Source organism: Diabrotica undecimpunctata, chromosome 4 (assembly GCF_040954645.1).
Source record: "Diabrotica undecimpunctata isolate CICGRU chromosome 4, icDiaUnde3, whole genome shotgun sequence".
NCBI classification, from domain to species: Eukaryota; Metazoa; Arthropoda; class Insecta; order Coleoptera; family Chrysomelidae; genus Diabrotica; species Diabrotica undecimpunctata.
The window spans coordinates 131,511,533-131,583,621 of record NC_092806.1 but is presented as its reverse complement, the minus strand read 5'-3'; the positions used below and the strand labels follow the sequence as shown (position 1 = coordinate 131,583,621).

General features: G+C 33.3%; 7 protein-coding genes across 8 annotated transcripts in view; 3 read left to right on the top strand and 4 right to left on the bottom strand.

The window, feature by feature from the left end:
• Window positions 1–1,891, top strand: part of Sans (SAM_USH1G_HARP domain-containing protein Sans) — a 51,476-nt gene extending 49,585 nt beyond the window's left edge. The window contains exon 7 of the mRNA XM_072530298.1: window positions 1,507–1,891. Within this exon, the coding sequence (XP_072386399.1) occupies window positions 1,507–1,757 (251 nt within the window). The 3' untranslated portion in view covers window positions 1,758–1,891. The remainder of the gene's footprint in view (window positions 1–1,506) is intronic.
• A 5,208-nt stretch (window positions 1,892–7,099) lies between these two features.
• Window positions 7,100–7,849, top strand: LOC140438951 (uncharacterized). Its single transcript, XM_072528587.1, has one exon. It carries the CDS (start codon window positions 7,100–7,102, stop codon window positions 7,847–7,849), a length of 750 nt encoding a protein of 249 aa, XP_072384688.1.
• A 7,136-nt stretch (window positions 7,850–14,985) lies between these two features.
• eIF3d1 (eukaryotic translation initiation factor 3 subunit d1) lies at window positions 14,986–27,908 on the bottom strand. Its single transcript, XM_072530297.1, has 9 exons — window positions 27,595–27,908; window positions 27,153–27,415; window positions 25,078–25,189; window positions 23,100–23,209; window positions 21,660–21,798; window positions 17,518–17,678; window positions 16,238–16,369; window positions 15,780–16,147; window positions 14,986–15,469 (listed from the first exon to the last, which is right to left on the bottom strand). The coding sequence occupies exons 1-9, from the start codon at window positions 27,794–27,796 to the stop codon at window positions 15,271–15,273; spliced, it is 1,686 nt and encodes a 561-aa protein (XP_072386398.1). The 5' UTR covers window positions 27,797–27,908; the 3' UTR covers window positions 14,986–15,270.
• Window positions 27,909–37,470: 9,562 nt separating this feature from the next.
• Window positions 37,471–49,302, bottom strand: LOC140440049 (uncharacterized). 2 transcript variants are annotated; one of them, XM_072530295.1, is made up of 2 exons: window positions 44,349–44,710; window positions 37,471–38,639 (listed from the first exon to the last, which is right to left on the bottom strand). In XM_072530295.1, the coding sequence occupies exons 1-2, from the start codon at window positions 44,578–44,580 to the stop codon at window positions 37,690–37,692; spliced, it is 1,182 nt and encodes a 393-aa protein (XP_072386396.1). In that variant the 5' UTR covers window positions 44,581–44,710; the 3' UTR covers window positions 37,471–37,689. The 2 variants fall into 2 exon arrangements, with proteins under 2 accessions (XP_072386396.1, XP_072386397.1); XM_072530296.1 differs by lacking the exon at window positions 37,471–38,639 and adding an exon at window positions 43,251–43,352 and having other exon boundaries at window positions 44,349–49,302.
• A 259-nt stretch (window positions 49,303–49,561) lies between these two features.
• On the bottom strand, window positions 49,562–55,231 carry LOC140440048 (uncharacterized). The gene is made up of 2 exons (XM_072530294.1): window positions 54,868–55,231; window positions 49,562–53,170 (listed from the first exon to the last, which is right to left on the bottom strand). Exons 1-2 carry the CDS (start codon window positions 55,097–55,099, stop codon window positions 51,495–51,497), a joined length of 1,908 nt encoding a protein of 635 aa, XP_072386395.1. The 5' UTR covers window positions 55,100–55,231; the 3' UTR covers window positions 49,562–51,494.
• A 343-nt stretch (window positions 55,232–55,574) lies between these two features.
• LOC140438402 (uncharacterized) lies at window positions 55,575–58,365 on the top strand. The gene is made up of 3 exons (XM_072528081.1): window positions 55,575–55,897; window positions 55,956–56,333; window positions 56,404–58,365. The coding sequence occupies exons 2-3, from the start codon at window positions 56,300–56,302 to the stop codon at window positions 56,703–56,705; spliced, it is 336 nt and encodes a 111-aa protein (XP_072384182.1). The 5' UTR covers window positions 55,575–55,897; window positions 55,956–56,299; the 3' UTR covers window positions 56,706–58,365.
• Window positions 58,366–64,557: 6,192 nt separating this feature from the next.
• On the bottom strand, window positions 64,558–66,294 carry LOC140438950 (uncharacterized). The gene has a single exon (XM_072528585.1). The coding sequence runs from the start codon at window positions 66,292–66,294 to the stop codon at window positions 64,558–64,560; it is 1,737 nt and encodes a 578-aa protein (XP_072384686.1).
• Window positions 66,295–72,089: the final 5,795 nt, after the last annotated feature.

Sequence of the window (72,089 nt, the reverse complement as noted above, 5' to 3'; positions counted from 1 at the left end):
ATGTAGATAAGTGACTTAGTTGATTTATACAGTTGTATAGTAATTGTTGTATTACTGTTTATTTAATATTTAGCTATATCTCTAACTTATACCTCACAGTTTATATGTATTTTAAAACATGTAAGCAAAAAAAATATACGCAAAAAAGGAAACAACATGCGCTCCAAAAATCACCATCACCATTTTGTCTTCGTGGATAAATTATACGCCCAAAATACGTAGACAAGATTTGTAAATTTATAAAAAATTAAAAATTTATATCCATCCACTTTTCTCTTTATTTGTCTCCACGATTAATTATATTATTTATTACATTTTTTACTACAAAAATTCGACGTTTCGATTTCCACTTCGGAAATCGTTCTCAAAAAAATATTTAAGAATTTTGTTAAAAAGAATGTATAACCACCAAAGTTGTTTGGTGGTTATACATACACAAAATTGAAACATTGTAAATTGACACACTTAATCCTTTCCAGTCCAATTTCTTTTTTTTTTTTTTCAATAAATTTTGTTGAAAAAATTGTTTGTTATAGGAAACGATACAAGAAAAAATAATTGTTGATAACTTTTGTAAAAATTTTCCATCCTAGAGTCTTCAAACTCAAAAAAAAATTGATCCCATTTGGAATCATCTGGCGTCGGTGGTACCTGAATTATCCATTTATAACACTTAGTGTCTGGTAAAAAATTGACTATAATGGGAAATACTTTTATTATTTAATTGTACTTATACTATTAACAATTTAATTTTGTACATGGAAACTATAAATACAATTTTTATTATTGTTTAAACATAAAAAACATTGCACTTAGAACATTTTATTCTAGAGTAAGACTTTATACATAATTTGCACCTTATGCGATTTGGTCATGTAGTGGCCAGTGTCCTACGTCATCAAATCGAACATCTTACACTGGTGCAGGATGCATTACTTGTCTCTTATTTGGTGTATTCTCTTGAGAAGTACGTCCTCGTTTTCTCGTGTCGGACTTTCCAGCTTTTAGTAACGCATGTCCAACTTGAGATTTGAATTGGAGAAAGTAATATTTTTTTTGCTGTTTATTTTTCCATCAGAGGATCCACGACTTTTTGCCATCAGATCTTTGACTACTGAAAAAAGACAACCTGTCAGCCGCCCATTTCTTACAGTCTTTGCAGCAAGGAAGCCCCGTTCTTTCAGACTAATAAGTAGATTATAAGATAAGATATAGTGATGTAATATCATTTATAATACTGCCCATTGTAATACCTGAACTGAAATATCGAGAACATGTGTTCTGTGTTTTAGTGGTGTAAATTTGTATTAGTTTTATCATTGATTTTTAGGGATAAGATTGCCATGGCAGAGTTGGGTCTTCTGATACACCCGAGACTGGACTGCCAGTACAGTCTTAAATTATAATACAATCGATCTGCCCTACTGTAATGGATTCTGCCCCTCGTAAACGATAACCAGAGTATTGTTTTCGCATATATTAAAATTTTACCATATTATATTTCAGATACTGGATCCAGTGAAGATGAAAATCCTCACGGTCCTTTGGAAAGATTTTTAACAGCCTTTGGACTAAGCGAATATCTGGACACACTCGTAGAGCAAAAAATTGACTTGGACACTTTGATGATTTTAGAAGAAAGCGACCTCAAGAGTCTTAATTTGCCCATTGGTTCTCACAGAAGATTGGTGCATGCAATTAACGAGAGAAAAGCTGCCTTGGAAAACCCCGGAGAAGTGAAGGATACTATGCTGTAGATAGATGTAAAAATGTGTATAAAATATTATATTTAATATATTTATATCTACTTTTAATTGTAAATGCAAGAAGTGCTTTCTTTATTCTGAGTTATTATGAGTAAAGCAATAAAGTTGATTATTGAGCTGTTGTATTTATTCTTTAATGTATTCTTTTGTATAGCTGGTAAGCCCATCTTTTGTAAGAAATATGTTAGTACGTGTTGCTAAGAATATATTATATATAGTATTTTTCATATAAGAATGCGTACACGTCATTCAAGATTTACGACGTCGGAACCCCACAGCATTGCCAAAACATCAGAATAGTTAGTAAGTGAGGAATTTTTAAAATGTCAACTATTTGTCAAACTACTATATTAACAGTAAATATACTTAGTTTTAAGATTACTGCAACACACTAAAATACATAAGAAAATATTTTAATACAAAATAATATATTATAAATTTTAAACTTACCTCTTTTTGAGCATTAATAGTAAAAACGTCCCGCCATTATTTCTTGTTCAAAATAATCTATCTTATATGAAAGCTGATCAGCTTTCTACAGACTATTTAGTTGTTTTGGCATAGCACAATCACAATACACAATAATTAGCTTTTAAAGCTATTAATCTAAATTAATTTGTATTTATAAATACAATTTATTAATATATAATATATTATGATCAAATTGTGTAAGAAATCAAAACATAAACAAAATTCTTACTCAAAAAAAGCGGCAACACTTTAAACAATTTTGCGACACGCTGAAATGTCAAAAAATTTGAAGTATTTCCGTATTAGTTGCGTACAATTGTCTAATATATTAAATTAAAATTATTATTTTGTGGAATATTAGACTTAAAGAGTTATTTCATAAAATTTATATTATTAATAATAACAAATGTTTTTGGTTATTTAATCAATATAATTCTAAAATTCCCAATATCATGAAGATTACATTTTTCTGGTTATTATACCATGTTGACGCCTATGAAAGATCGAGCAGTTCCGTATGGGTTTCGTATTATTAGCTGTGTTATGAAAATTTGAACTCTAAGGTTGACGTTCTGGAAATTTTAAATATAAATGACGTCACGTTATATAAATTGTGACGTGCACGCATTTTTATATGAAAAATACTATAAGTTAAAACAATGATAATCAAATCATCATTATAAGTGGCTCGACAATCCATTGTGGATCTTGGCCTCCTCACAAAAAAGTTGCCACTCGTGTCGATTCCTGGCAACTTCCCTCCATCTTCTGATCCTTAGATTTTGTAGGTCTTCTTCCACATCATCATCTCCACGATCTCCTTCGTGGTCGTCCCATACTTCTTGTGCCCCTCGAGTTTTGAAAATGTTAATCTCTTCGTGTATTCGTGATCTGACTTCCTAGCAATGTGTCCAGCCCATCTAAGTCTCTGTATTTTAACTAATTTCACAATATCTTGATCAGTGTATAACTGATATAGTTCAAAATTATATCTTCGACGCCATAGCACTCTTTCATTATTTTGAGATAAGGTTCACGTTTCAGTCCGATATATCAAAGCCGGTCTTATTAAGGTCTTGTATATATTGAGCTTTACTGTACGTTTTATATTTTTATTTTTTAAATGTTTCTGGAGACCGTGAACGGGTCTGTTTGCTGTTATGCTATGAATATTTTTATTTCGTCGCTTGTCGTGTTTGTTACGTGTACTAGCGATCCAAGACATATGAATTATTTGACTTGCTGAAAGGTATAGTTGTTAATTTGAATTGTCTGTTGGATATTTCGGTTTTTAGAAATCAACATAAGTGTTTTTGTCCTAAGTCATAAGTCCTAATTCAGTTGCCCCGTTCGCAAGCCTTGTAAAACACTGCACAATGTCTCTCATACTTCTCCACTCTAACTATATCGTCAGCGAATGCGAGAATTTCAGTCGAACTATTAAAAATAGTTCCATGCATTCTAATATTTAATTGTGTGATTGCCTTTTCCAAGGCAATATTAAAGAGGAAACACAGCAGCGCGTCCCCCTGTCTTAGACCATTATTAATTAAATTAATTTAATAATAATTCTCCTTCAATTCTAACGCCTGAGCTTACGTTTTGCATTGTTAGTTGGGTCAACTTAACTAACTTCGGTGGGATCCCAAAGTCTATAATTGCATTATATAATGCAGTTCTTTTTACACTGTCATAGGCTGCTTTGAAGTCGACGAAGAGATGTGGTGTGTATCTATGTTATATTCTAGTGACTTTTCTAGAATCTGCCTATGTGCTTGAATTTGATGTGTAGTTGACTTTCCAGCAGTAAATCCACATTGATATTGACTAACAATATATATATATATATATATATATATATATATATATATATATATATATATATATACCCGGTTTTAGGCGGCACACGCCCTTCCGGTAGGGATCTATGGAGGAGTATTACCTAGCCACAAGCCCTTATCTCTTGCCGTACTGCTCCACCATAGGCCGACCGGATACCAGCATATTCTAGACTAAGCCGCAGATTCATTTAGAATTTTAAACTGCTGCGTTAGCCTTTTTGTTTTCTGTACACCGAGCTGGGGATTGAACTGACATCTCTCGCATTGAAGCGAAGGAGAAGCCAGCCGCCCAGCCCGCTTGGCCATCCGATCGACTGACTAACAATATCCTTTGTAAAATGTTTGTCTTTCAAACAATACATTGCCGAAGATTTTATACGCAGATGCTAACAGAGTAATACCTTTATAGTTCTTACACTCCAGCCTGACAAGCAAATGAAGGTGTCATATTTAGATTTGACGATCCTGCATTGTTCTAATGGTATAGCGGATACCTGTGATGATTTTTTTTTCAGGAAATAGGTGAATATTTACTTCTAAGTACTTCATTCGTGAATTACTTTTGCTGGATCTTACTTGCCTTAAAGATACAAGTAGTTGACTATTGTGATTTAATTTTTAAACATTTATTTTTTTGAGTATATCAATGTGGTGTTATAGGCGCATCTTACATATATCCTGGGTTGACAGAGTTACTAATGTGGAGGTCCTGCATAGAATGGGGAAAGAATGTGAAATTCTCATGACCGTCAAAACTAAAAAGTTGGAATATCTAGGACATGTAATGAGAAATCAAGAACGTTACGGCCTTCTCCAGCTGATTCTCCAAGGGAAAGTAAATTGTAAGAGAGGACCGGGAAGAAGACGCATTTCCTGGCTTCAAAATTTACGAAAGTGGTATAACACGACTACCACTAAACTGTTCCGCGCTGCAATAAATAAAGTAAAGATAGCCGTGATGATCGCCAACATCCGGAACGGATAGGCACTTTAAGAAGAAGAAGAGTATATCAAAATGATATCATGATTAGTTGCTACCTAAGGTCCTTTTAGAGACTACGTCTCCGGACTAGTAACCCTCGTTGGGAGTTTACATCGCCATAAAGTGAATCTACTTAAAATTTCAACATCCTACATAATTATCAGCAATAATGTAATCTAATACCAATTAAATAACATTTAAAGGGTATTTCACCCATGTATTTATTGGCTTTAAACATATATACCTAGTAGCAGCACTGAAGACGGAATATTTATACCAAAAACGTTCCGTAATTTAGCCCGAAAGGGTTCTTTTAATAAATATACCTTTAATAAAGGATTTTTTTAATAAAAATTATTGAGATATGTCGTATACAGCTGACTACAGGAGATTAGCTTTTTCCTTGTAGATAATAGTTATTGTCTTGGTAGACATACAACGATAATTGAAATATTAATTTCTTTTCGTGGTATATGCTGTTTCATTCAATACTTACCGAGCAAACCAAAAAAGTAGGGAATAAAAGCGTTTGTGTTATGCGATTCTAAAACTTTGTATGTCACCAACATGGAGATTTATTTTGGTAAACAACCGGAAGGGTCATATCAAAATCAACTAAAGCTGGAGATATGGTTCACCGCCTATTAGAACCATGGAATGATAAAAACCGAAACCTAACATGAAAATTGGTAAACTAGTGATATCCGTTGACAAAGGAACTGCTCAACAAGAAGGTAACATTGATGGGAACTCTAAATAAAAATAAAATAGGGAGATTCCACTAGTTTTTACCAGATAAAAAGAGACAAGCTGGATCATTAATATTTGGATTCCGTTAATATAAATTTTTAAATAAGTTAGTCTGTTGGAATATAAAGATTTTAAGAGAGCAAATGAGCTAGGGATTGCAATCAACATTTTTTTGTAAACAATGTTTAAATTGATATTATCAAAGGCAGCGGAAATGTCAATGCAGCTGCTGTAGACATATTTGTCGTAACCTTAAGCTGAATTGACGTAATCAGAGTTTCAGTTGCATCTTGATTGGACCTAGACTAGCGAAAACCATATTGGGAACTTGGAAGTATACCATCGTGTTCTAACCAATGTTTAAATATATTTTTAATTATTCTTCCGAATGTTTTTAAAAGACATGAAGACAAGGAGTTAGGTCGGTAAGAACTTCGATCACGTTCTGGCCTGCCACGTTTTTTAATCGGAATTAGCAGGTATTCTTTCAAAATATTTGGTACTGTTGTCTTATTTGTATAAATATTGTTGAAAATATTTACTAGTACCACTAGGAAAAAATAGGTTAAAAAACTATGACCAGAAGATAAAAGATTTACAGTTAGTAATTAATAGATTATATCTGAGTCAAACCCTTCTGTTTACTTTATATTTAAGGTAAACGCTCCTATTTTCGACACTGCCCCAATTATCGGCATTAATTCTACATAATCGACAAAAATCAGAATTCTTGCGCGTGATTGTTGGACGAAAGTATTTCACTAATTTATAAGGACCTTTATCTACGCCTATGAACAATATGCCAATTGTCAGACGAAAACTGCAATCACAACATTTAAAAATATATTGTTCAGTTGGCGCCAAACTCTTGTGGGAAGTGTTTCTTGTTGTATGTGTTAAGAAACAGGTAAGCTACAGAATGCTATAATTTCTGTTTAAAATATCGAATAATGCAGTATTAACGCAATAATTGCAGTATTTTAAGGGTGCCGATAATAGGTACGTAAATATTAGCAGATGATCCAATCGTCGGCTGGAGTGCCGATAATTGGATATACGCATTAGACTGTATATAAGCTGATTTTAGCGTAATCTTTTAACTTACTAGGACAACTGTTTGGTCATTACATGCAATAAAAAACGATGTTTCCTTGTACCAATTTTCGGCATCCCGTGTCTCTAGTAGAAATAGCCATAATTTGACCGAGTATAACAGTGCCGATAATACATACCTATACGTGCCGATAATTGGAAATTCTTTGTTTTAGACTATAATTCAGAAATTAGCAATGGAAAGGAGAAAGCGAATTCAATATTCTGCGGAAGATATAAACAAAGCTGTTGTAGCTGTTCAGTCAGGAATGCCATTTAAAACAGCTAGCAAGTTGTATAAGGTACCCAGATCGACTCTACAGGACAAAGTAAAGGGTAGAACTTCTTTAGAGAAGAAATCTGGACCAGGGACCAATCTAACAGAAGAAGAAAACCTACTGGTAGCATGGCTATTTCGGATTGCAGCCTGTGGATTTCCTGCAACTAAAACGCAGTTGTTGGATAGTGTTCAGCTATTGCTTAAAGAACTTAATAGACCTAATAATTTCGTGGATGGTAGGCCTGGACGTAAATGGTACGAACTATTTTTAAAAAGGCATCCCAAACTATCTACAAGAATTTCCCAAAACCTAACTTGTGCTAGAAATACTATAACAGAAAATCGAATTCGTCAATGGTTTATTGAAGTAGGGACCTTTTTAGAAAGTACAAACAATCGCAACATAACTTTTGATCCTAGTCGTGTATTCAATTGTGATGAATCGGCTTTTTTCCTGGCTCCCAAGGGAGACAAAATGTTGGTTAGAAAGGGGGATAGAACAGTTTATTCGTTTGTTACAAACGACGAGAAGGAATGTCCGACAACTTTGGTTACCTGTAGTGCCTCCGGTCAAATTTTACCACCCATGATCGTTTTTAAATATACAAGAATTCCCAAATCAGTTATCGAGAAAATACCAGCTCACTGGGCAGATAGGAAAGTCTGAAAATGGGTGGATGACTGGCGAAATCTTTTTTAAATACATCGCTAATATATTCCACCCTTGGTTAGTTGCTCAAAAAGTGCAGTTTCCGGTTATACTGTTTTTGGACGGACACAGATCACACTTAACAATGGCCCTAAGTGAATCTTGTAGTAATAATAATATTATTCTAATAGCTCTGTGTCCAAACGCAACACATATTTTACAGCCTCTAGATGTTGCAGTCTTTCGACCACTAAAATGGGAATGGAAAAAGAGCGTGCATCGGTGGAGAATGGAAAACCAAGGTAAAAAGATGGCCAGAATCATTCAGATTCTAATACTGAGACAAGGTACCTGCCGTAGCAACTTCATCTCAGTGGCAACAATATTACAAGAAAAAAGAAGAAAAGAAAAAACAAGAAGAGCAGCTAAAATGCAGCGGAAAGAAAAGCGCATCCAAAAGAAAGAATTGGAAAACGAAAAGAAAAAAAAAGTTGATGTTTCACCAACTTTGAATAAAAAAAATTCTAATCGCAGGACAAAGACTAAATTGAAGAATGTCACGAAGGATCTATTTTCCACACAGGAAATGCAAAAAAAATAAAAGCATGTTAATTAGCGAACCTTGAACATCTAAATTTTTACAGGAATCTTGGTATCGTTCATTGTATGGCACTGACGATCAGCTGGACATGCGCCTTTGTTGTTCTTGCTTGAAATACTATCATGAGGCTTGTCTTGGTCTAACTGAAGATGATAGAGAAGGACTGAAATGCCCCTCGTGTCAATGACTACTAAAATAATGTTCAGTTTGCATAAATACATTAAAGATTTTATATTTATCTTTTGAAAAATACGTTATTTTATTTAAATTTTCAATTTAGTGTATTAACATACCTACAATAATTTATTTACTTCAATAGTATACATTCAATTGCAGACATTCTCTAAAAAGATAAACATTGTACAAATATATGCACCAACTGCCGACAAAGATGAGACCGAGATAGAGAGGTTCTACATGCAATTGAACGAAATCATAAGATCCACAAAAAAAGATGATATATTGTTGGTGATGGGAGATTTCAACGCCAAGGTTGGAAAAGGAAAAGTAGACGGATGTGTGGGGGAATTTGGCATGGGAGAAAGAAATGAAAGAGGGGACAGACTTGTCGAATTCTGCCAAAGCGAGGAAATGGTAATAATGAATACAAATTTTAAATTACCTAAAAGAAGACTTTATACTTGGAAATCACCTGCGGATTCAGAAGACAACAGTGTTCGAAACCAGATAAATTACATTTTAATAAAATCTAGATAAAAAAACGCTATAAAGTCTCTGAGAACATACCCCGGAGCTGACATAAATTCAGACCATAATCCATTAGTAGGCGTAATGCAGATAAAATTGAAGAAGATCCAAAAACAAACAAATATACCACGGTTTGATGTATCAAAGATAAAAGAAGAACCTATACGCCAGAGCTTAAAACAAGAAATAAATGATAATTTAAAGAAAATCAAACTAGACGTGATAAAAACAACAGATGTTAATGACAAATGGAACATGGTACAGGAAACTTTAATAAAGGCAGGAGAAAAGCTACTGTAGACAAAAATAGGAAAAAAACAGAGATGGGTGACTTCAGAAATCTTAGATCTAATGGAGGAAAGAAGGAAACATAAAGGCAGGAGTAAAGCAAAATACAAGGAACTACAGAGATTGATAGGAAAGAAAATAAAAGAGGCCAAATCCACCTGGCTTGCTAATCAATGCAGTGAAATAGAGGCATATGCTAAACAGTATGATAGCTTTAACATGCATAAGAAAATAAAGGAAATGACCAATACACTGAGAAAAAAGAAAGATGCCCTTCAGAAAGACGCAAATGGAAAAATCATTATAGAAATTAAAGAGAAATTAAAAAAATGGAAGACATACATAACATATCTGTTTGAGGATAATCGACAAGAACCGGAAGAAATCGACAGCGAAACGGGGCCAGAGATCATAATAGAGGAAATCGAACAAGCAATACGAAACGCAAAAAACGGAAAAACTGTAGGTCCAGACGAAATACCTACGGAACTACTGAAATGTCTAGACGATGAAACTCTACCTGTACTTCTGGACCTATTTAATGAAGTATATAAAACTGGAAAAATTCCACAGGAATGGTTGGTGTCCACCTTTGTAGCAATACCAAAAACAGTATATGCCAAAGATTGTTCAGACTATAGGACAATATCACTAATAAGCCATACCCTCAAAATATTTCTAAAGGTGATTCATGGAAGATTATATAGAAAACTAGAAGATGATATAGATGATACTCAGTTTGGGTTCCGCAAGGGACTGGGAACGAGAGAGGCATTGTTTGCTTTTAATGTCCTCTCTCAAAGATGCTTAGATATGAACCTAGATATTTATTCCTGTTTCATCGACTTCGAGAAGGCATTCGACAGGGTCCGACATGAAAAACTAATAGAAGTACTGAGAAACAAAGATATAGACAGACGAGACTTACGAATCATTATCAATCTGTATTGGAATCTACTACTACTAAGGATTTCCACAGTTTTCACTGTCTTCCTTCACTCAACCGTTTTCTCCAATTTTCCCTGTCATTCCAGTCTCCATCTCGCAGGGTTCTTTTCTCCATAGCCTCGTCGATTTCATCTCTGAATGACCTTCGGGGTCTTCCTCTCTTTCTTCTTCCAATCGGGCTCCATTCTGTGATTTTGTTTATCCAGCGTCCTCTGTCCGCTTTTCTGACGTGGCCGTACCAGGATAGTCTCTTCTCCTCTATATAGTCATTGGACTATTGGAATCAAAAAGCCAATATAAAGATAGAACAAAAGTCCGAAAATATAGATATAAAGAGAGGAGTAAGACAGGGCTGTGTTCTGTCACCATTACTGTTTAACGTGTACAGTGAAGCCATATTCCAGGAAGCGATAGCGGATCTGGGTGATGGAATCTCTGTAAACGGAAGAATAGTAAATAACATAAGATTCACTGATGACGCCGTTATAATGGCAGACACCCTGAAATCGCTACAAGAATTGGTAAATAGAATTAACGATTATTGCATTAGATACGGACTAAAAATAAATAAGAGAAAAACTAAATTTATGATTGTCTCAAAAACGCAACATGGAAATGAAAGATTAATGATAGAGCAAACCCAAATAGAAAAAGTAGAGACATATAAATATCTGGGAACCTGGGTTGATGACAAAAATGACCAAAGCAGAGAAATCAAAGTTCGAATTGAAACTGCAAGGCAAGCATTTGTGAAAATGAAGACAATGCTTACCAACAGAGACCTTCAGTTGCATCTCAGATTGAGGGCTCTAAGATGTTACATATTTTCTATCTTACTATACGGAATGGAAGCTTGGACATTGAAGAAACAACACATAAGAAAAATAGAAGCGTTCGAAATGTGGTGTTACAGAAGAATATTAAAAATTCAGTGGGTTCAAAGAATTACCAATGCTGAGGTACTACGACGTCTAAATAAGGAGTTAGAAGTTATGAACAGCATAAAAAGAAGAAAACTAGAATATTTGGGTCACATAACCAGAGGAAAAAAACATGAGCTGCTGAGAATTATTATGCAAGGAAGGATCCAAGGAAGAAGAAGCATAGGAAGAAGACGCATCTCCTGGCTGAAGAACCTTAGAGAATGGTTTAACTGTAGTTCACTACAACTTTTCAGAGCAGCAGCCAACAAAGTGACCATAGCCGTTATGATATCCAACCTCCGATAGGAGATGGAACTTTAAGAAGAAGAAGTACACATCTAACAAAATATTTAGGTACCCTATATAATTATTTAAATCTTGGGTATCTAACTCGTGCCGAAAAAAGGATCTTTGATGTGCCGAAGATTAGAGCATGCATTTAATTTAGAAAGCCGATAATGGGGACTTTGGACACTTTTCATTTTATTAATATTTTAAATATTATAAGTTTGTTTTAGGATAAAATAAATATTTTATGTGTAATTGTGATCGATTTTATTAGCCCAAACCATAATCTAAATACACGTTGTTCAGGTAATTTGGTTACTAAACTAATTAAAATGTAGCTCCATTGTGCTTAACGTGCTAAAAGTGTCGATAATAGGTACATTTACCTTACTTATTTTTTTTATACTTCTTGAATATATTTTAAATTTCAATAAATATATAAAAAAAAATAGGTAAAATAACCTTTTAATTTTCATCGCATATCGATATTTAATAATATAAAGGATATTTTATTGAAAAACGTACACCGTCCGAATAGATGTGTCTACAGCAAGTTTTATGGAAATAGCTAAAGTGGGGGACCCATCGGTTAAATATTCTAAATTACAGTATTATATATAGTATCTAGAAGATCTACCTAATCTACATCAACTTCGCAGTCCCACGCCCCATGTTTTGATATATTTTCTATAAAAATTGGTCCATTGTTGAATTGAAACTTGGTTCTGGGTTCATTATATAGAGAAATTATATGTAAAAGTTTCCCGAAAGGTGAAATTTAAATAGAAATATACTTATACGTAAACGAATACGTATTTTGAAAAATGATTTTTTCACATTTTATGTTGGATTTCAAAAGGGTGGCACAACCATCGTATCCATCAGGGCGGTCAACTTGAAAACAAGTAAATTCTTTAAAATTATTATTATATTTTCCCGGTTTGAAGCAGGTTTCAGATAATAGAGTTATAGTGAGGCTGTTCTGATGGAGTAAATATTCTAAATTATCTATATTATCATTTGCTGAACGACAATACGTTCATTTTATTTAGGTCTGCGAATTTAATGTTAGATTTTGGTTAAAATGGTTACTACTTAACTGAATTATATCAGCTTTTGAAATATTGAAATTATTATTTTGTTTACTCAAATTAACAATTGTAAAAAACGATTCTAAAATGACATTTATTACAGAAGAATCTAACTCTTCTGGATTTTTGGAACTAGGATTTTTTGGACGGGAAACTATAGATATTTGCTTTATAGCTATATCAGTTGGGTCCGGACTATTTGGCGTCTACCTTTTATTCGGCCTACTGATGTTTGTGTGAGGATTAAACATAAATTTAGCAAAATTGGTCCTAAAAATACTAGCGTATGAATTCTTAGGTACTTTTTTAAACCTATCGTCTCTTTTATTAACTTTTGTCGAGTGAATTCTGGGAAAGCGCTTAAATTCGTGGTCAAGTGATTCGTCTTGCAACTGAAACATGCTTGTGTGAACTCAACTTTCGTACAATTCTTAGGATTATGAGGTTCTTGGCATTTTACATCTTGGCTAACTCCTACACTGACTTCGTAAGTGACAGTATCTAAGAAAGTTAAAGGATAACAGAACTTTCTGCATATAAACTTCGACTTCTTTAAGAATCTTGATAACTACATAAGGTTAAGTCTGCGATTACAAGGTAACAATAAAATATTTAGTAGGGACATATTCGACAATTTTTTCCTCATTTATAATTTTTTCTACTTTACGCGTAATTCTTGTACCGTTTGCAATTTCAAATATGCAATGACTACCACTGTTGTATTTTTTATATACTCTTCCCAGAAATCTGTGTCTATGTCCCTAATAACTCCTTGTATATATAAAATTAATTTTGGAATATACAGATCTAAATTATTCAACTAAATATTTCCAGCGTTTTGTTTTTAATTAAATTATTTGCAGTTTTATAATCTTTGCATTTGACTCTTAGTTTTATTTCGGCCGATAGCGTCTATACATAAAATCATATTGTCTGCTTCGGGAAAGTTAGACCAAATAATTTCAAAAATCTTTAAGAATTTAGTTTACCTTTGGAGCGTCAACGCACTAGGCAGCCACTCAAATCCCGACGGAGAATCCATGGTTGCGGCAGCCACTAGAATGTACCTGTTGCACCGGCAGCCCCCAGCCAAAGCCAGCGAAGATTCTAAAGGGAAATGAATATGGCTGCCTTCCGACTCCGCGCACTTGTGTCATCCAAACCTACATCCAACGTTTTTAAAATGATATTTGGCACCGGAAAATGAATTTGGGAAGTTAAGTGATTTTGGGATAAGGAATTGCGATTTGAGATATATCTTCTGAAGAATACAATGATCGACAAGGAAAAAAAACGAGGGTGGGAAGAAATTACTAATATAATTTGCAAGTGCGATTTACGAGACTATCTTCTTCAAGTGCCCTCTCCGCTACGGAGTTTGGCAATCATCATTGCTATTCGTATCTTTGAAACTGTTGCTCTAAATAATTGGTTAGATGTGCACTGGAACCAGTTTCTTAAATTGCGCAGCCAAGATACACGTCGTCTCCCCACGCTACGTTTGCCCTGAATCTTTCCTTGGATAATTAACTGGAGCAATCGGTACTTTTTACCTCTCATCACATGACCAAGATATTCCAACTTTTTTCTCTTGATGGTGATCAACACCTCCCGTTTTTTGTTCATTCACTATTTGTTATTTTGTCTGTCCAAGGTATTTTCAAAATTATTCTGTATATCCACATTTATTTCGAAGGCCTCTAGTTTATCGGTATTGCTCTTGTTTAAAGTCCAAGTCTCTACTCCGTACAGCAGTATCGAGAAGATGTAGCATCTAACCAATCTCATTTTCAGATTTAAGTTAATGTCATGACTTCCCAAAATGTCCTTCATATTAACAAAAGCAGCTCGAGCTACGAGACTATAGGGTAAATAATTATGGCCTCTTACACGTCCATATCGCTTAAAGAACGGACATAACTGGTCGTCAATTCTTTGTCCCTTAAACTCCGTAGAGCTATTTTCAACATAAACATAATACAGGCCTAGATGCCGCTATTATTGTAGGTAGTTCAACAAACGATATTGCGGCCGTTGTTACAACGACACAAATTTCACAATTTAAGACACACCATAAATTAAATTAAAATAATAGGCGGTTCACTGGAGTCTAGATTATCGCTGTACCGAAGGCTCTTCTATGAGAACTACTACGGAACTGAGAACTAAAATAAAATAATATAAAATAAATTAAATAAAAAACCATCGCTCTGTGCGTAGACGATAAGAAATCTATGCTTCTCCTCCTCGGTCACTCCAGGAGTGCCACATTCCGTTTTTTTTTTTTAAGAAAGAAAACATCAGATATCAATGTATATGTAATTTTTATTTATCAAATAGCACATATAACATTTATTTTACTATATGTGCCTATTTCGTACCAAATATTTGATTACATTTTCATTAGCAATTCAAATATAACCAAATACAGATACTAAAGCAGAAATTCCATAAAAACAGATAAAACTTATGATTTTTGTTGTTATTTATGTATCTACCACTCTACATTTCCTCAATTTGATTTTTTATGCTTTGATACATATGTTTGGTTTATCTCTTTTTATCGAATTAATACCTAAGACTGCAATTTTCCTAACGTTTGGAACTGGAACTGTACGAATACAACGGAAACGCTGTAGAGCTTTCTGGGACATCGTCGTCAGATTCGGTTTCCCCATCGGATTCAAAAGTGTTATCGGGAATATCATAGAGACGGATCATGGGCTTATTTGGATCCTTCATGATCAAATATTTTCCATCTTTCTGCTTCATGACAATATCCACGATGCACCTAAAACACGTTTTTATTAAAACTTCAAAGTATTATAAATTAAAAATCATCTATTAGTGTTAAAATGATTTTTGCCTCTTGTCGACATGTATTGCAAATTAATTTTATTATTATTAATTCGTACTGGAAATCGAAAACAAAAAAAAAGTATTTTTATTACAATTCATTATGGTTTGTTTCACTAAATAACATTTTCAGTGAAAAACACGCCACAAGAAGTTTTAACGAGAAAAAGTTTAATTTTTCTATATTTTATAGGCCTAGGGTTTACAGCGCTTATCTGATGAGAGAAAATAAAAATTTAACATACCTCAGAATACCCCAAGCATTATCCATGTTCAAGTTAATCTGTGTAGCGAACTCGTGTGGTTTATATTGTTGCGTTCCTAGAATAACATGTTTGCTATTATCTCTGACGTGAGCACGAGATACATAACCGAATTTAATTTGGTCGCTTCCAGCCAGAAGTGCCTGGACAGTCCATTTCGCCAGTTTGCAAGCATTATTGCGGAGTTCGTTAGCTAGAACGGCACCTCGTTGGGTATCCAGTTTTTGGCGCCATTCAACTCCGTTGGCCAGTTTAGAATCCCATTCGTTTAGTGCCTTTATGGTAAGGAATTGGAGTTCACCATTAGGAGATTGGACTACGGCATCGTGTTCACAACGAGCAACCAATGTCTAAAAAACGTGATGTGTAAAATAGATCAAAAGTGCTTGAATGTAAGTTAAAAGGAGAATTGAATATGTTAAAGAGAAAATAATACTCACAATTCCTCCTCCAAGATCCCATTTGCGGTATCTATAAGCAACGCTAGCAATTTCTCCCTCCTCCTCTTCTGATATGAATGGGTTTGGATCATCAAATTTGTATCGTGGTTCATTTGCACCTATTTTCAGTACCTACAAAAAGATATTGCTTAAAATAAATGATTAAATAGACACTCACCGCCAAAACGGTAGAACGCAATATGTAACTACCTAGGATTACTTTGCAAACTCTGTTCGCAGAAACGGTTACCCTTACATAGGCGGAAGTAAGGAACAGGCTCCTTTATATTTTATTACAATAACAGAGTTAGTGTATTCCAGGAAAAGATTTATGCAATCTTGCATTGTGCAAGAAAATTTATTATAAAGACGGCTAGTCAAGCGGCTATGGGGGATCTCAGAAGTCATAAAGTAGACTCTAGGCTAGTATCCCTCCCTCTTCCTCATTCCTCCATTGGCTGTGATCCTGTGCCATATGGACGACTTCATGTAGGGATTTTCCCACCAATGTCTTTATTTGTTCTGCCCATCGTGTTGGAGATCTTCCTCTTAGTCTTCGGCCTTCTACCTTTCCTTCTACTACCAATAGTTCCAGGTCCCCATTCTTCTAGCTATGTGCCCGAAGTAAATTAGGTATGCTCGGTTTGCTTTTTTAATACCTGTCTTTTATATGAAGCTCTTCCATAATGGACAGGTTGGTTCTATTTTCTGTCCAGGGCGCGCGTAGAATTCTTCTATAAACCCTTATTTCGAATGCTTCGATCTTATTCCTATGGATTTTTTGAGAGTCCATATTTCAGCTGCGTATGTAGCAATGAGAAAAATAAGGGCACTGACTAACCTGAGCTTAGTATTCCTTGTTATTGTTTGATCTTTCCATATTGTAATCAGTTTAGTTGTTGCGGTTCGGGCCATTGCTAGTCTACGCTTGATTTCTCAGGAGCAATCTTAATTATAGTTATTTAAAGAAATAGGTTCTTCAATATTTACAAAGTAAACTAAATGAGTATCATTAATCTACTAACACTGTCAGCACATAACATTTCAATTGTAAGTCGTATTGCCTCAATGTAAAGGGACGGGCAAAGCAGCTAGTAATGCTCAAAAATAATTACATTGAATTCTTGAATTAGGCTTAAGTTTAATTCATTAATTCCAATAAGAAAACGCAGTATAGCTCGCTGTACTACAATGTTTATTTTTACAAAAATATACTGTAAAAAAAAAGGATATTTGAAGTTTTCTCTTAAATACAGTTATAATTTTCGAATGTTACTTACTTGTTGGCTGAAATTGTGGTTAATGAATGTAGCTTCCAGAGCCAAATTTCTAGGTGAATTTAAGGAGTTGCCATCATCTTGAGGAGGCTCAACGGATGTTTCATTTACAGTCAGTAAATCAAATTCTGTGTTGTCTCTCTTGTCAAAAAATAGTTTGTCGCCTAAAAAAATGCGTTTAGATATATTGCTGAAATATTTCTATACATTGATTGACAGTGAAACATTTTTGTAACATTCCCAATATTCATAAAATTTTGAAAGTCGTTATTTATGTACACCAAACAAAGGAAGAGACGCAAATACTATAAGGACAATTGCCAAACGCACTGATCTAGCTACTAAGAAGTGCAGTAACATCCTGTTGGATTAATATTACAATTTATACAAATTAGACCAGTGAGTAATTTGTTTTAAGTAGACTCAGTGTTACATTCTAAAAGGATTAGCACCTTGGATGTGTTAAGGGGCTATACATCCATGTATAATTGGTTGCATATGCCTGTTATACACCTATTTGATTCCGTGTATTGACGGTTCTCAGTTCTAGGGGAGTTCCATTTTGGCTTGTGTGTCATCAGTGTTTTGAACAATACAGCCCACACTTCGTCAATCGACAATGTTTTCTGAGTATTATATTTTAGGATTATTTTATTATTTTAAGAATAATTTCATTTTTTCTACTATTGTAAGTTATTCAAGTATATGTGAGAGTTGGATCATTGGAGCATATTAAATTTGTCTGTTGTTAAGTTTTTAATGAAGAACTTTCTCATTTATGATAATACAGTAGACTCCCTCTTAACCGGCCACCTCCGGACCAGAGCCTGGCCGGTTGACCAAATGGCCGGTTCATCCGATGTTCAGGCATTTTCATGAGAAAAATCAAGTACATATGTACATACATATATCAAACACATGTACAGGAAGGTGTATATTAATAAAGATCACGGAGTATACAGTTGAAAAATACTAATTATTTCTACATATATACATATTTAAATATTTTACGAACTTGTTTTAAAAAAATCGGTAACTTTCTTCTATTTCTTGACATTAAGTAAATTTTTAAAAACTATATCTCTCCATTTTTAAAAAACCAAGACGTCTGTTAAAGATGACCCAGGTTGTTGTTCAATATACTTCAATGGCACCTCCATTGCAGCCCTCGCTTCGATGTGGCCGACCTTTTCATCATCATTAGTCTCCTCATTTTCATAGGGCTCTTCATGTGTTGCTAGTGTAATTATTTCGTCGTCTGTCAAAAATTCGTTTTCAAGTTCCTCGTCACAGTTCATCCATTCTTCAATATCTTCGGCCTGCAATTGGACATTTTCGGATAACGTTTGGAGATCTTGAAGAATAGTGGTAGAATTATCTTCTTCGTATGATTGTTGACATTCAACAAGTTCCTCATGTTGGTCCAAAGTTTTCGCCAAGACTTAACGAAAGTAGAAGCGGGAATTTCTTGGAAGGCGGAAGCTAACATGTAAATTACGTCCATTAAGTTAATTTTTTTGATGATATCAATAAGATTGAGATCTTCACTTTCTGCGCATTGTAAAATTTTGGACAGTAATTTATGCCTGTATCGTCTTTTCAAGCTTTCAGTCACCCCTTGATCCATCGGTTGCATCAAGCTTGTCACATAAGGAGGAAGAAAGATAATTTTTATGTCATCTGTCTTAAATGTTAGGTTTCCAGGATGAGTTAGAGCATTATCCAGAAGTAGGACTGCTTTAGTGGGAAGATTTACTTTACATTCTTTGAATAGATCAGCGCTCATCCATGCTGATTTTTGTGATCTGTAGAATACGGGGAGGGACGATAGATGTAAATTTTTAAATGCACGCGGTTTAGCGGACTTATCAACAACGAAAAGAGGAATTTTGTATGTTCCTGCTGCATTTGAACAAACAGCAACTGTAATGCGCTCTTTATTCTTTTTAAATCCAGAAGCCGATTTTTCATAACTTCCCAAAAATATTTTTTCTGGAAGCATTTTTAAATTGAGACCCGTCTCATCCATGCTATATACTTGTTCAGGATTTAATTTTTCCATTTTTATAATTTCTACAAACTTGGAAGTAAAATCAGTTGCACCTGAAGCGTCCGCGGACATTGTTTCTCCACTTACGTGTACATAATTAACTCCATGACCTGCCTTCCAGAAGTCAGCCAACCTTCACTTGCAATAAATTCGCCTCCGTTTATAATTTTGCTGTGTATACATAAAGCCTTTTTGATGATCATCTCATACGCAAAACAATAGGAAGGGGGAGTGGTCAGTTAATACGACAGCCGGTTAACACGACGGCCGGTTAATGCGGGACCGGTTAAGAGATAGTCTACTGTAGTTGTGTGGATTTTAAGTATAGTAAAGTATAGGGGAATTATTGATATTTCTTTTGAACTAAGGGTGTGATGTTTGTTGATGTGTTATTTTTTGAGTTGTATAACTAGTATTTGTAGTAAAGTTTATTGATTGTATGGCTCCATCTAAATTTAAGGTTAAACATTTGCTTTCTGAAGAGTTAGCTTATGAGTTGAAAGTGACAGGACTTAAGATACCCCCTACTGTTGAGTTAAAAAGGTCAATTTTGCGGGGAGCAAAACATCAAGAAGATACTAATAGAAGTGTCTTGGATAAAACAACTGTTGTTATGGACTTTAAGAACTAGGAACTAGGAAGTTTAAGAACTAGGAAACCGCTATTCAGTCTACTTGTCAAGATTTAAAGGTAAAAATTGATGAATTTTCTGGAAATACTAGCTGTAATAGTTGTGTAAGGCTCTTGTCTAGGATATCACATGTAACAGGTCATATTTTAAAGTTAATTTGTCAAAGTGAGGAAGAGGAAGTAAAGAAGTCTGAATGGTTAAAATTTAATGTTAAAAATTTTGGTTTAGAAGGTGTTTTGGTTGAGAAAGCTGATAGTGAGGTAACTTTGGCTCAGTCTTCTCCCATTCCTAGAGTTAGTCAAACGTTTAGTAGTTAAAAGTCTTTTCCGGTACATAAGTTGCGATTACCATTTCGTGAGGACGACAAAAGTGAATCTGTGATTGACTTCTTGGACCGGCTTGAATGACTGTGTGAACCACGAGATATTAGTGAGACACAACTTTTCTTGCATGTTAATATGAATTTTTCAAGTAAGACAATAAAGTGAGAAAAAATTGAAGATGTGGTAAATACTGACGTTGTAAAAATATTTTAATTAAAATTTTTTTCAAGCAATCTTTTTTGTAAAGAGTCAGTTCTGTCTGTTTCAATTAAGTGCCACTCATTTCAATGAAATTAAGTTTCTTATCTGTGAAGTGGTCCGATACTGAATAATGAATTACTGTCGAAAGCCGAGATGTTCAACCAAAAAAGAATATGAATCTGGTGATTTTTCTAGTGACATTATTGGGTGTGAATCTGTCTTTTAAGTTTACTCCTCCTAGTTTAAAAACGGAGTATTAATCCTTTCTGTCAAATCTTATAAAATGGCAAGACATATCCAAGCAGATTGATAGTAATCTGCACTACTATGTAAGTCTTTTTTTAATTCCATTTCTATGATATTAATCATTCTGTGTAGTTGGTCAATAATAATTAAACATGTGCAGAAATGTGTTCTTTTTTTCTTACGCTTAAGATGGTGAAGCTTTATATGTATTGTTTGTTATTTAGAAAAGAATATTCATAAAACACTGTGTACTTCTAAATATAATTAAAATCAAGCAAAAAGTAAAAATTCGAAGATTTCTACTACTTGTTCGAAACCAAAATGTCTTTTCTATAATTAAAATCGTTTATATTTGCTTCACTGAACATTTCTACGCGGAGTGTACATGCAACTGCAATACTATACTATCTCCCTCAGTCATAACACCTTAGAGACAAATTGAAATTAGCCAAATAGTATATTGTAGTAACATGAGATGTTAATGATGATACTATTTTAGAAATTACTACTCTGATTACTCTTCATAAATAAATTAATTTAGAGCTCACGAAAAGTACAATGAACAATATTTTTATAAAAAAAACCTTTTCTCATTAGAGCATATTTACAAATGTTTCACATTTAAAATAGACATTACATTTTTATCACACGTTTGCTTCACTGGAAATTACAGAAGTATCTAAGCATTACTTACCTATTTTTTCAATAACAATATCCCAAGAATAATTGGAACGAGTACAACACATTATGGTGGCCAAAATTGCATCTGTGGCATATACATTGCCTTCAGTTTTTGTCAATTTTCTGATAACGGGATCGTCTGTAGTAGTAACCTAAAGTCAAAACAAAAAGTGGTAAATAATTTACGTTTCAATTGATTTTTCTTTTAATAAAGAAACAGGCATGTTTTCTGAAGATAGGGAAAAATAGTGAATTGGAAAAAATACATATTATTAACTTATCTCTTTGATAAAATAGGAAACAAATATCTTTATAGAGCAGTATGTAATACCAATATTAATCAGTGAGTAATAAGAATAATGTGGAAGACCACAATTAACAAAACAGGTCTTTCCCAAATAAAAGAATCATTGTGTTGGATTTATGGATGATATATTTATTATTAAGTCACAATTAAGCATGTACATCTAAAAAATTAGAAAGAAAGCAAAAGAAATATACATACACAGAACAGGAATATAAGTATAACAAATATTTCCTGCAATATATGACTTGAACGAATTAAACAGATTTACATTCTTTTCGAATAAGATATAAAATGGGAAAGACCTATAGTCACTTGAGAAGAATGGAGAAAGATGTATGTATAGTATTAGTAATTTATAATAATATAAAAACTATGTACAAGAAACGCCGCCAAAATGATGAGATAGTTGGCAATCTACTTCCCAAAAAATATTACAGATAACAATAAAACACTTAAAACTTTTGTTTTCGAAACTTCCAAAACACTTATTAAAATTTTTATTTTTTTATCACTACAGCCGTTTCGGCAGAGTGCCTTTCTCAAGTGATTATTTTTGGTATGCCTTTACACCTTATGGTCTTTAACTGAATAAGTTGAGGAGGGGAGAACTGGTTTATGTCAAGGTGTTCATTAAGAATAGTCTATATTTTTTAATTTGTTAATTTCAATAGATTCTAATAATGATAGCTTAAGGCCTTTATTTTGAATGTGAAGAATTTTAAATTCGTCATTAAAAGAATGATTATGATCTAGAAAGTGAAGTATGTACATAGAATCTAATTTTCTATTATTGAAAGCCATTTTGTGTTCTGCTATCCGTTTGTTAAAGGTTCTACCCGTTTGACCAATGTAAGTTTTTGAGCAGTCGCCACATGTAAGTTTTGCATACACCACTGTGTAAGTGCTTTTTCTTTTGGCTTTTAGGAAGTCCAATTACTCATTTTTAATCATAAAAGATATAAAAAACAAAAGTGTTTAGGTAAAAGTTAAAGCATAGCTAGGATCACCATTTTGACAGGTTAGAAAAAACTTAAAAATCTTCTGAACTAACAAAATCAAAAACATAAAATAAATGGTGAAAGTTAAGTGAGGGGAAATAATTGACCAAGCTGTAATTCCAAAGCTTGTAGATATAAATATACTTACAGTATGGAAGATCCTGTTCACACTTTGTAGAGCCTTCTCATTTTTAACATTGACACGATCATAAGATTTATCGTAATATTCCAGTTCACCACAGCACAAAACATCGTCACCTAAAAAATAAAAAAAAAATATCTAACAACTTTGCCAAAGTCATGTTACAGAGGATAACAGAAGTTTTACTTTCTTTATATGGGCATGTATCGGTTTTCTTCTTTTGCAGATATGACTGGTGCGTGACAAAGTTGCATCAAGCTTTTTTGTAATTGTATCAAATTTTTTCATGCAAAATATTGAGTAGAATTGAAAAACAAAATCAAAATTTAATACATTCAAATTTGTAATTTGGAATATATGAGTTAAATCAAATTAGTCATCTTTTGACCCTTTCAATATGAATTGAATAAATCTGCGGGACAAAACCTAGGCAATCCACTGTATGTGGGTGGGAGACGAACACCAATTATTTTGCTATAAATAGGTAACAAGCGATCCTTCCATTTATTTTTTGTTACTGTAAGTCAGTGATGAAATCAAAGTATCAGCATCCAATGTCGAAAAAAAAAATGTAGGAATATTATTATAATTAAAAATTTAATCATAATATTCCTACATTTTTAATATTAAAAGGTCGGTGTGTACAAAACAGCTAATACTAATAATAAAAAGAATATCTAAGAGTTTTTACGTCTTTTGATAACCCTAGATCTTTGGCGAAGGGCAAACAAGAAGAAAGAATTATGTTTCATTTTTAATAGATTTTATACATTTTACAACTGACAGCGATATATATTTTAGAGAAGAAATAGTCACCCTTAAGGTTTGGTTCAAAATACGAAATCTGGCAGCTAAAGCAAACATTATACAATCCATGGCACGCTTTAGCAGTATATTTCAAAGATGATTCTCTTGAATCTAAGAGTTACGGGATATCTGAATTAGAGAAAGTTTATATAAATTTTAAATTTCTGTGTCCAACAAATACCTCTTATTTTTTAGTATCTACATGGAGGAGCTTAAAAAAGGTGAGGAAGTTAAGTCAATTTTTTTGAGAATTAGCTATCTGTCAATGTGAAAATACATGTTTCAAATGGCTCCGTAATATCTCTCAACTTTTGGGTTATTACGAGTGCCTTAAAAGCAAATCAGTAGTGAATGTATTAGTACGAGATTCCACTGCAAGATTACTACGTTCATAATAGTAGTTAACCAAACTCACATTTTTACATACATTTAAGAATAGGAGAATACATTGATAATAAGTTGGCAGTCAAAAAGTGGTCATGACGTGTATGCTCATGACATGTATACATGATTTTTATAAAATTAAAGATAAATTTTTTAATATGATGATATGAGGTTGACTTGAAAAAATGATCGCCAATTAGGGTAGCCAGCTGTTAAAAACGTGGGGTATCAAAGTTAAAGTAAAAGAGAGCTAGCACGCAGTGCCACTGGTTTAACATGTCTAGTGTCAGTTGTGTAAGTTTTTAAAGCATGCGTCGATAGATAGTATTAATAATATACATATGATCTTCACTTGTCAAACCAGTTGCATGTTAAATCTATTTTACTTTATCTTTAATACTACCTGGCAACCCTAATGTGTGTCCATTTTTCTCAGGCAACCTTATATCTTATACATATGAGATAAATGATAATACATCACATTTCTAAACATAAATAATAATCGTTATTGTATACAATGTTAAAGAAAATATTTGTTTCATTGTTTAAAGAGTTCTATTTGAATGAGAGCACCAAGAACTTGATAAAAAGATGGTAATCCGAAAGTTTCAGTGCTAGGGTCTATTTTCTTACTATTTTCTAAGTAATATTATTAGGAGTAAAGAAAAAACTGAGATACCACAAATAAATATTTAACAAAGGTATTTTATATAATGCAACTAATATGAATTATATTAAAAGAACAAATATTCTAATGTAAAGTACTTTTTCATAAATATCTTTTTTAACTCACCATCCTTAATTCCTGGTAGAGACAACTTTCCAAGTCTGGGGAAGTCCATTTCTTCAATAGTACTCCAGTCTGGTCTTACAGTAACTGATGCATCCCTTATTTTTATTTGAGGCTAAAACAATAATTATTGACAAATTATTATTATTATTATTATTATTATTATATTTACAATAAGCCAATATTCTGCTGCATTTACATTGCTAAATGTAATATACAAAATTCTTTCTGGTATAATCTACAATAGATTATTAGAATACTCCGAAAATATAATTGGTGATTATCAAAATGGATTCAGACCAAATAGAGCCACTACAGATAACATATTCATACTAAGAACGATACAAGAAAAAGCTTATGAATACGACATAGACCTATATAATATGTATATAGACTTTAAACACGCTTTTGATAGTGTGAATAAAGACAGAATGCTGGAAGACCTTTGTAATCTAGGTATACCTAAGAAATACATTAGCCTCATAAAAATGACGTTGCAGGGTTCAAAAGCCGCAGTCAGAGTAGATGGAGAACTGACTCCCCTATTTAACATCAACATGGGAGTAAGACAGGGAGATACCCTATCAACCATGCTATTTATATATTTATAGTTCTTGAGGCAGTCATCAGAAAAACCAATATAACCGGCCATATAAACACCAAATCAGTACAAATTACTGCATATGCAGACGATGTAGCCATCATTAGTAGGAATAAGCCACGACTAATGGAAGTGTTCAAACAAATTGATCCTGAAGCAAGAAAAAGAGGTCTCAAAATAAACGAAGCAAAAACGAAGTATATGACAGTCAAAAGAATAACTGACAATGAAAATAATATTACAATAGACAACTATACTATCGAACGAGTGGATGCCTTTACATATCTCGGCACAGAAATCAATCAGAAGAACTCCGTAAGTAGCGAAATTAATGCATGTATTTCCAGCGGGAATCGTACATACTATGCTAATAAAAGATTGATGACATCGAAATTATTAGACAAAAGAACCAAAATGACTATCTACAGAACACTGATTAGACCCGTAGTAACCTATGGATGTGAAACTTGGGTAATGACGAAAAAAGATGAAGCCCAACTCAGAACATTCGAGAGAAGAATACTGAGGAAAGTATATGGCCCGGTACAAGAGTAAGATGGCACATGGAGAATCAGGAGAAACGACGAGGTTAATAAGTTAAATGAAGGTTATGACATTGTAAGATTTGTGAAAAGTCAAAGACTGTCATGGCTGGGACATGTGCAGAGACAAAGCGATGCAAAAACAACTAAGAAAATGTTACAATGGATGCCCATAGGAAGGCGAAAGAAAGGAAGGCCCAGAACGAGATGGTTGGATGACGTGGAAGACGACCTGAAAACAATGAACATAAGACAATGGAGAAGAAGGGCACAAGAGAGATCTGAATGGAAGGACATAGCCAGACAGGCAAAGACCCATCCAGGGTTATGATGCCAAAAGAAGAAGAAGAAGAAGAATATTCTGCTGCATGAATAAATATTAAAAGTTACAATAAAAAAATAATCACAGCCTGATTTGACCACTCTAGGCTAGTTTTTAGATAGTATACACCTCTAGAATGAAAACATACTTTTCCTGTAGTGAATTAAACAGATCTGTAAAGTTAGAAAAGAAAAAAGAAAGAAAAAATTTATTGCTAATAACTAACTGCAACTAATATCGAAAGAAACAAATATTCATTTGTTCGTGTTTTATGTAAATCTAAAAAAATATATATACCAGATTCCATAAAATAATATAATAAAAATGTACTGTTTCAAAGCATATTTGAGGCATAAAACATATACATAATAAGGACAAGGCAATACAGCAAACACAAATTTGTGATTTACTGACGTTTCATTTGTAGCTAACTTAACTTTAACATTCTCTATACTTTTACTGTTTTGACTTTATCTTGTATTGTATGCTTTCGCTATTTGGCAAACATTTTGCCACAGCTGCATGCTTAGGAAAGCTAAGGAACATGTCATATCAGAAACGCTTTAAAAGTCTTGGGAAATTCCTTAATGGAAATAAAATATGATATACTTACACGACCTTGCCCCCATCTCTTAACTTGACTCCTCTTGTATGTGTCCCTTGTCTTAACACCCTTACCAAGGGCTTGCATGCCGCCACTTTGGACATTAGCTCTACCACCCCTTCCACGCAAATTACGTTGATTAGCACGGAATCTACCTCGCTGGTATGGAGGTTTCTGAACTCTGGTAGTGTCAACCAAATGGAAAGTGCTTTCATCTTCATCATGGTAATATGCATACTGGCTACCTGAGCCAAATTGGGAAGCATATTTATCTGTCAAAACAGAAACCACATTTAACATTCAACACAATAAACAAATCATTTTTAAGAATTAACAACTTCGTTTATTTCACCGGCGGTAAGTTGCGTATATACTCCCATTTTTATTGAGGTTATGTTTTAACATATGCACCATTAATTATGTTGTATTATTACAATGTATATAGACTTACTAGCATATTTTTTATCTTGAAAAGCAGCCCCAGTCCAATCACTAATCTTTCCTAGCCGGTCACCTTTACTGAAGGGTTGATAAGGCATATCCTTAAACTGATCTGGCACTTCACAGGGTCCCCATCCAGCTTGATTATCTTGAATTACAGGTGCCACGAAGTGCGGAGCCTCTCCTCCTGAGCTATAATCGGTCATAGTCATTACTTCACTTAATTAATTAATAACAACCACCTAAAACACTCCAAAGCCTTAACTTAAATTGCCTTGAAATTGGAAAAGGTTCGTGGATGTATGTCATCAAGAAATGACAAGAGTGACAGTGACATTGACGCTTAGTTGACAGAAGTTGTAAACCAAAAATACTGATTTTAGACAACCATTTATCGAGTGTAAAGTATTTTCTTTGCCTAACTCACGCCACAGCATAGAGAACATTTTTTTCTATGCCTGGCTCACGCCACCGCTCACACTTAAGTAAATAATATGCCATAGTAAAGCGATGACTACTATTTACGATGATATTACAAATTTTAGTTACAGATAAATAAAAAGAAACTCAAGTTTTTCTAGCCCTCCGAGTTTCCTGTCGTGGTGAAGAGGTTCTTTTCTTTAAACTCGTTAATTCTGTAAGGTGAGCACGACCGAAAGAAAACTAAGAACGGTTCAACTCCGAGTGTCAGTCAACACCCAAAAAGAATGGACATTACGATAAATAATTCTAATGAAAGCCCACCAATTCTGAAAGTCGAGGTGGAATATGCCATTAAACAATTAAAAACTAACAAGAGCCCTGGACCTGAAATACTGAAATTGATAATCTTGATCTGTTACTAATTTTGTTTATTATAATTTACAAAAAAAATTGTACGAAAAGAAATAGTTCACAACATAAACGGATGTTTTCTTATACTTTGTCGCTTTCAAAAAAAGCATTTGATCACGAGATCATAATAAAATATTTTACAGAACAATACTTAAATGATTAAGACCTCAGATTAATAAGAAACGTATATTGGAAGCAAAGTGCCAAAACTAGTAATGATGATCAAACATGCAGAAATAATATAATTAAAGAAGTAAGGCAGGGTTCTGTATTGTCTTTTATGTTGTTTAATCTTCACTCGAAACTGCTATTTCAGAAAGTCTTGGAAAACTTGTCTACATAAAAAAATAATAGAAAACAAATACAATATATCAAGTTGACATTGTTCTACTAAGACAAAAAATAAGATAATGGTAATCCAAAAGAGGCAGAGATCTTTACCTATAAAGATAATTAGAACAGGTAAACCATTACAAATACCTTGACTGTTGGATTAACTACAAGCTTGACCTAAAACAAAAAATCAAAGTGAGAATTGCTCAAGCTAGAGTTAGCTTCTTTAAGATGCGTCGTCTATTCTGCGATACCTACACACATATCGATATCAAACTAAGATTAAAACTTGTAAAATGTTTTGTTTGGCATGTTGTTCTCTATTGAGTCGAAACGTGTAGGTAGGTACTCTAAAAATATTCTGATTAAGTTAAAAGCATTCAAAATGTGGCTGTACTGGAGAATTTTAAAAATTCCTTGGTCTGCACGAAAAACAAAAGAAGTACTAAAGAAGTAAATATAGATAAACAACTATTGAGGACGACTAAAATAAAAAAACATGAGTTATTTGGATCGTTTGCTACATAACGAAAAGTACTACGTTCCTAAATTGATTAAGGATAATATAGAGCAAAAACGAGATATTGGAAAACAAATTGTCATAGCTGCATAATATAAAAACTAGACGAGACTATAATAGACTTTGAAGAACTTATGTGTACAGCTAAATTAATGTTTGCCACCATAACCGCAATCCTCCAATGACTGAGACAACACATGAAGAGAGGAAGGTTACATCTGTTTATTTTTATTGATAATAAATAGATGTATAAATTAATTTTGGCAACAGCACCAGTAAACGTTGCATACGTCTCTTAGCCAAAAGAAACATACCTAATACATTGCATGCTTTATATTTGCAACATGTGTTGCTGTACCTTAGGTACACTTTATTGAAGTTATACTTTTATACGCGCGTTCGACGTTGGAAATTTGTACGGGAGTGAATCGGCAAAATCATTACATATGTAAGATATAGGTAAGAGAGAGGCAGAAGATATATTTTCTCTTTCTTAGTAAGTTTACGAACCGTGTAAATATTTCGTGTTGGTATCATATGACCTCACGGACTATGACGCGAATGACGTGCGACGGTAAGTAAATTAGATGAAGTGTATGTAATGATGGTGCAGTATGACTCACATATAAATTTGTAACGGCGAACGCGTGTATAGAAGTATAACGTTCGGTGGTATAACACACAAGCACAAACACCAATATTTTCAATAAATTGCAATATTATGAACATAAATTCTGTAATTAAATACTTGATTTTTTTTACCAAAAAATTAATCCTGTTTTACTGTTCTTTCAGTAAATTAAAAAAAAATAAATTCTTTTAAAAACAATTGCTTCTTCCTGGAATCTTATATATCATTACATTACTGTTAGTTATTACTCCCTGTAAAAATAAGATGTAAAAAACTATTATTTATTTTTAAATAAACCAATTTACAATAAGTTATATATTTATTTGGCATTATTTTACATTATATATTTATATTATATTACAAAAGTTGTCTAGATCTTATTTAAAACAGGTTTTTGAACATATGTCAGATACTGACTGCTTCTGAGATTGAACAGAGTCCATCTGTCACAAACACTTTATACTACACCAACATTAATATTTACTCTAATAAAAACAGGTCAAAAATATCATAGTATATCCAAAAATTGATAAATGTCCCTTACCTTCTTCTTCTTCTTCGTCTAGCCATTCACGTCTACATTTGAACATAAGCCTCTTTAAGTCTTCCTTTCCATTGTTTTTTATTGTACGCTACTTGTAGCCAATTTTTCCCGGCAGTCCTTTTCAGATCATCTGTCCATCTTATAGGAGGTCTGCCTCTGGGTCTTTTGTGTTGGTATGGTCTCCAGGTTAAAATTGATCTGTGCCATTTGTTTAGATCGCTCCTAGCTACATGTCCAGCGTATTCCCATTTCAACTTTAATGATTTTTGCACCACATCGGTGACTTTGGTTTTCTGTCTTATCCATGTGTTTGTTTTCTTGTCCTTAAGTGATATACCTAGCATTGCTCTTTCCATCGCGTGTTGAGTGACTCTAAGTATATTCATATTCTTTTTAGTGATTGTCCATGTTTGTGCCGCATAAGTTAATATCGGAATAATGCATGCATCAAAAACTTTAGATCTAAGATGTAATTGAATTTGTTGATTTCTGAGTATATAGTTCAGTTTACCGAATGCTGCCCAAGCTAACTTTCTTCTTCTTTTTATTTCTTCAGTTTGAATTTCCCTATTTAGTATTATTTTTTGTCCTAAGTATATAGGGGAACGACGGGTAATTACGAACACTTAAGGAAAATAATTGTTTATTTGAAATATAAAAATGTTGAAAACTCGGACACCACTACAGAGTGGCTAACAGTAATACAGCTATTAATTTTTGTTATTGGATAAACAAAAATAAAAATTTTAATAATAAAAAAACTCAATTAAAAATTTTCATGAAATGTTCGCTGTTACCCGAAATGTCGGGTAATAATAAACGTAGGGAAGGGTAATGGCGAACAGTATTACCTATTAACAAAAATCACATTTATAGTTGTGCCCGAGCCGCTGCATAATTTATGCACCCATCCACCACATATAATGCAACGGAACCAAAGTTCGCTTTTCCCGAACTCACCACAAATTAAACAAGATTCTCCTTCATTACAATCGTCGGTATTAATATGGTCATTGTCATCAGATTCTTCATCTTTATATGATGTCGAATCTTCCTCTTCGCTTGAAGATTGTAGTACTTTTCTCTTTGCAGTTTTACTTTTCTTTTTTAAAAATTTTTGTTTTTCAATTTCTTTTTCCATTTTTTGTTTCCTTCTAAGCTCCTTTTGTTCGAGTTCTAATTTCAAAGGCGTTGAGGTTAATATTTCGGATCTTTGTTTTTTTCTTCCACCCTTCTTCGGAACAGATATATTTTGTTTTTCTTTCGGTAAAGGCAAGATATCGCTGAATGAAACATTTTCGGTATTTTCACATATCTGGTTTTCTTTGGAAGAGCCTGGTTAGGGTTCCAGTAAATCTTCTTGAATAGTTTGTGAAAGACCTTCTTGGCTATTATTTTGTTGAGATTGATTATCGTTTGAACTGTAAAAGTCTTCTTCACTAAATGTATTTCGGTTGAATGGAAAAATTCCGGTCTTCTCAAAACCGTTTGCAGCTTTGTCTATGCTTGCAACTCTAGTATACGCCTTTGAGAATAAAGTGCTTATATGGCACATTTCAATTTTCTCATAGGGTTGAGATTTTAAAAACGAATCACATTCAACGTCATATGCTCGCTTCAGTGATGAGAAAAAGCTAACGTCTAGTGGTTGCAGACGGTATGTGGAGGTATTGACAGCATAATGATACCATTTTCTTTGCAAAAATTATAAATTGCAATAGAGCAATGACTGGAGTGATTGTCCAGCACCAGTAGAATGGGATCATCTCTTGTAGGTTTATTGGTTTTCGCAAAATGTTAAATCCAAAACAGGAACACTTCTTCGTTCATCCAACCGCTTTTTGAACAGGAGTACAAAGAACCTGGAGGCCCATCCTTTTCTAAAGCAGGATTTCTTCTCAGTCTTGGATAAATGAATAGTGGAGGTGTAAAAGATCCGCTGGCACTCATACAACAGCATACCGTCACGTTCTTGCCTCTTTCTCCACTTGTAACGGCTCCAACTTGTTTTTGGCCTCTAGGTCCAATGATCCGATTAGGCCTATTTCCTATTTACGTTTGTAGTGCCAGTCTCATCGACATTAAATATTCGAGTAGGTGGAAACTTGTATTCATCGTACAGCTTACCCAAATTGTCATAAAACCTTGAGACTTGATCCTTATTGAAACCTTGAATGCGATTAAGACTTGTTGCTTCAGGTTTACGGAAACTTAACTCAGGATGCCTTGACATGAATCCATATAACCAGTCTTTACCTGCTTCTTGTTTTTCTCTGTTGAAACTATGTTTTAAGTTTAATTTCTCTGCATAGGCGAAGGCCTCTTTTCGCAACTGAATTGGGGTTAATCCATAAAATATTTTAGATAACGTTAGTAAATGACGACTCATTTCTTCTTCCTGTTCATTTGAAAAGAGAGTGTTTGCACCCAGCCTGCCTTTGTAAAAGCCTCTAGAGACTCTGTTTTGTAATGTTGTAACAGGTATATTAAATTGTCGTGCAGCTTCCCTTAGGCCATAACGTCTTTCTTCAATTGCCTTTAGAGCAGCTTTCATTTGATCATCAGTCCATGAAAATTTGTTGGTACTTCGTTTCCGTTTAAAAGGCATCTGAAAAAGATACAAATTGTTAAATAAGCAAAAGAAAAGCAAAAATGTAAAGAATCTAAGCCAAATTATTAAAAGAGTAAACGCGAACACTTGGCGGGTAATCGCGAACATCTGTTCGTGATTACCCGATTTGGAAATGAATATGAAGAAACGAAATAATCATAATATAAATGCATTTAACTTCTCTGTAATAGGACAATTCTATAGGTTAAATAATAGTAAGTTAACTAACTCTAACAATTTAAATGAAACCATCAAGTGTTTAGGTACATACCTTATTTTCTGAATTGCTAAAATTGTAGTGCAAGCACTAAAAACAAATAAATCGCTAGAAAAAATTCCACAAATACGGGGCAACTGTGTATCTATGCCACCATGTGCAGACTAGTAGGAAGCACGAAATGAAATTTACAACGGAATGATACAGATGACGTACGCATCTATTCTGTGATGTTCGCAATCACCCGCTGTTCGCTATTACCCGTCGTTCCCCTATATTCTTCAACTTTTTCTATAACTTTATCGTTTATTATTGTCACGGTGTCTTCGGAGTGCATGACTTTTGTTTTGTTTCAATTCATTTTCAGTCCTATTTTAGAAGATTCGGTATGTAGTTCTAAAAGCATGGTTTGCATTTCTTGTAGGTCAGTAGCTATCAGGATTATGTCATCTGCAAATCGTAGATTACTGAGGTAGCGGCCATTGATGTTTATTCCCTTATATTTCCAATTTAGGTTTTTAAAAACGTCCTCCAAAACTAAGGTAAACAGTTTGGGTGATAAAGTATCTCCCTGTTTAATGGTACAGGGTTCGTGTGTTCATTTTCATTTAGGTAGTATGTAGCTGTAGCTTGGTTCATAGTTTCTTTTATTAAGTTAATATATCTGCTGTCTATTCTACAATTTTGCATTGCGTTTATTACGGCCGTGTGTTCTATGGTATCGAAAGCTTTTTCATAGTCTACAAACGCTAGGAAAACTGGAAACTTGTATTCGTTACATTTTTCTATTAATATTTTTGTGGTTAACAGGTGATCGAAAGTTGAATAGCCTTTTCTAAAACCTGCCTGTTTATATGGTTGGTATTCGTCTAATTTCCTTGTTAGTCGAGTAGTTATGACTTTGGTGAGTATTTTAAACAGGTGTGACAGTAGGCTGATGGGTCTGTAGTTTTCCAATTTTCGACTATCACCTTTCTTGTGTAATAATATTACTTTAGAGTTGTTCCAGCTCTTAGGGACTTTGCCCTGATGTAAACAACTGTCCACAAGCTTAGTTACAATTGCAATTAGTTCCTTACCTCCTTCTAATATCATATCTGTGGTAATACTATCTTCTCCTGCAGCTTTATTTCTCTTCATGTTTTCCAATGCTGTAGTTACCTCTGAAATTGTTACTTTTGGCATTATTTCTGATCCAACATTTTTTATTAATTTCCGTGCGGGTCTCATCTCATCATCTTGTTGATGTGTTCTGTGTAAAATTCTTCTATTCGTGTCAGTATGTTTTCTCTAGTTGTGATTTCATTTTCGTCTTTTCCCATTAATGATATCTGACGTCGTCCTAGTGTCGGTCTGAGGCATTTCATACTCTTATTTTTTTCAATAGTTGTTATTAATTTTTCGTTTTCTTTTTTGTTGTCTGATTCCTTTTCTAATCTGCCTATTAAGTTCTCTATATTCGTCGGTTCCTCTTTTGTTAGATTTATTGAAGATCTTCCTTCTTTTTATTTGTTGTAATATTTCTTTGTCTAATTCATTGTATGTTGTTTTTGGTTTTTTCAGTTGCAGAAGGCTTTTATTCACTGTTTCGGTAATAAGGTTATTCAAATCATCAATATCATTGGAGTTTATCTGCTGCATGCTAACTTGATTTAATGCATGCGCTATCTTTTTATTAAATTCACTATTTTTGATTTCTTCAGATGTCCATTTGTATCTTTTTTCATGTATTCTTTTTCTTTCTAGTTTTTTGTTAATTATTAGTTTTGTTCTTATTAGTCTATGATCGCTTCCTAGGTCAAACTGATTTAATACTGATACGTCTTCTACTAGGTTTCTATTCTTCGTTAAGATATAATCTATTTCATTCTTTGTCTTTTTATCGGGGCTCATCCATGTCCATTTTCTGCTTGGTTTTTTATTGAAAAAGGAGTTCATTGAGTACATGTTATGTTCATTCATGAAATTGAGAAGCATTTCTTCTCTATCGTTTCTTTTCCCGTAGCCATAGTTACCAATTAAATGTTCGTAACCTTCCTCTTTTTTGCCCAATTTAGCATTAAAATCTCCTAATAGTATTTCGTAATTTGCTTTATTTGTATCTATAACTGTTCTTATTTCATCATAAAATATTTCTACTTCTTCATCGTCGAGGCTTTTAGTCGGAGCGTACTCTTGGATCACTTTCAGAGTGGTTCTTTTATTAATCCTGATGATGAGATATGCTACTCTGTCTGATATGGGCTTGAATTCTTCGATACACTGTGTGAGGCTTTGTTTTACCAAGAATCCCACTCCCGTGTATTCGCCACCTTTATGCATAAAATGTGTGCCATTTTTTAGTATTATATACTCATCACTTTTTCTTCTGGTCTCGCATATACCAAGGATATCCCATTTTATATCCTTTAGTTCACTTTCTATTTCTGGGAATCTATTGTCGTCCGTCAGTGTTCGAATATTGTAGGAGCATAGCCAAATTGTCATCTTGTGGCAGCCGGGTCTTACCCAGGGATTCTTAGCACCCCCCTTTCGTTAGTTGTTTGATCGCTGCCGTGATCAAGTCTCTGGGAAGTGCTGGGCATTGGGGGCCTTTTCTTTTTTGTCCTGTACATTGACTTGAAGGTTTGGACCGTTATCTCCTCACGCTGGTCCAGTGCGGGTTGAGGAGGGAAGGGAAGGATTTGGGTAGGTCTGGGTTGGTGGGTAGCATTTAGGGCTTAGGATCCGTTTCTCTCCCGGATACCTTACCTTACCTTACAATAAATCAAATGAGAGATTACCGAAGGTCATAAGTAAGAAAAAGCCTGTTGCTAAGTATAGCTGAAGGCCAAAAAAGCCAAAATTATTGACACCTTAAGTGCCATTTGTATCCTATTAGATACAAATTACTTTGATCATTTTTGGCCACCTGTATTCAAACGGATACAAAGGAATACGTTTACTTTAGGCTAACTGGATTCAAAAGAATGCAGGGTTTGTATTTAATTGAATGGGGGACTTATAAAGCATAGCCGGTTGGTTCAAAATTTGTTTTTGGCCATGTTATTACATTAATAATTCGGATTATTTAGAAGAAATAAAAAAATATTTGCGACAATAAAATTTTTTACAAGCACTACATTTGTAGCGACTTAGCCTTTCGTAGCAAGCCATACATCTTTTTTTCTAATTATCATACAGTAAAATATGATTTTCATTGATGTTATTAGGCGGAGGTCTTGTAAAATTTTCGTCCAAAAGCTGAGTGACAACTTGTTCTTTGAATTTGGTGATGGACATTTTTTTCTTCGTTGCCATTTGATGGACACAATACGTATTCATTAGCGTAGTTCCTGTTAGTAATTCTACTGCTAATTTTCGATACCATTTGATCCCTTTTCGTAAAATAGTAGAATATGCCTTCAATTGATCAGAAAGATCTATAAAGGCTTTACATTTATTGTACTCTAAAATTATTATCGGTTTTTCTATTTCCTCGCCAGGTCTCCTTACAGGAGCCATTGCATTGCTGTTTTGTTGAAATCCCCAAGGCATATTTTTTGTCCTTCCATTTTAAAACAGTACAAGCTGTGTTGGTTTGTAAACTCGTAGACTGATACTTCTCTAACTTTGCTTTCACAACTTCAGGATTAGTTTTTCTGTTTGAACATAAGGTCCCCTTTTTATAGTTTATAATGCTGAATCCAAATCGATACAAGTGGCCAACAGCGTCAATTTATGAAAATGGGCCACTTGTATCCATTTCGATACAACAATGTTACAGTGGACTGCGTTTCTTTTTAAAATGGTGGCGCTTAACGTGTTAAGGGAAGAATTATGTCCAGTCCTATTGGGACCTTGCCATATCTCAAAAAAATTAAGGAAACAAGTACCAAGTAACAAAATTAAAACAATTTTAATTAATACTGGGGTAGTTAAAGAAAACAGCTTTTCGACAAGTTTGATTGGAAATTGACTTTTTCTCTTGGTCTCACAGTGTAGAATACATATTAGCTGACTTAAAATAGAGATGACGATAGTAAGAGAAGAAGAAAGGGAGATGAAGTTGACACAGACTTATTTCAGAGAAGTAATAAGTTGCTTAGAACATCAATAAAATTAAGATGTGAGGATCAATTAGATAGGTTACTAACAATAGTCGAAGATGCAAAAGGTGATATGAATGAAGTATATTGTGAATTGCAAATATTGAGAGGTGAGCAAAATTAATTTAAGGTTCTTGTATGCTGTTTCAAATCATATGCAGTTTCATATTAAATACTTGAGAAAACTGCTTAAAACAACTGTCATACGTGTTTTTATTTACGGTGCACCCCCAAATGTATTTTTTTAAATATTTTTGTGAGAAAACTAAATAAAATAAAATTTTACACTTGTATGATTTTCTCTAGTGTACACTCTCAAGTGTTTTTTCAAGTGGGTACACTCAAATGTATTTTTAAATTACTTGATGTAGTAAACTGTTTTAGACAAATTTCACATTTGTACAGTTTTCCTCCAGTGTGCACTCTCAAATGTTTTTTAAAATTACTTGCTTCACTAAATTGTTTAAAACAAATTTCACACTTGTACGGTTTTTCTCCAGTGTGAACTCTCAAATGTGTTTTCAAACTACTTGCATCACTAAACTGTTTAAAAAAAATTTCACACTTGTGAGGTTTTTCTCCAGTATGTGTTTTCAAATGTCTTTTCAAAACACTTGAACTAGTGTACTGCTTTAAACAAATTTCACACTTGTATGGTTTTTCTCCAGTGTGTTTTATCAAATGTGTTTTAACATGACTTGTTCGAGAAAACTGCTTAAAACAAATTTGACACTTATAAGGTTTTTCTCCAGTGTGTACTCTCAAATGAATTTTCAAAATACTTGCTCTGATAAACTGTTTTAAACAAATTTCACATTTGTACAGTTTTTCTCCAGTGTGTACTCTCAAATGTACATTTAAATCACTTTTAGTAATAAACTGCTTTAAACAAGTTTCACACTTATATGGTTTTTCTCCAGTGTGCCATCTCAAATGTCTTTTCAACTCATATTTAGTAATAAACAGCTTTAAACAAGTTTCACACTTGTGAAATTTCTCACGAGTATGTGTAATCAAATGTCTTTTAGTAGTAAGCTGCTTAAAACAAATTTTACACTTGTAAGATTTTTCTCCAGTATGTACCAACAAGTATTGTTGTTTTAAATGTTGTGTTGAAAACTGCTTGAAACAAATTTCACATTTATGAGGTGTTTGGCCAGTCCCAACTGTCATATTTTTATTTAATATTTTTCCTTGAGCATGTTGACCTGTATATTTTCCTTTATGAGATGAAAGTATTGTTTCCATAATTTTCATTTTCTCCTCCTGAGGACAACCTGAAATACAAACCAACTATAAACATTTTACAGGAACAGAAAAATTATTGCAGAAGTAAATTAATAGAATAATAATAATAATAATAATAATATATATATATATATATATATATATATATATATATATATATATATATATATATCTATATATATATCGTCGCTTGGATGCAGAAGTAGCCTAAGTCACAAAATGTTAATTTTACAGGAGAGCATTTTTTTGTTTTTTTCTCAAAATATTATAAAATTCTTTTATCAGAAAATTGTATAACAATGTTTAAAAAGCTACTTTCCCTACAGTTCATTGCTTTAACGATAAAGGCCACGTTCTAAAAAAAAGCTGGACATAGACTAGTAAAGTCTCAACTGATGTAGTCTATGTCCAAATTTGGACATAGAATATACTTACATGGAAGTACTTAGGCTAGTTCTGATCAATCCATAATATCAATAATCCAATCATGTAGTAGGTATAAATTATTTTAACACACACAGTGTACTTACTTATAAATCGTATATTGTCGGCTTTCAGGTTTAACAAATAAGTTTCTGAAATTATTAACAACTGGGCCGTGTTAAAAAAAGACAGAAAATATTACTACTTAAAAAATCAAACAGATGGAACAAAATAGAAAATAAAACAAATAAATTTAACTCAAAATTAGGAACTAAAATTAAACAATTATGAATATTTAAACATCAATATCTGAATCTTCCCCTGTTCGTTTTTCATCATAAGGTAGGTTTTTAAAAAAATCATGATATTGACATGAAATAACTTTCTTCTGGCAAAGAAATTGCAAATGGTCGTATTTCTTTTTCGTTAATCGAATTTGCCTCGTATAGTTTGGCTTCAGTTCAATATCTTCTATATTAATTTGAAGTGTCTTTCTACCCTTTTTGACCAGATTAATTTTTTTAAATTCAATGTCTTCAAAATTGTATTTAAAAAAACACATATTTGGATAGTCTGTCCGGGTTTGTAGAATTCGTAATTTGTTCCAGTAAACTTTCTCATTAGATTCATCCTTGTCCCAATTAATAGATGTTTTTGCTAGAAGTTCTTTTAGATCAAATATATTTTCTTGGTCTAATTCAACGACGTTATACGGGTTGTTTCTCTTTGCAGTTCTGACAATTGTGTACCATTGATGAGGAGAATAGACTGGAATATTACGTGATGCTCTTTCAATCACACTATGAATACTGTCTCCCTCATTTTGTGTGTGCCCTCGTTCCAGAAAGCTATGACAAATTTTTACTTTATATAATTGAGAAATGTAATTGTATAATGAAAATAAGTATTTATTTCTATTTTGTCCGGCACAATTGTCAGAAAAAAATGAAAACTCATTTCTACCGTGTTCAATATTACGCTTTATAAAATTCAAAAGGCAACTACCTATTTCACAAGAGCCTCTCTTGCCTATGGTTTCATACCACATATAACAGTTGCATTCTTTATTACCCATATTGAAAATAGTAAAGTTATAAGTTGACAATTTTAGCTTATAATACGCTAATCCAACTTCCGACTTTGGTACCTGAAGTATTTGTTGTAAATCAAAAACTACGCAACAAATCTGTTGATTCTCCTCAGCTCTTTTTTTTCTGCATCCTTAAATTCTCTGGCTAAATTCTTGTTTTTCAAGTGCAGTTGATACATTTCTTCAGCTGCTAATTTCTCTTCAGTAGACGATTGTTCGAATCCATGGCAAATATCGCACAAATCTTTCTTTGGCTGAAAGAATGACATATTAAAATCTGAATTAAAGACAGCCCTGTATATACTTTCCGTTGCTACTTCAGTAATGTTCATATCGGAACAGTATTCCTTGCATAAAGAATACATTCTGGATATATTAAGAGATGCAGGTTAATACAAACGTGTTGTGTTTTTCTGCAATAGTGACTTTCAATTGTCTGAAAGGAATTTATATGTTCTCGAACGGATTCTTTGACAGATTCGTTGAGTAAGGAGTTTTTGCAGGCCTTTCCACTTCTGTCTTCGGAAATCGTACCAATGGAACAAGTTTTATTAAGTACAGTTTTAACAACCTGGGCACTTATACAAAAAGTATTTAAATAGAAAATTTTACACACAGGTACTTTGGTGTTGTCCTTTATGAAATAATAATCAAACGTGAATTTTCTTCTACTATGTTGGTTTAGAGAAGGCGATTCTTCATTTTTCTCTGCAGCAATATTTATCTTCTTTCGGCTAATTCTTGTTCTTTCTTTATTTTTTCTTTGCACTAATTTTGAAATGAAATCTTGTTGTCTGTTGATGTCTCCAAGATTCCAGTAACGACCAAATATAGATTGCCTTTCTTCTTCAGGAATCTTTTCGCTACATTCGCTTTCATGCATATAATCTAATCAAAAAATAATTTATTCAAAAAGGCCATTTAAATAAAATATTATAGCCAAATCCAATATGACATTTGTCTAGGGTAGTATATAATAATGAGTGACTTTACCCTAATATTTGGTTGATATTAACAGTGCCACTGAATAAACAGCTACTATTTGACATAATAAAATAAAAATAGGAAATAGAAAATCACATGAACAATAAATTTTTGTCTTACCTGCACACTGGTTCTTCTTCACTTCAAGCAACTGAAGTATTTTTGTACTTCGTGAGTTCAGCTCCAATGATTTTTGATTAAACATAATTTAAATTCTTATTGAGCTATCTTAAATCGCGAATAAGTTTATGTCCTCAATATATATACGTAAATTTATGCAGAACTAGTCTATGTCCGGCTAAGCGACGGAGATACGATCGGTTTGCTGCGGCGCTCTTACATAGACTGATTCTGCATGAAAACTGACAACGGTACGGAACATAGGCTAGTTCAAGTTTTGATCGATATGAGCGTTAGTTGTAAAGATGGATATACAATACTTCTGCATCCAATGTAATGATGCTTTTACTTTCAAATGGACCTAAAATATCAAATTAGGCAAAAATGGACATAGGCTACTTCTGCATCCAAGCGACGATATATATATATATATATATATATATATATATATATATATATATATATATATATATATATATATATATATATATATATATATATATATATCTATATATATCTATATATATATATATATATATATATATATATATATCTATATATATATCTATATATATATATATATATATGTATATATATATACGTATATTTAAATATATGTATATACATATATATATACATAGTAGTAAAGGAATATAGTAATAAAGCTAAAGCATAAATTGACCTTCCTAAGTTTATTCTTCCATTAGATCTTATTCCTTACGGGTTAATAACAGTTGGCAACACCCAATTGATACTACTGTCAGTAGTAATCGGAATCAAGTTAAATACAGATGTGTCCTGTGGTTCTATGGACTGTGATTGTTTGTTTAAGTTTGTACTACTCTTTTAAGAGTAGTATAAACTATTCTAGTTTAAGATTGGAATTTTCTGTAGCTAGTGTATGACGCAAAAAAAAGAAAATTTAGTCAAGGGAGGAATTAAGCCTGAAAAGAAAAAAAAAAGATGAAGAAAAGAAAGATAGAAAACCAATTTTCACTCCACAGTCAGAGGGACATTTAAAGAAAATTTGTCTAGAAAACAGATTTGCTATTACAAAGGTAATAAAATCACAACTTCAGGATGCTAGCGTAAATGTTTCTGAGAACACTTTTCAAAGAAAATTAAAAGAATTAGATTTAAAAGCCTGTCATCCAGCCAGGAAGCCCAAATTAACAGCTGCAATTAAAGAAAAGTGCCTGAAATGGGCCAAACAATGGCAAGACAAAGATGTGTACTTCTGGAGATCAGTAAGATACAGCAATTTAATCAAAATTTGATAGATTATTATTTTTAGTTAAATAAAGCAAATAAACATGGAAGTTTATATATTTTTCCTATTTTTGCATTTTCGAAATTTAGGAGAATAAAGCTCAGTATGTGTAGTTGTCATGGAGAAAAGTTTCATCCTGATTGTGTGATTCTGATGGTTAAACATCCCACCAAAGTGATGATTTGGTCAGTCATCAGTGGCAAGGGCACTAGACATCTGTATGTCTTCAAAGGAATAATGAGGCACGATCAGTACAAAGAAATATTACAAAATCTATTGATTCCACAGCTCAGAGAATGATTTCCAAATGGGGAACCATTCACTTTCATGCAAGATAGAGCTCCCTGTCACACTGTTCTGTCTGTTAGCTTTTTTGGCAGAAAAAATATCCCTCTGTTGAATTGGCTGGGTAATAGCCCTAATATGAACCCAACTGAAAATGTGTGATGAAAAGAGAAGTGGCTAAAGATGTGATTACCAACAAAACCCAGCGCTTAGAAAAGATTATTTATGTGTGAAATCATCATCCTCAAATGAAGGAGAGACTACAGTCTTGCATTGATAGCATGACATGTAGAATTAAAGCTTTGTTAGCGGCTGGAGGTGGCTCAACTAAATACTGACTTTTACTAGCATTAATTGTACTTTTCTTTAAAGCTTAATAAACAGCTGCTTTTCTAAACGAATGCTGTTTTATTTATGTCAAATAAATCAGTAATTGATTGGATATTATAAAAATAAAAAACAAATCAATTTAAAATAATAAAACGTTTAATGTCACTTAGTTAATAATATTTTACATGAAATCTTGCAGTGTATCTAATAATTTGACCAGGGACTGTAAGTTTGTTTCTCCTGCAAACAAGCTTATTAATAAAAAATGTTTTCCTCAGTTCGTTCGTTTTTAGTTTTACAAGTAGCCACAAAACCACCAAACATTATAGTTTCAATTTATCAACATCCTAATAATGTACCTACTGCATTTTTAAATAAACAAAAATAAAGTATCCCTACATAAAACCAATTAAACAACAAGAAATTCTTCAAAAAATTCTTAATTATCAAATAATTTATATCCAAAAATCACAGAATGCTAATAATAACATTACAATTTTATTTAAGATTTTAGTTGCATTAATAAGCAAGTGATGTCTAAATTAATAGACAATACACACAGTGTCACAAAAAGATTGGTCATAAATTATACCACAGGTGAAAATAAGTTAATTTTGCTTAACTTATCTATATACTAAAGAGCACTTAGAGAAAGTTACAGGGTGTTAAAAGTACTAAATAAAACTTTTTTAATGTTGCTCCAAAACAGTTTAAAACTTTTTTATGAAAATGTATATTACATTATGTTAGCATGCCATGGCCAAAGTAGTGAATATATTTTTTCTTAAAATTTATAAAAATCTAAATTATTGTTTGTTTATAAAAAAACACTAACAGACACAAAAAATGTTCATTCTTTTGTCCCATTTTTAATCCAATGTTATGCTGTAAAAAAGTTACCTCCTAACTTTTTCTGAGTGGACTTTTACCTTTAGGTAAAGTGAGGTCAAGAACAAGGTTCCTTGATAACATTGATGAAGACATGAGAAATATGGGAATATGTGCTTGGCAGAGAAAGGTGATGGATAGGAACAACTGGAGAGAAATTCTTGAGGAGGCTAGGACCCACCTAGGGTTGTAAAGCAAGAATGATGATGATAAGTGAGGACAAATCAACTGATTTTCATCCTTAAAAATCGTGGTATAATCTATGACCCTCCTTTTTGTGATACACTGTAAAAGTTATTCTTAGGTATCACAAAATATTCTTTATAACATATAGTGATATTTACTTACTTTCTTCATTTGTTGTTTGCTTTTCTTCAAATGATATAAATTTATCTTCACATTCTACTTCAGTGTTTACAGTCAATTCATTTAAGTCTACATAATCAAATGCTTGGTAAGCAGTTTCTGTCTTGGGTTCTTCCTTAATTTCAATTTTGAAGGCATCCAAAGAACCAACACACGTGTCATTATCTATTTCTAATTTACCAGTTGTCTCAGTAACTTCTTGTTTTATTTCCATATTATTAAATTTGATTTTATGTAACAATTATTGCAGATTTATAAAGTACAAAACAAACTGAGTATAGCCGCAAATGTCAACCATGGAATAACATATTTCGGTTTTGCAATGTTGTCATATTTTTATGCCTATGTTAAATGCTTCAAAAAGGACTTTTCATCATCCACCATGTTTTTCGTACAGTCAGATTTAACAATGACGTATAATGGATGTACTTGTACTTGTGTATAAATTTATAAAGAAATATTTTTTAGTTAATTGGTTATATACCAACATTTTTTACGCATAAAAATTACGTAATCGATAAAGACATGTGAAATATGGGAATACGTGCTTGGCAGACAAAGACGATGGATAGGGACGACTGGAAAGAAATTCTTGAGGAGGCTAGGACCCACGGAGTTGTTAAGTCAGAATGAGAAGATCAAGAGGTCTTCCGCATATTCCAGAACATGGTGACTGTCGTTGCTGAGTCTAGCTATCAAAATCTTAATGACCCGATCTACAATAGAGAAGATAAAACTCCCACATGTTCGTGATGGCATTGTATCCCTCAGTAACGTTGTGTATATCACACAATTACTCAACATGCCGTGTATCCCTATGCAGCTTTTTTCGTCTATTTCTTTTAGACGAATCGCCCTTGTGATTGCTTCGTAGTTGTTGTTGAATGCTCCTTCCATATCAAAAAATGCACCCAACATCACCTCTTGGTTTTCCAGAACGTACTCCACCCTCTGTAAGAGATGGTGCAGTGCCGTTTCTATAGAGACTCATGGCTGAGCAACCATTCTTCTCCTTCCTTTCTATATTTATTTCTTCATCTTTGTTGGTGAGATTTTGTCCCCTCTCTCGCTTTTATATCATCTATTAGTTTAAATCTATTTTCAGTGTTTCTGTCATATTGTTATCATTTCGTCTTTTAATCCTCGTATTTCTTTTCATTTTTTCGCTGAAATATTTCATTTTATTTCAGGATATTCTACTCATCGTCAGTTGGCGCTACAGCCCTTCGTGAGCCATGGCCTGCTTCAAAACATTCTTCCATCCTTCCCTATCGAGTGTCTGTCTTCTCCAGCCCCTCACTCCAATCTCCCTCAGATCTTCCTGTACATCGTCCAGATATCTGAGTTTAGGTCGCCCCCTTCTTGTTCTTCCGACCGGCCTGTTTAGCATAGTTATTTTAGTGGGATCACTCTCATCCATCCGCATAACGTGGCCCACCCACCTTAGGCGGTTTATTTTGATGGTCTTCACAATATCTGCATCACCAAAAAGTCTATAGAGTTCAAAGTTATATCGCCTTCTCCACAGACCCTGTTCGTTTACTCCGCCATATATGGTCCTCAATACTTTTCCTTCAAAGACTCGCAGTAACTCTTCATCTATGGTCGTCATTGCCCATGTTTCCGATCCGTATGTGAACACTGGGCGTATTATTGTTTTATAAAGTTTGCACTTTGTTGCTATTGAAATACTTCTCGCTCTTAGTTGAGGGCCCAGGCCAAAATAACAGCGGTTAGCCACGCATATTCTTTTTTTATCTCGTTGGATGTTGTGTTATTTTTGTAGTCTACCAGTGATCCTAAGTAGCAGAATTCTTCTACCACTTCTATCGTTTCGTGTTGCACCTCTAAGTTATTTTGTTGAATTCTTGATATGGCCGGCATATATTTAGTTTTCTGGATGTTAATCAGAAGTCCGATGTTTTCTGCGGCATTTTTGATACGTGAGGATATTCTACTAATTTTGCTAAATAAATGATCTTCCAAATTCTTCTAGATATTCTTTTTGACCTCTTCGAGGGCAACGATTTAATATAATATCATGTTCATTTTTTGTTTCCACATATGTTTTCCATGCATTTCTTTCTTTTAACTACTATTTGAACATCCTTATTCCACAATATCATACTTTTTTTATTTCGTTGTTGTGAAAAGTCCTATTATGTGTTTGAACACATAACTACTGCGTTATCTGTATATCTTATGACCTAAGATTAACGAGAGAAAAAAACAAGATAATGGCAAAAGAGACAGAATCTTCCTTTACCTATAATGATAATTAGAACCAGTAAACAGTTCCAAATACCTTGGCTGCTGAATTAACTACAAGCTTGACCTAAAACAAGAAATTAGAGTCAGAATTGCTCAGGCTAGAGATAGCTTCTTCAAGATTCGTCGTCTATTCTGCTATATAGACATATCGATATCAAACTAAGATTAAAACTTGTTAAATGTAAGTGGACTAGGTAGCTGAAAACGGACAGCTAATGTAGTTGTAGAAGCAGTAAAATGGCACAAGTATTTCGAAGAAATATATCAAGAAACGGATAGAGAAGAAGAAAGAGAAATAATAACGAACACAGAACAAGATGAAGAAAAGAATTGACCTATACAGAAGTGAAAGGTGAAATATGCAAACTAAAAAACGAGAGACTACGGAATATGTGCAGAGCTTATAAAATACGAAGAGGGAGCACTATACAGAAAGATTTATGAACTAATACAGAATATTTGGAGTAATGCCCGAAGAATGAAAGAAGGTAAATATAGTGAAGATTCCAGAATAAGGAGACCAAAGAATATGTAAAAACTACCGAGCAATTAATTTACTGAATGTAACAAAGTAATCATCTTACCGATCAGACTAGATAAATGGGACAAACACTTCGCAAATCTACTGGTGGAATAAAGGGCAGAATATTTGCGAACACTTCAAACACAATCAGAGGTGCAAGTACATACAATAGCTTCCCCAATTACGATTACGAAGTAGCACGAGTATGCCAAGCATTAAAGAATAGAAAATTACCAGGCCCTGGCAATATACCACCCACTCAAGTACGGTACAAGCAAATTATATAAGCAGCTAGCTAGCCTTGACCAAAAATGTATTAACGGAGAAATAGTATACCGGTGGAATGGAGAACATCGTTCTCCATCACAATACATAAGAAGGGAAGTAAAGATGTATGTGTAGAGTAATCGCAGTCCTTAACACCATCTCGAGAGATTACGGGAAACTGATCAAAAAGAGAATGAAATATGAATTATGTGATATGAAATACATCTTCTCTACGGGGACCTTAAAAAAGCTTATGATAGTGGGCCACAACAAAAACTCTGGAAAGCTCTCGAGAAAACAAATATTAGTATAACCTTAATCAAGGCTGTTCAAGACCTCTACAAGAACAACACAAGTAAAATAAAGAAAGGTCAGGTGGTATCCAAGGGTTTCACTATCAGCAAAGGACTCAAACAAGGATGCTGCGTGTCTCCTACTTTGTTTAAGATCTACTCGGAGCAAGCAATGAAGACGTGTAAATAAAATGCAGAAACATGGGAATTCCTCTAAACGACGCAATATTTTACACATTGAGTTTTGCAGACGACCAGATAGTGATGGCCCAAGACTATGAAGACCTCGAATATATGACCCGTAAACTTATCGAAGAATACGAACTATGAGAGCTAGAAGTAAATATCATGAAAACTGAATACATGTGTATTGGGGGAATTCAACAAAATCTAATCTTTTATACAGCGAGAAATAAATCAGTGTCAAAAATACAAATATTTAGGCATTCAAATAATCAACGTGGCAAATTAGACGAAGAAAATAAACATAGAAGGGAAATAAACCAGGGAAGACAAGCCATTATGCAATTAAACAGTGTACTGTGGAATAAACAATCTCCAAAGAAAACAAACACAAAATCTATAACAGCATTATAAAACGCATTGTTACATATGGAAGTGAGGTATGGCCACTGAAAGGAAAAAACTTAAAAGCATTAGAAGCAACAGAAATGGCCTTCTGGGGAAGAGCAGCTGGAAAATCAAGATTAGACAGGGTTAGAAACGAACGAATACGAGAAATTATGGGTATTAAGCACAATATAACAGATGACATCAGAATAAATCAACTGATGGTATGGACACGTCCAAAGAATGGATGAACACAGAATACCAAATAAAGTATTGAACTGGACACCGCATGGAAGAAGAAAGCAATTTAGATCAAGATTAAGTTGGAGAGAAGGAATCGATAAAGACTTAAGGGAGAGGGGAGTTGAAGAAAACCTTTGGAACGACTGGGATAAATGGAGACTGGAAATCAGAAAACGGCGTAGAACGTTATAAACTGATTGATTGAACATAAAGTATGGCTGGTATAATTAGACAGACTAAAAATGTACACAGAACAAAGCATATGAGATTATCAGTACGGTTTCAGAAAAGGAAGATCCACGATAGATATACATACGCTAAAACAAGTAATAGAGAAAACTACAAGTACGACGGAGAAACACATACGTTTCCTAGAGGGAAATAATAAAAATAAAAAATAGAGTAAGACAAGGAATGAAATTTAAGTGAAATCAGTTCAGCTTTCTCGGGAGCGTATAGCTTGTATCATCATCATTAGCATTTTGAGTCCACCGCATTTTTGAACATAGGCTTTCCGTAAATAATTCCCACAGCTTCTTCCACAGTGCACTGGGAAACTCAGGAGGGCAGAGTCTTCTTAAAGTTGCGTGCTTGATTTTACACAAAAAACTGGAGTGTTTATCGCGCTGATCGATACAAGACTGAGATGCGTGTAGTCCGAAATAGCTTCGCCTCCCTTAAGTCTCATAGGTACGGTGCGTACAGGACCGTATTATTTTACGTCCATACACAGAAGACATACACACACGTTAAGTGGGAATTAAATATAAAATAAAATAATAAAAATTAATTAATAAAAAAAATAATATGTGTGGAGAGACGTAACACCAGGTCTACTGATTTCAAGTTCAATTTACTAATTTACTGAAACACTATATCGATCTACTAAAAAATATCTAAGATAATATCATGTGCAAAAAGTGATCTTTATATCAGTGTTCAATTATTAATTTTGAAAAAAAAATCTATTTATATATACATATTATATGTATATATATTATTCACCATATAGACAAAATTAAAAAAACTATTATTTATTTTAAAATAAACCAATTTACAATAGTTTATATATTTATCATTATTTTAAATTTATATTATACAGTAAAACCTCCATTAACCGAAATAATTGGGGGGGTAGGCCGTTTCGGATAACAAGAATTTCGGTTAAAAATAACATTGTTTTTTATAATATGCTTGATCAAAGTATTGGTATTAAAAAATACTATGAGTTGATTTCGTAATGTTTTCTAATAAGTAAATCCAAAATAAAGTAATAAAATTAAGGAAAATGAACAAGTTTAACATGCTTTTTTAAAGAAATCTGCTTTTTTCTTTTGCGTTTTCGTTTGACAACGATGTTTCTCTCTCCCTCCATCGTTAATTTGCAGAACGTCATGAGTTTGCCTTATTCGATTGTTCGACGAAACGTAAAGCAATCTGAAAAGGACAAAACTTTATGTAATGACAACAAAAATTAAGAATCTAGTCGTGTCCCTAACTAATTAGGCCTACTGTATAAAATTCTTTCCTCTAAAGCTGCCTGTTGCCTCTTGGGTCGTCATCTTCGTCATTTGATATGCTCAGGTTGTCTTGATAAAGAACCATATCAATGATGTCCTGGTCGACACGTTCTGAGTCATCAGCTGCTAACCAGTCACGTATCTCTTCTTAGTTAATTTCGTCATGTCCCGGCAAATTTTTAATGAAAGGTTTAATTTCTTCTGTCGTTTTCTTACCATTTTCTTCTTCAGGATCGTCAATCAAAATCTTATCAAAAAGTTTTGTTCCAGCATTTTTCCAAAGTTGAAGATTTGATCTTGGCCCACGACTCAGCTCACCAATAAAAATGTTTTATTGTTAAAGATTTGAGAATTTCGGGAACACTTTTGGATTAATTCGTCTCCTGTAATAACAGATGTCTTAAGAATGCTTCTCTATAATGTCTCTATGACTCCCTTGTCTAACGGCTGGATTAAGCTTGTGACATTCGGTGGCAAAAATCTGACAATTGTCACCATTTTGTAGATTTTGAGGGTGAGGGCGCATTGTCAACAAGCAACAATGCTTTGATGAGAAGGTTTTTTTTATTTTAAAAAGGATTTTACACTTGAGACGAATTCATTTTCAAACCATTCTAAAAATAAAGTGGTCGATATCCATGAACTTTTTTGGCTTCTATACCTTAAAATGCCTTTTCGAAAATATCTTTTAGAGCTCTTGGTTTTTGTGATTTCCCAACACATATAGACATCAATTGGTGAGTGAAATTAACGGAATTGTTTACGTTTTGCGACAAACATTTACTTTTTATTGACGAAATTATTGAAACTGTCAGCCGTTTCGGTTAAACGATGTTTCGGTTAAGGGAGGTTTTACTGTATTACATATTACAACTGCTACTATGACTGCTTATGAGATTGAAAATTCTAGAATTCATGTGCCACAAACACTGTGAAGAGTAAATTCTAATTTATATAATACCACACCAACATCCATATTTACTTGACCTGATAAATGTTCAGTGTGCACTCTCACATGTTTTCAAATTACTTTTAGTAATAAACTGTTTTAAACAAATTTCAAACTTGTGAAATTTTCCCCCAGCTCATGCTCACGTGTTTCTTTTTAATCACTTGCAGTAATAAACTGCTCTCAAATTACTTGCATCACTAAACTGTTTTGAACAAATTTCACACTTGTAGGGTTTTTCTCCAGTATGTGTTCCCAAATGTCTTTTCAAATCACTTGTAGTAATACACTGCTTTAAACAAATTACACACTTGCATGGTTTTTCTCCAGTGTGTACTCTTAAATCACTTGCAGTAATAAACGGCTTTAAACAAGTTTCACACTTGTGAAGGTTTTCTCCAGTATGTGTTTTTCTCCAGTGCATGTTCATAAATGTATTTTTAGAGTACTTATATTAACACACTACTTTAAACAACTTTCACACTTATATGGTTATTCTCCAGTGTGCACTCTCAAATGTTTTTTCAAACTACTTGCTTCACTAAACTGTTTAAAACAAATTTCACATTTGAATGGTTTTTCTCCTGTGTGTCTTCTCAAATGTGTTTTCAAATTACTTGCTTGACTAAACTGTTTAAAACAAATTTTACACTTGTGAAGTTTTTCTCCAGTATGTATTCTCAAATGTTTTTTTAAATTACTTGTAGTAATAAACTGTTTTAAACAAGTTTCACACTTATGAGGCTTTTCTCCAGTGTGCACCATTAAATGTTTTTTTAAACCACCTGCTTCACTAAATTGTTTAAAACAAATTTCACACTTGTATGGTTTTTCTCCAGTGTGCACTCTCAAATGTGTTTTCAAACTACCTGCTTCACGAAACTGTTTAAAACAAATTTCACATTTGAATGGTTTTTCTCCTGTGTGTCTTCTCAAATGTCTTTTTAAATCACTTGTAGTAATAAACTGTTTTAAACAAGTTTCACACTTATGAGGCTTTTCTCCAGTGTGTATTCTCAGGTGAATTTTCAAAGCACTCATATTAATAAACTGCTTTAAACAAATTTCACAATTGTATGGTTTTTCCCCAGTGTGCACCCTCAAATGTGTTTTCAAACTACCTGCTTCACGACACTGTTTAAAACAAATTTCACACTTGTGAAGTTTTTCTCCAGTATGTGTTTCTAAATGTCTTTTTAAAACACTTGAACTAGTGTACTGCTTTAAACAAATTTCACACTTATATGGTTTTTCTCCAGTGTGTACTCTCAAATGTGTTTTCAAACTCTTTGTTTCACTAAACTCTTTAAAACAAATTTCACACTTGTGAAGTTTTTCTCCAGTATGTATTCTCAAATGTGTTTTCAAATTACTTGCTTGACTAAACTGTTTAAAACAAATTTTACACTTGTGAAGTTTTTCTCCAGTATGTATTCTCAAATGTTTTTTTAAATCACCTTTAGTAATAAACTGTTTTAAACAAATTTCACACTTATATGGTTTTTCTCCAGTGTGCACTCTTAAATGTGTTTTAAAACTACTTGCTACACTAAACTGTTTAAAACAAATTTCACACTTGTGAAGTTTTTCTCCAGTATGTATTCTCAAATGTCTTTTTAAATCACTTGTAGTAATAAACTGTTTTAAACAAGTTTCACACTTATGAGGCTTTTCTCCAGCATGCCACTTCAAATGTTTTTTCAAATAACTTGTTCTGGAAAACTGCTTAAAACAAATTTCACACTTGTACGGCTTTTCTCCAGTGTGCAGCATTAAATGTTTTTTTAAACCACCTGCTTCACTAAATTGTTTAAAACAAATTTCACAATTGTATGGTTTTTCTCCAGTGTGTATTCTCAAATGTACTTTCAAATCATCAGTGTGTTCTCTCAAATGTACTTTCAAATCATGCATAGTAATAAAATGCTTTAAACAAATTTCACACTTATAAGGTTTTTCTCCAGTGTGCACCTTCAAATGTTTTTTCAAACCACTTGCATCACTAAACTGTTTAAAACAAATTTCACATTTGGAAGGTCTCTGTCCAGTCCGAACTTTCATATTTTTATTTAATAATTTTCCTTCAGCATGTTGACAAGTATATGTTCCTTTACGAGACGAAAGTAACATTTCCATAATTTTCATTTTGTTTTCCTCCTGAGGGCAACCTAAAATACAAACCAACTATAAACATTTTACTGGAACAGAAAAAATATTGCAGAAATAAAGGAATATAATAGTAGTATATATAGGGTTCAGTGGGGGAATACCCGTTGCTTTAAAATTCGTGTATTGTCCTGTTCTGGCACGATATAAATGGAATGTTGGTTGCCTATAACATATTTGCCTACCCTCATTACGGTGAAGTTATTTTATCCCTGGTTGTGGTTTTGAGCTAAAACGTTGGAGATTCTATAATATCAGCGTAAAGTATTTTTGAAGGTGAGTTTATCATCTTTAAAATGTTCCTTAGGGCCGATACTTTCAGTTCTGATTAAACCCCGATTAGACCAATTTTGTTAGCCAGTTAACTTTAATCAGACAAAAGTAGTATAATTAACAGCCGTTTACAGATAATCAAGACATTCTAACCTTAAATTTATAAAATAAAATATTATATTTTCGTTTTGTTTTGCGTGTCAGTGTTTGAACTATTATTTTAATTTATTTTTGGCAAAATCTACATTTTATATCAACAAAATAGACCTTAACGAATTTAAGGAACATTTTGATGATAATGAAAGAATAACATACTTTTTAAATAACGGCCGAACCTATATACAAGAACGAGAAAATTATATGGAAGAATTTGATGATAATGAATTTTTGTTAAGATTTCGTTTCCATAAAAATACAGTGAGACAATTCATACAATAGGTGGGTCCTGCTTTACGACATACAAATCTTCAGCAAGTATACATTACCTTCCTTTCATTGAAACATATTTAGTAAATTTTTTTTATATGTATAGTAACAGTAAAAATCTTTTTGTTTTAGGTACCATTGGCTTGATATCACAGCATAAGTTTTAATAACTTAACGAATTTATGCTACAGGCTGTTTTTATATAGTTATGGTTAGCAAATGGATGTTGTTGATATTGATATAGAGGAAGTTGACACAGAAGATATTCCGTTTATAAATACTATTCTATAAATAACAATAAAATTTCAACCATAAATATTCCAACCTTTGTTTTATTATGTTGGATCAGTTTGTATTATTAATACACTTTATGTTAAACATCTGTTGAGTTCAATATTCTAATTTTGAATCAGGAACTTTAACTAATTCTAAAACTTTCCACAATGTCTGAAATATGATATTTGTATACATGAAAATGTATTAAATTTATATCTTACTATCTTTTTTAACAATAAAAATAAGAATCCCAAATTATAAACACACAATATCAAAACTCAATTAAAATATTTCACAATAATAATGGTTCAAACACTCAAATATGAAACAGTATAAGCATAAAGGTAAAACCATAAATGAAGACTGATAAGTAATTAAGTGATGATGAGTATACCTCAACAGTGGCTTTAAAATTTAATTCCAATCACTTGAAAAGCAAATGATTTAATTTTACTTTACTGGACTTTTGGCTGTAGGTAAAAGCTAAATCGACTTTATATTTCCATACCTAAAAATCATGGTATAATCTATGACTTCTTTTTGTGATACCCTGTATAACATAAACAGCATATCCAATCTCTATAATTCATTAAACATTTAAAATCTACTATAAGTAATTATTGTATATGTATTGGTATTCTTTAACCTTTCATTGAAAAACAAACTTCCTCAACATACAATATTAATTTGTTATGTTACTGTATTAATCAGTGTATTTACTTACATTCTTCAATTGTTGTTTGCTTTTCTTCAAATAGTATAAATTTATCTTTACTTTCTACTTCAGTGTTTACAGTGATTTCATTTAAGTCTAAATAATCAAATGCTTGGTAAGTAGTTTCTGTCTTGGGTTCTTCCTTAATTTCAATTTTGAAGACATCCAAAGGACCAACACAAGTGTCATTATCTATTTCTATTTTACAAGTTTTCTCACTAACTTCTTGTTTTATTTCCATATTATTAAATTTGAGATTTTATTAACAAACAATTGTAGTTTTGTGTTTACATCCAAAAAGCAAAATCAGATTAATTAATAATGAAAAAATGAAATGAGGAAAGTATAAACTGAAGATAGTCGCAAATGTCAATCCTGGAACAACAATATTCGGTTTGACAGTTTTGCCATGTTTTTGTAATGTATATGTTGTATGCTTCAAAAAAAACTTTTCATCATTCGCCATGTTTTTTGGTAGACAGATTTAACAATCAGACCTATTCTATAACTTTCGCTAAATCGAATAGAAATGGCTTAGTCGAATCGGAATCTTTGAAAATCGTAATGTTCGACATCTACTGCTACTTAAATCGGTATTCTGTAAATCAAATAGAAGTACAGACAGATCGAAAACAACAATTCCGATCTCACTCGGTTTAGTATCGATGGCAACCTCGCAATTCGCTCGTGACGAGCGACAATTTGACAGTCTAACCTGAAATATTTGTTTACGTTTTTTCGGTTTGGTTAATTTCATATTTACCAATTTGTTAGTGGTTTTTCACGTGCCCATAGTTATTTACCGTTAGATTTTTCAGTCGAGTACTATTGAAATGGCTACTCCAAGTAAAAAAAGACATCTCCGGAACAATTAAACCACATGGTGGAGTTTGTTACCCAAAATAAAATTTTAGTTCATGGGAAAACAAAACCCTCAGAGGCATCCAACAAAATAGTTGAGAAGTTGTGGGACGAACTCACATTAAATTTAAATAGTATGGGTTGTGGTCCCAGTAAAAATAAACAGCAGTGGAAAAAGGTAATTAGTTAGGTCTGTTTTTATAAATCCCATATTTTAATTTTTTTTTTGTTTTTAGACATTTATTGACTGGAAAAGACACACAAAAAAAAAGGCCCGGGAGGCCATCCGATGCCAAAACAAAACAGGTGGGGGTGATGCAGTGCCAAAAAAGTTGACACCTGCCGAAGAAAAATTAATGGCAGCAATTTCTTTCATATCAGTAACGGGAACAGATGTAGTTGAATTAGGTCTAAGTGAGGATATAATAGTGGAGGATCTTGCTACCTGGAGGTAGCTACCAGCTACCATAAAGATGATACCAGCATTGTAGTACCACAAGTGATTCAAACACAAAAACAAGAACCAATGGGGTATGTGGCTTAACATACTCCATTGGTTCCACCATACTCCAACTACAACATGGAAACTTCTGTTCAAAAAAAGACCATTAAAGGTAAGCTGCACAATAACCATACAGTTTAGTTAAGTAGAAAAGTTGTTACAAAATATTTTTTGCTTTTCAGATAAGTCATCTAATTTACAAAGGGCAGCGGAATACTATATGACAGGTCAAAAGCAGACTGCTGAAATTTTAAATAAACTGTTGGATACAGCAGCTAAGTCTGAGGGTGACAATCAGTTTAGAGAGAAGCAGCTGCATTTAAAAGAATTGGAACTGAATATACGCTTACTAGAAGCGAAAAATAAAGCAAAAGAATTGCAGTTAAAGGAAAGAGAGATCATAATTAAGGAACGAGAATTAAATCTTGAAGGTCTAGATATAGAAAATGATTCTTTCAATAAGCATTTTACAATGCAATTATAGATTAATATAATTTTTAATTAGTATCTATTTTTGTATTTTTTTTGTATATTAATTTTTTTATGTATAACAATAATTTTAAACTTTAAGGATTTCAATACCCTTAGTGTTTGGTTATAGGTTAATTAAAATAAAAACAACTACATATTTAATTTTTAACTCCCCGGTATTTAACATTTTACTGTTTAACTAGTCTGCAACTTTAGTAGTCTTTGTGTTGTGGCTGTATTGGGTCTTGTTTCTAATGAATATATATGTCATTATTGGTTGTAAACTAGCTTTATAAATTCTTGACTTCATCTAAGTGTTAATATGTAGGTTTCGCTATAGTGTTATTAAAACATCCTGCCAGTCTATTTGATTTCTCACTTCTTTGTCCAGGTCTCCATAGCTTGACACTGTAATTCAAAGGTATTTTGTTTCCATTACTTGTTCAATACTAATATCATCAGTTTCTATTTTACATCTGATTGGTTCTTGACTGATTACTATTGCTTTAGTTTTCTGAGATGAAATTGTCATATTGAATTATCTTGCTTTTATGTTGAATCTGTGGACTAATCTTTGCAGACTATCTTCATCATGGACTATCAGTATTGTGTCACCTAGGAGCATTTTTTACTCCTTTGTTTCCTGTTCTCTATCCTCTTTCTTTGTTGACGATTTTGAATATTTCATCCATGATTAAATTGAAGAGCATAGGACTCCATGAGTCTTCTTGACTTATTCCGCTGCCTATGTCTAGGATCTGTAAGTTGTTCATCTATTATGACTTCCTTTTGTTGTTTTGGTAGATGTTTCTAGGGAGTCTTTGCTATTATACAGAAGACGGATTACATTTTTGAGTCTTACTCTGTGAAAGTCAATCAGACATAGAAATGTTGGTGATTTCTCAGTAATTTGTTTTATGACGAATATTGCATCTGTACACTATCTTCCAGTATGAAAACTCTGTTGTTCATCTACTAGACTTATCCTCTGATTCATTAGTTCTTGTAGAATTCTAGTTGTAAGTTTTAGGGTAAAATTAAACAAGTTGATAACTCTGTAGTTTTTTGGCTGTTTTTTGAATAGTAGAATTAGTTTGCTCGTTCTCCATTCTTCTGGTATTTTATTGTTTTATGATTTTGTTAACTATTGTTTTGTCATTGCTGCTCCACACTATTTCAGTAATTACTTTGGTATTCTGTCCTTACCTGCAGCTTTTCAGGTGTTTTTCAAACTTTCTGTGTACTATATTAACAGCTTCATTTGTTGTAATTTCTGGTGTTTCCGGTTCTAGCGTCATTTGTTCTTTCTCTGCATAGAGCTTTTTTAGATAGTCAATCAATGTATCTTTTGCTATGTGTTTTCATTCCATTAGTTCCTTTTACCCTCTGTTCTTTAACCTCTTATAACGTGCCATATTTCCTTTTGCAGACCATATAAATCATGTTCCATTTCTTTCGAAAAGCTTTCCCAGTGATCATTTTTTATTCTTCTTACAAGTGAATTTGTTTCATTTCTTATTGCCTTATAATTATTGTATACCTCTTGTGCCTTAGTGGACATGTATTTTAGGTGATCTTTTTTCTTTTCTTTCCATATTTCCTTCACTTCTATACAAAACCTTGGAGTTCTTCGCCTTTGGAGCGATTTAGTTTGAGGTGAGTTTTGCCCTATATCTGGCAACTAAATGTTTGTTTATTGCGATTTGTAATGTATCAAATGGTTTTCTGTAAATAAAAGAATGTTTAATGTTGTGTTGTTTATTCATTTTTCAATAATATCTAGGATTTAACGTTATATATTAATTAAAATAATTTCTTATTAATTGGTTTCGAATTCTGCGGCCAGCATCCAATCTATCATCTAGTGGCACTGTAACAAAAATAAAATTTCAATGTTGTCCACAATTTTTCTATCTATACATTTTGGTAGATTATTTTCAGTGTTTCAAATGATTATTGAAAAAGATATGCAAGACTTTATTATGCTAGGTCACTGCTTACTAGTTTAAATAAAATACAAATAGACTTACAATTATTTTCTGGTACATTTTCCTTCATGTCATTTATAATCTGATCTTCTTCTGGTTCAATATTGTGAGCAACAAGAATATTGTGTAATACACAGCAAGCATTTATTATTTCAGCAGCTTTAACAGGACTGTAGTGTAGAACTCTATGTTTTAACAGACAACGAAATCTCATTTTTAATACTCCATTGCACCGTTCAATACAGTTTCTTACTGAACTATGTACAACAGTATATCGTCCTTCTGGAGTATTTTGTTGGGCACCTTCTATTGGTGTTAGTAACCATGGCTGTAAAGGATAGCCAGAATCACCTAGAAATTTAATGTGTAATATATTTAAGGCAACTGAACCAACCAACCAACCTAATAACCAGAATCCTCGTTCTCCATCATCATATGTTTGTTCCATATGATGAAAAATATTAGACATGGTCCATATAGCGGAGTCATGCGTGGATCCAGGATATCTTGAATTACAATTTAAAATTTTCAAATTTGAATCACATATCTAAAAAATAAGTTGCTAGTGAAAGTTAAAGTTTAAAACATACCAGTTGGCAATTTATACTGTGATATCCCTTTCTGTTGAGGTATGCAATACCTGGATGTACAGGGTGATCTAGAGGAGGTGCAACAATTGCAATGTGTGTGCAATCAATGCACCCTACTACTCCCGGGAAGTTAAATTTATTCATAAATCTAAAATTTTAAGCACATTTTAAAAAAGCCATATTAATAGGTTCAAAATTATTTACCCTTGTGTTAAGAAACGTTTTTCTTCTATCGTACTGGGAAACTTTATGTATCGCCGACCAATGTGATTTGACAGTATTTCACTTATACTGTTTATGCACCGACTAACCATTGGCTGGCTCATACCCAACAAAAAGTCTTGGCCAACAGCTTTTTGATAATCTCCTTGGGCATAAAAATGTAAAGCGCATAAAACCTGAAAATACCTTATTTAAAATTATGAAACTATGTATTTTAGTGTGTTTGTAAATTTATTTGAGATTGATTTACCTTCAAATAATTTGGCACAGCTGTTATTCTGATCTGTCCAGCCAAAAAAGGTTCTATTTCATTAATAAGGTCCATGGCTATTTCCTTTGGTAGACGGTACAGACCTTTAAATATTTGTTCAGGGATTTCAAAGGGATTACTTGCATCCCTAAGGGTGCGCCTCTGAAGGTTGAATATTTGGCTAAAAAGACAGAAAACAGTTACCTACATAAGAAACTAAGTATAAAAAGAATTTGAACAAAACGATTATATATATCACATTTTGTAGCGCGTTAAATGTGCTACTTACCTTTGCAATTCTTCCCCAATTTCAATTCCAAGATCGATGCCGAAATTTAATTGTAAATCCATAATGAAACTCAATTTTAATTCAAATATAAAAATAAAATTTGAAGTTTTAGCAAATCAAATTTCGATATCGAAAAGTCATTTCGACAGAATAAACGCTGTCGAAATCAATTTCGATTTACGATTTCGATTGTAGAAATGAAAAAAGTTATGGAATATCATTTAGGATCATTTCTATTCGACTTGACAATTTCGATTCGATTTTACTCATTTCTATCATCGAAATGAGTTACGGAATAGGTCTGAATGACTTATAATAAATATCATACGTCATATGCACTTGTTTATCATTTGGTTATAGAGAAATATTTTTTAGTTGATTGGTTATATACTAAAATTTTTTACTCATAAAAAAGTCGTAATCGATAAAGACATGAGAAATATGGGGGTACGTGCTTGGCAGAGGAAGGCGATGAATAGGGGACGACTGGAGAGAAATTCTTGAGGAGGCTAGAACCCACGCCGGGTTGTTAAGCCAGAATGATAAGATGAAGAGGTCTTCCGCATAGCTCAGAACATAATCCCTTTCGTTGCTAAGTCTAACTATCAAAGCATTAATGACCCGATTCTACAAGAGAGAAGACAAAACTCCCACATGTATGTGCTGACACTGTATCACCCAGTAACGTTGTGTATATCACACTTTTCCTCAGCATGCTGTGTATCCATATGCAGCTTTTTTCGACTATTTCTTTTAGACGAATCACCCTTGTCATTGCTTCGTAGGTGTTGTCGAATGCTCCTTCCTTATAGAGAAATTCACCCAACATCACCGCTTGGTTTTCCAGAACATACTCCACCCTCTGTAAGAGATGGTACAGTGCCGTTTCTATAGAGACTCATAGTTGAGCAACCATGATTCTCCTTCTTTTCCTATGTATTTCAATATTTCTGGTGCCATGTGATCCGCTCCACCTGCTTTTACAATTTTCAAATTTACTAAGGCTTCTCTAAATTCTTCTGTATTTATTTCATCATTTTCGTTTGTTGGTGAGATTTTGTCGTCTCTCTCGCTTTTATATCCCCCATTACTTAGTTTAAATTTATTTTCATTGTTTCTGTCATATTGTTATTATTTGGTCTTTTAATCATCATATTTCTTTTCATTTTCCCTTCAAATATTTTATTTTATTCTAGGATATTCTATTATTTTTGCAATAACCTTGACTGTTGTATATTTAAGAATTAAGTTTTATGTTTAGAGTAGAATCTAAGTTGTATTTTAGACATTACTGTTTGTGTTAGTCTGTATGCAGCTTAAGATCATGAACTTTAGTGTGTAGACAGCTTAAGCTGACAGCTGACAGAGAACAATGATGGCCGCTAGTTAGAGCCCGTAATGTAAGTTTATATGTTTTAAAAAAAAGAAAATAAAGTTCTCCAGAATAGTTATTTTTATAATATCCACCACCAACGAAATAAAACATGGTATCAAGTGTGTTTTAACGTGCTTGTAAGTGGCGATTCGTAGCAGAAAGTGTGTGAATACGAGAAATACGAAGGGGCGTTTATCCACTCTAGTTTTTGGAAAACCTCTAGGAAATTGATAAAATGGAGTGCAGGGCACCAGAAACATTTGATGTAAGCGATCCAACCAAATGGCCGCGATGGAAACAAAGGTTTGAAATATATCTCCTAGCAGCAGGAAAGGATTCAGCACAGGAAAAAATTAAAATTGCATTACTGTTACACAGTTTGGGGGAATCATGTTTAGATGTATATAATACTTTTCCCAAAGACAAGAAAACCAGTCTGGAGGATGTACTCAATAATTTTGATGAATATTTTCTCCCAAAAAGAAATGTGACAATGGAAACATTCAAATTTAATAATATTACACAAAAGGAGGATCAAACTGTGGATGCATTTGTTACAGAACTTAAAAATCAAGCTGATAATTGTAGTTTTTTATGCCAGAGTGATGAATGCAAAACATCTTATAGTGAACGCATGATAAAAGACCGAGTTGTTTTGGGTGTACATGATAAACAAGTACAACAAAAGTTGTTAAGAGAGCCTGATATGACATTACAACAAATACAAATAAGTCAATAGAAGTGACAAAACAACATATAAAACTATTAGCAGATGATGATTCTACAGAGGTTAATGTCTTAAGAAAAATCAAATGCCGAAGGTGTGATATGGAACATCCTATCCGATAATGTCCAGCCTTTAATAAAACATGTTCAGTGTGCCAAAGAAGAGGACATTTTGCAAAGATGTGTTTTTGGAAAGATAAAAACATATCACAAAATCAAGCCAGGAAAGTTGAGGTTGTAAATGAAATGGCAGTGAAATGATAAAGCAAAACCTACGATATAAGGTTTTAATCAACATAAATTGTACATATAATGTTAACAAAAACAATAGAAATTAATATGGCAGTGACAGTGACTTCTTTCAAACACTGACAGCATAAAGTTGCCTACAATATTAGAAGTCTACAGCCAAAGCAATACTAAGGAGGTTAATATCACATCATTCTCCCACACTATAATCTTCCAAATACCGTGGTAAATGACGAATTCTTTCAGATCTTCTAGCTAGTGCTGAAGGAGACGATAAGCTCTGTTCAAAACTCATTGGGGGTTCTTCAAGAAGTAATGAATCCGGTGGAGGGGGAGATGTAGATGTATCTGCCAGGGGCTGCATGTTTTGCGTGGTTGTATTGGATGAGGAATCATTAAGACTCGAATGTAACTCATGTGGGTCTTCTACGAACACTGATTCTTGACCTGGTATATCTAGTATTTCGCCTTCACCTCGTCCACACGGAGCCAGATGACGATTAGACACTGTGGTCTCCCGTCCGTCTTTCAGTTTAACAAAAGAGTATTCAGGATTTGCCTCTATTACCTCCACTTCCTCTACGATAGGCTGGTACTTGTTCTTCCGATCGAACCTTTTCATCAAGACATGCCCAGATTCTGCTAGCCATGACGGTATTGTATTCCCATTTGGAGATCGACGTGTGTGCACGAACATCCTTTCATGCGGCGTACAGTTAGTTGCGGTACACAACAGTGAACGAATGGAATGCAGCACGACAGGTAGGTATTGTTCCCAATTCTCAATAGGTGCTTCATGTGATTCACAGGCCAGTTGAATAGCTTTCCAGACAGTAGAATTCAACTTCTCCACTTGACCATTTCCTTGAGGATTATAAGCAGTAGTTCTACTTGTTGCGATTCCTCTGGCGTTGAGAAACTCTTTGATTTCAGCTGACAGAAATTGAGCCCCCCTATCCGAATGAATGTATGCAGGCATTCCAAACATCATGAATAAGTTATTTAAATTCTTGATTACTGTTTTGGCACTAATGTCACTGCATGGGAAAGCAAATGGGAATCTGGAATACTCATCTATTACCGTAAGAATATAATGATTATTGGTATTCGAAGGCACTGGTCCTTTAAAGTCAATACTAAGGCGTTCGAAGGGAGATGTGGCTTTTATAAGCTTTGGAAAAAACCCCTCATTCTTAAAGTATCTCGGCTTAATTTTAGCACATACCCCACAGTCACGAGTCATAGTCTTGACTTCATTGAGAGAGAAAGGCAAATTCTTTGATTTTATCCAATGAAACATACGTGTTACCCCTGGATGACAAAGTGCAGTGTGAAGTGACTTGAGTTTTGATGCACCTGCCGCCGTGGTAGTAGCACAAGAGCAGATGCGCGATAAAGCATCCGCTGCTTGGTTGTCTTTTCCTGGTCGATACACAATGTCATATTTATAAGGTGCCAATTCAAGTCGCCATCTTTGTATTTTCTCATTTTTAATCTTGCTGGAATGCTTCGTGTTGAACATAAATGTTACAGACTTTTGATCAGTAATGATTGTGAAAGGCTTTCCTATAAGAAAATGGCGCCACTTCTTTAGAGATTCAACAATAGCATATGCTTCTTTCTCCACAGCAGAATGGTTCAGCTCACTATGTTAAGTGATCTTGAAAAGAAAGCAACGGGTCTGGAATCCTGACTCAAGGTAGCAGCAATTGAGTGTTCTGAAGCATCAGTTTCAACAACAAATGGCATATTTTCGTTGATAGCGTGAACAGATGACTTTGCAACTATAGATTTCAGATTTTCAAAACAAGATAAAGCATCTTCGTTCAATGGAAAATTGTTGACATGAGCTAATGTGTGGACCCTTTCGGAAAATTTGGGAATCCATTTTGAATAATGGGCAAACATACCTAATACCCTTCTGAGAGATGCAGTGTCATTCGGTGGAGGCATTTTTAATAAGGGTTGTAGTCTACTAGCATCGGGCTTTATGACATGGTTTGGTCCTATAGTATAACCAAGTAAGTTTATTACTGTTTGATTGAATTTGCTCTTGGTTTTGTTTAGTGTCAAGCTATATTTGTCTGTGGCCTTCAGAAAGTTCTCAAGATTTTTGTCATGTTCTACCTTCGTCTTACCACAAACAGTTATATCATCAAGATAGGCATATGTCCCTTCAAGATTTTCTGTGCGTATGAGCCAGTCGATTGTTCTTTGGAAACTGGTAACACCAAACGGAATGCAAACAAAATTGGTACAGTTTCCCAGCGGCTTCAAAAGCTGTGTACATCTTTTCATGTGGAAGTATTGGAACCTGATGGTATGCACTTTGGAAATCTATTGCACTAAAGACAGTGAATTGTGATACATTGGAAACCATTTCCTCGATATTTGGCAGCGGATAGGCATCAAGTTGAGTGAATCGATTAATTGTTTGAGAATAATCAATGACAAGCCGCTTCTTGTGAGTTTCGTTTTTGGTGATAAGCACTTGCGCTCTCCAAGGGGACTGACTTTCTTCAATAATGCCATCATTTAAAAGCTTCTTTACCTCATTTTTAATAAAAATCTGATCTTCAGCACTATACCGGCGCGATTTTACTGCGATAGGTTTACAATTTGAAGTCAGGTTACAAAATAAAGGAACTGCAGGTACTGAGGCTTCAACTACACTACATACCTTGAATACTTCTTTAGGTCCTCCAAATTCAAACTCTAGACTTGAGTGGTTAGATAGAACATCATGACCAATTATAATATCAGCACAGAGATTTTTAACTATAAGTAAATTAATGTTGTCGTAGGAGTGGTCACCAATTTTAATATTTTGAGTAGTCCCACCTTTAACTTCAGAGGTGTGTGATAATGAGGCCATAGAAACAGTCTGAATACAAGGCTTCCTAGGGAGTTTGCACAGGTTAGCAAAGTCTTCATTAATAAAACTGACAGAGCTACCAGTATCTATAAGGGCATCAGCACGAAGACCTTTTATAGATGCAGGCACTATAGCTTTTTTCAATGAAGCAGGATTAGCAGCAATAATGCAGGCTGTGCAGTTTTCATAGCCTTCAAATACGTTGGCAGATGCACTAGTGCTCTTGGAGCGGCAAACCTTTGCAAAGTGTCCCTTTTTATTACAGGATTTGCAAATAGATTCTCGAGCGGAACAGTTCTTCCTTGAATGTATTGGCCCACCACAGAAAAAACATTTGTGTCCTGACCTAGAAGAGTTAGTAGAGTTGGTAGCAGCTGTCACAGTGACACATTCAGAATTTGTTGGAGAGCTCTGTGACTCAAATTGATAGTTACCAGGTAGCGCACTAAGTGTCGAATGTTGATTTGAATAAACTTGAGAGTTGAGTTCTGCCATTTCCATTGAAATAGCTATATTGTAAGTTTCTTCTAAAGTTAGTGTTAAACTCTCTAACAGTCTCGATCGTATCTTTGTGGATGTCATTCCAGCGATAAAAGCTCCACGGATTGTATCATTTTTATTAGTATCAGCATCTACAGCAGTAAAATTGCAGTCTTTTGCTAACTGTTTTAAAGATTGCATGTAAGAATCGATAGACTCATCTGCCTGTTGTCGTCTAGTGGTTAGTATGTGACGAGCATGAATAGTATTGTTTGGTTTGATGTATATTTTGTCAAGAGTTTGAATGGATTCGTTGTAAGTGTTACAATCACTTATATATGTATATACTCGTGGCGAAATATGATTTATTAACAGTTGTAGCTTAGTATCATTAATATCTAGGGGTGGTACAGCAGCACTATCAGCAGAAACAGCGGGAGTGACAATATGGGCAGCTAAAAAGTTCATAAAAGTTCTTTTCCAATGGTCCCATTCCTTTGCTGTTGATTTCACAGATGGATCCCCGTCGAACCTCTCGGGTCTTAGATACTTCTCCATTTATGTTGATTAAATTGAAATGATAAAGCAAAACCTACGATATAAGGTTTTAATCAACATAAATTGTACATATAATGTTAACAAAAACAATAGAAATTAATATGGCAGTGACAGTGACTTCTTTCAAACACTGACAGCATAAAGTTGCCTACAATATTAGAAGTCTACAGCCAAAGCAATACTAAGGAGGTTAATATCACATCAGGCAGCAACTGCACAAACAAGTGGAAACTGTAAGTAATGAAGATCACCTTTCTCATGAGGATCATGTTTTTGTTTGGGAAAGCAAACAATCTAATAAAATTTCAAGTTGGTATGAAAGCGTTAGAATTATTGATAAGAATATTGTATTTAAGCTTGACTCGGGGGCTGAGTCAAGCATTTTGCCATTAAAATATTTTAAATTGGTGGGGCTAGATCAAAAAGATATAACCCCATCATCAATAACAATTGTCTCATATGGAGATTTTAAATCGAAGCCTTTAGGTTATGCTACTTTAAAATGTTATTATAAAAATCAAGTTAAAGATGTTCAGTTTCTTATTGTAGATCTAAATACAGAACCTCTTTTAGGATTATCAGATTGTATTGAATTTAATATGATTTCACGTATAAATACAGTGCAGAATAAGTTATTTCATTCAAATATTACTTTGCCAAAAAATATTAATGAATTACATAAAATGTTTCCAGAAGTTTTTGAGGGATTAGGTTGCATTCCAGGCATGGTTGACATTAAGTTAAAACCTGATGCAAAGCCAGTTATTCAGGCACAAAGGAGGGTACCATTAGCGTTACATAATCAATTAAAAGTTGCACTTAATGATCTGGAACAAAAAAATATTATATCAAGAGTAGAATATCCTACTGATTGGGTTAATTCTTTGATGATAGTTGAAAAACCTAATGGTAAACTACGACTGTGCTTGGATCCTAAACCTTTAAATCTTTACATTTGTAGGGAAATCTATAGTATTCCAACATGTGACCAGCTTCTTAGCCAGCTGGATGGTAAAACTACATTTTCAGTAATTGATATGAAGGATGGATTTTGGCAGCTACAATTAAGTAAAAAAAGTTCTGATTTGTGCACCTTCAATACACCATTTGGTAGGTACAAGTTTAACAGGGTTCCGTTTGGACTTAGCAGTATTCCTGAAATTTTTCAAAAAAAAATATGGAGGTTTTTGGGGATATTCCTAATGTTTACATATATTTTGATAATTTGATTTGTTGTGGTATGAATGAAAAAGAGCATGATGAAGCTTTTAAAAAAATTGTAGAAAGGGCCTTAAAATACAATATTAAATTTAATTTAGAAAAATGGCAATACAAGTTAAGTGAGGTAAATTTTTTGGGAACAAACATATCAAGTAATGGTATACAACCTTCTAAAAAAAATATTGAAGCTGTCATGGCTATTGAAAAGCCATTAAACAAAAAAGATTTGCTTAGAATACTAGGACTGTTTAAATTTTTTTCAAAATTTTTGCCAAACTTATCTCAATTAACTGCAAATATGAGAAATTTGACACGAAATGATGTAAAATTTCAGTGGAATGACTCTCACCAAAAAGAGTTGGATGCACTTAAGGCACTTATAACTAATAAACCAATTTTAAAACCTTTTGATGACAATAAACCTATATTAATTCAAACAGATTCTCTAGTAAAGGTATTGGTAGTGTGTTATTGCAAGATATGCATCCTGTAAGTTTTGCTTCTCGTTCAATGAATAGTTCTGAAATTCGATACGCTCAAATTGAGAAAGGACTTTTGGGCATAGTATTTGCGTGTGAGAAATTTCATTTCTGGATATATGGTCGTGAAATACTTGTTCACACAGACCATAAGCCATTAATTTCAATTTTTAAAAAGAATCTTGATGATGTATCTGCTCGTTTACAAAGAATGTTGTTAAAATTGTTAAAATATAACATTAAAGTTGAATATTTACCGGGGTCAAAAATGTATGTTGCAGATACTTTAAGCAGATCTTTTATAAAAACCGAAACTCCAATTGACAAAGAATTAGAATATACTGTTCATGCTCTTTCTCTGTCAGTACCAATGACAAAAGAAAAAAAGAATAGTTTTCAAAAGGCCATAGAAAATGATCCGGTTTTGACTCAAGTGAAAAAGTTTTGTTTATCAAACTGGCCTAAAAATCCTCATAAACTTGAACCTGATGTAAAATATTACTACAGTAAAACCTCCGTTAACCGAAATAATTGGGGGGGGAGGCCGTTTCGAATAACAAGAATTTCGGTTAAAAATAACATTGTTTTTTATAATATTCTTGATCAAAGTATTGGTATTAAAAAATACTATGAGTTGATTTCGTAATGTTTTCTAATAAGTAAATCCAAAATAAAGTAATAAAATTAAGGAAAATGAACAAGTTTAACATGCTTTTTTAAAGAAATCTGCTATTTTTTTTGCGTTTTCGTTTGAAAACAATGTTTCTCTCTCCCTCCATCGTTAATTTGCAGAACGTCATGAGTTTGCCTTATTCGATTGTTCGACGAAACGTAAAGCAATCTGAAAAGGACAAAACTTTATGTAATAACAACAAAAATTAAGAATCTAGTCGTGTCCCTAACTAATTAGGCCTACTGTATAAAATTCTTTCGTCTAAAGCATTGAAAATCTCGTCGACGGTCTTGTGCTGCCTGTTGCCTCTTGGGTCGTCATCTTCGGCATCTGATATGCTCAGGTTGTCTTGATAAAGAACCATATCAATGATGTCCTGGTCGATGAATTCTCGTTCTGAGTCATCAGCTGCTAACCAGTCACGTATCTCTTCTTAGTTGATTTCGTCATGTCCCGGCAAATTTTTAATGAAAGGTTTAATTTCTTCTGTCGTTTTCTTACCATTTTCTTCTTTAGGATCGTCAATCAAAATCTTATCAAAAAGTTTGTTCCAGCATTTTTCCAAAGTTGAAGATTTGATCTTGGGCCACGACTCAGCTCACCAATAAAAATGTTTTATTGTTAAAGATTTGAGAATTTCGGGAACACTTTTGGATTAATTCGTCTCCTGTAATAACATATGTCTTAAGAATGCTTCTCTATAATGTCTCTTGAATGTCTCTATGACTCCCTGGTCTAACGGCTGGATTAAGCTTGTGACATTCGGTGGCAAAAATCTGACAATTGTCACCATTTTGTAGATTTTGAAGGTGAGGGCGCATTGTCAACAAGCAACAATGCTTTGATGAGAACGTTTTTTGGTTTTAAAAAGGATTTTACACTTGAGACGAATTCATTTTCAAACCATTCTAAAAATAAAGTGGTTGACATCCATGAACTTTTTTGGCTTCTATACCTTAAAATGCCTTTTCGGAAATATCTTTTAGAGCTCTTGGTTTTTGTGATTTCCCAACACACATAGACATCAATTGGTGAGTGAAATTAACGGAATTGTTTACGTTTTGCGACAAACATTTACTTTTTATTGACGAAATTATTGAAACTGTCAGCCGTTTCGGTTAAACGATGTTTCGGTTAAAAAGGTTTCGGTTAAGGGAGGTTTTACTGTATAACCTTAAAGAACATATTCATTTGTCAGATAATTTGCTTTTCTTTGATAAAAAAATTATTATTCCTGCTCAACTGAGAAAAGAAATGCTGTGTCTAATACATGCTGCACATTTTGGTATACAAAAATCAAAACTAAGGGCTAGGGAAATAATGTACTGGCCAAAAATGTCAAAAGACATTGAATTTTATATTGAAAACTGTGAACCATGTCAGTTGAACAAACCTTTAAATCAAAAAGAAACGCTGATTAATCACAAGCAACCTGAAAGGAAATGGCAGTTTTTATTTTCAGATTTTTTAGAATTTAAGTCAAAAAGTTATCTTTTAATTGTTGATTTGTACTCTCACTGGATAGAGTTATTTCCTGTGAATGACAAAACTGCTAATACGGTTATAAGGTGTTGCAAAGAAACTTTTTCAAAATTTGGTATCCCAGATATATTTTTTGCAGATAATGTTCCTTTTAATAGTTTTTGTATGAAACAATTTGCTCGGGAATGGAATTTTGAATTAGAGTTCTCAAGTCCTGATCACCACCAATCAAACGGTTTTGCAGAAAAATATGTTCAGATATGTAAAAATATGCTAAAAAAAATTAGTAACATAAACGAGCTGCAAAACTGTTTGATGGAATACAGAAATACGCCTCTTACAGGTATAGGTTTCGCTCCCTCTCAATTATTGTTGAACCGTATTGTCAAAACAAAACTGCCGATTTCTTTTGAAAATTTAAAATCTAATATTGTTGATCCACAAGTAGTTTCAGAAAAATTAAAAGCAAATTCACAAAAAATGAAAGATCACTATGATAAAACAGCTAAAAACTTACCTACTCTTCAGAAAGGCGATAATGTGTTATTCCGGAAGAATAATTCATGGCAAAAAGGTAAAGTAGTTGATAGATATAATGAGAGGTCATATTTGTTAGTTGATACAAAAGGCCAACAATTCAGAAGAAATCGAAAGTTATTAAATAAAACCAACCTGCCAGTTACAGTTTCTGAGTCTTATTTTTCAAATTTATTATATGATGATGCTCCTAGTTCTAGTTTGATGTGCCATGTTGAAAATAATGAGACTGTAAATATGTCATCTGAGATGGAATCTGCTGATGAATTAGAAAACACAGTCATAGAAACACAAAATACCTCAACTGAAACAGCACAGAATGAGGACTCCAAAGATAATGCTAATTGCTGTGACAATCCTGTTGGTAATAATGAGGAACAGCCGTCCATCTCAGGTAACATATATCAAGTAACTGAGAGTAACATAGAGCTGGTGTTTGAGAGTGACTCAGAAACTGATAAAAATAGTGAAATAAACGAATACCCTTCCGACAGACGTAAAACTAAAAAACCAAATTATCTTAAGGACTTTTTCTTGTATTAATGTTTTTGTTAAAAAAAAAGCGTGTTGTATATTTAAGAATTAAGTTTTATGTTTAGAGTAGAATCTAAGTTGTATTTTAGACATTACTGTTTGTGTTAGTCTGTATGCAGCTTAAGATCATGAACTTTAGTGTGTAGACAGCTTAAGCTGACAGAGAACAATGATGGCCGCTAGTTAGAGCCCGTAATGTAAGTTTATATGTTAAAAAAAAGAAAATAAAGTTCTCCAGAATAGTTATTTTTATAATATCCACCACCAACGAAATAAAACACCTTCTTTTTATTTGTTGTAATATTTCTTTGTCTAATTCATTGTATGTTGTTTTTGGTTTTTTCAGTTGCAGAAGGCTTTTATTCACTGTTTCGGTAATAAGGTTATTCAAATCATCAATATCATTGGACTTTATCTGCTGCATGCTAACTTGATTTAATGCATGCGCTATCTTTTTATTAAATTCACTATTTTTGATTTCTTCAGATGTCCATTTGTATCTTTTTTCATGTATTCTTTTTCTTTCTAGTTTTTTGTTAATTATTAGTTTTGTTCTTATTAGTCTATGATCGCTTCCTAGGTCAAACTGATTTAATACTGATATGTCTTCTACTATGTTTCTATTGTTCGTTAAGATATAATCTATTTCATTCTTTGTCTTTTTATCGGGGCTCATCCATGTCCATTTTCTGCTTGGTTTTTTATTGAAAAAGGAGTTCATTGAGTACATGTTATGTTCATTCATGAAATTGAGAAGCATTTCTCCTCTATCGTTTCTTTTCCCGTAGCCATAGTTACCAATTAAATGTTCGTAATCTTCCTCTTTTTTGCCCAATTTAGCATTAAAATCTCCTAATAGTATTTCGTAA

What these genes read in the sequence shown, in the direction of transcription:
- LOC140438950 (XM_072528585.1), bottom strand. Translation starts at nt 66,294, where the DNA reads ATGGAGAAGTATCTAAGACCCGAGAGGTTCGACGGGGATCCATCTGTG.
- LOC140440048 (XM_072530294.1), bottom strand. Translation starts at nt 55,099, where the DNA reads ATGGAAATAAAACAAGAAGTTAGTGAGAAAACTTGTAAAATAGAAATA. An exon ending in GCAAACAACAATTGAAGAAT is followed by an intron (nt 53,171 to 54,867) that starts GTAAGTAAATAC and finishes TTTGTATTTTAG; the next exon opens with GTTGCCCTCAGGAGGAAAAC.
- LOC140438951 (XM_072528587.1), top strand. Translation starts at nt 7,100, where the DNA reads ATGGAAAGGAGAAAGCGAATTCAATATTCTGCGGAAGATATAAACAAA.
- LOC140438402 (XM_072528081.1), top strand. Translation starts at nt 56,300, where the DNA reads ATGGAAACTTCTGTTCAAAAAAAGACCATTAAAG. An exon ending in TCAAAAAAAGACCATTAAAG is followed by an intron (nt 56,334 to 56,403) that starts GTAAGCTGCACA and finishes TTTGCTTTTCAG; the next exon opens with ATAAGTCATCTAATTTACAA.
- LOC140440049 (XM_072530295.1), bottom strand. Translation starts at nt 44,580, where the DNA reads ATGGAAATAAAACAAGAAGTTACTGAGACAACTGGTAAATTAGAAATA. An exon ending in GCAAACAACAAATGAAGAAA is followed by an intron (nt 38,640 to 44,348) that starts GTAAGTAAATAT and finishes TTTGTATTTCAG; the next exon opens with GTTGTCCTCAGGAGGAGAAA.
- eIF3d1 (XM_072530297.1), bottom strand. Translation starts at nt 27,796, where the DNA reads ATGACTATGACCGATTATAGCTCAGGAGGAGAGGCTCCGCACTTCGTG. An exon ending in TCTACCAGGAATTAAGGATG is followed by an intron (nt 23,210 to 25,077) that starts GTGAGTTAAAAA and finishes TTTATTTTTTAG; the next exon opens with GTGACGATGTTTTGTGCTGT. An exon ending in AATGCTTGGGGTATTCTGAG is followed by an intron (nt 15,470 to 15,779) that starts GTATGTTAAATT and finishes AACGTGTTTTAG; the next exon opens with GTGCATCGTGGATATTGTCA.